At 35.5% G+C, this 72,089-nt stretch overlaps 1 protein-coding gene across 1 annotated transcript; it reads right to left on the minus strand.

Annotated features, from left to right (window-relative positions):
- Positions 1–20,436: 20,436 nt before the first annotated feature.
- On the minus strand, positions 20,437–21,438 carry Gpr174 (G protein-coupled receptor 174). The gene has a single exon (XM_026410334.2). It carries the CDS (start codon positions 21,436–21,438, stop codon positions 20,437–20,439), a length of 1,002 nt encoding a protein of 333 aa, XP_026266119.1.
- Positions 21,439–72,089: the final 50,651 nt, after the last annotated feature.

Genomic DNA, 72,089 nt, shown 5'->3' on the forward strand with positions numbered 1-72,089 from the left:
TACTAGCAGATATTATTCCATCAGATTAAAGGCACTGGAGACATTCAACAGAGACATAATGAGGAAGTTCTGTAGCATACATGGCAGTACTAGGCAAAGGTCATCTGGAAACATAGAAAAGAAAGGGAAAATGGGAAGGCACAGGTTATAATAAAAATTGATTAAGCCTTTCCCCCACCACCCCACCCTGGATGTGAGAACTATGAAAAGTTACTGAAAACCCAACTCATTTGATATTCTTCTCTTGAAAAAACTTTAAAAATAATGTATGTACATGACACTGTAAAACAGTCTATGAATTAAGTGCAGAGTTGAATTTTTAGGGAATCAGAAATAAGAATATTTTGGAAGATCACAATTCTAATCTAGTTTCCAATACAATGAAATTCATGGGAGTTTTCCACAAGATTTTTAATTATATTGTTGAATAATCTGTATTAACTATACATATTAATGGGGCTCAGTTTGACATTTTAGTACACACATATAGCACACACTGATCAAACCCAGCCTTCCTTTTTCACCTTCCCCCACTTTCCAACCTCTAGTAATCACTATTCTACATTCAGTTCATTTTTTAAAATTCACATATGAGGGAGAATATCTGGTACTTGTCTTTATGGGTATGGCTTATTTCACTTAACATAATGTCCTCTGATTCCATGCATTTTGCTGAAAATGACAAAATTTCATTTATCTTTATGGCTGAATAATATTTCATTGTATATATATATATATATATATATATATATATATATATATATATATATATCTTTTCCCCTATAAGTTCATCTGTTGATGGAAGCCTAGGTCGATTCCATACCCTAGCTATTATAAATAATGCCTCAGTAAACATGGGCATCTGTCTCTCTCTTTGACTTGCTGATTTCATTTCCTTTGGATATATACCTAGAAGTGGCATTTCAGGATCATATGGTAGATCTATTTTTTTTTTTATTGTTCTTTGAGGAACATCTGTAGTGTTCTCCAGAGTGGCTGAATTAATTTACATTCCCATCCATCAACAATGTATGAGAATTCTTTTTTCTCCAAATCCTCACCACCATTTGTTATTTGTTGTTTTGGTTTTTGGTTTTTGCATGGAATCAGTTATAATAGCCATTCTAACTGTGGTAAAACAGTGTCCTGTTGTTTTGGTGTGCATTTCCCTGATGGCTAATGATAATGAGCATTTTTTTTAACGTACATGTTGATCATTTGTACCTTTTCTTTTAGGAAGTGCCTCTTGAAATCATTTGCCCATTGTAAAAATGCCTTTGTTGAGTCAGCTAAGCCAAGAAAGTCTGGCTCTTATTTAGATAAATGACTATTAATATTTTATCTTAAATAAGAGTTAATAGTGTTAATAGCTTTGACATGTCTTAATTTTTTTTCTCTATATTTGCAGGGTCACTCTGCTCCTCTTCAAACAAAGTCACCTAATTTTTTTTTTCTCATAGCGCTGGTTGGCTAGGAATATGAATGTGTGGGTGTGGGGGAATTGAATGAAAGAAAAAGAAGGAAAGAAGGAAGCAAGCAAGCAACAGAAAAAAATTAGTGGTAACAGGGCTAAAAGTGTGGTTGTTTTAATTAATGTGAATTCATCTATTTCTCAGTTGGAAGGTAATTGCTATTTACTTGCCAGGCATCTCAGAGAAATAACTTTATCTTCTATAAGAGAGACTGATATAGAAGAATGGGAGGGGTGATAGGCAAGTTTTTGTTAGAGTTTGAAAATTTGTGGAAAGAAATGAGGTAGGCTGCATCTGTTAGTAACAAAGGAATGAAAGGAGGTGGGGTGAGATTTGGGTATGCTTCAGTTTAGTAAGCCTTTGTGGATGGAGGTGATGAACTTTAACCCTCTCCTTAGAGAACTATTACTATTCTCATTTGATGAATGAGGATTCTAAAGACTGCTAATAAGTACCAGAGATAACATTAAAACTTACTTCAGTCTTACTCCAAAATCATTGCTTTTTTGTCTTTATAACATGTTCTTTTTAATTTGAGCTTAAATATCCTTGGAAAAAAATATTTGGGGCACAGAGCCTAGATTTGTGGCTTCATAATAATTTTTAAGAGCTACAAGTCAGCCATGAATTCTATCACTACTCCACTTCAGACCTGAAAATGGATTCACTACATTACAACCTGTAGAACATTGATTCATAAATATCAATCCACAAAACAATTCACATACACACACACACACACATACACACACACACACACACACACACACACAACATAGATATAGATATATCCAGTACAGTTAGTTTTTCTACAAGGCTAATGTATTCCATTTTAAAACTATCTTTTTTATTTGTTCTTTTTAGAAATACATGACAGTAGAGGGTATTTTGACATATGTACATGGAGTATAATGGTGTGGAGTTTCATTGGTCGAATATTCATACATAAACATAGGAAAGGTTTTCTTCTTGGGAGGTTGGGAGATTAAAATATTCATTTTAAAAATGAAATAATGGTGATAGATGGAGTAATTGTTTGGTGATTTGCTTTAATGTATTTTGCAAAATATAAGCTTATGTAAGCCACTCCTGCATTTTCTGCAATGTGAAATCCAAGTTTGGGATATTCTTGCTGTGATGACCTACTCTAATTTGCCTGAGTATATTCTAAGAATATAAGAACACTTAATTGATAAGGAAACCAAAAGCAAACATGATACCACTTTCATTTCCTCTCCATAAACTGTTAAGGGTAGTTACGCATTGCATATGAAGGTGCCAATTATGGTAGAAAACATTAAACTGTGAAATGCGTGCCCTGCAAGTTTTGATTTCACTGCCTAACTACACTGTTACTTTAACATCTGAAATAATTATGTGCTTTTCCAATCGGTGAAGCCTTAGAGGATAGGAATATCTTTACCTCTACACATTATAGTATAGAAAAGAACTTCAGCAACATTCCTGACTATACAGATGTTAAAGTTAATTTTATATAACCACAAACCTTTAAAACTAGGAAAGTCCTTAGAAATCATAATCTTGTAACCTGAGTTTACACCTGTATAAATTAAGGCCCCAAAGACAAATATTTGGGTTTTCTAAAGAAAAAATAATAAACCTTGTGTTTGTTTTAATAACTGTTCAGAAAAGTTGATTTAAAATAATTTTCCAGGACAAAATTATTTTACCAAAGATATACAAAGTGTAGAAGATAGTGTAAAGGCTTTCTTAATTTGCTTCCCTGTGAAAAGGAGTTTTTTGTTTGTTTTGGTGGTGCTGGGGATCAAACCCAGGGACTTGTGTATGTTCGGCAAGCACTCTACCAACTGAGCTATATCTCCAGACTTAAAAGGTAACTTTTTTTTTAAAGGAAGTACTTTCACCTGATTTATCCAGATAGATCTGTTTCATAATATTGTATTCCATAAAACTGATGAAAGTGTCCATGTTAACCTAGATACACACAGGCCTAGGAAAATAGATAGAATGGGACCTAAGGAAATGTAACTCCAGGATCAGAAATTCAATAACCTACTTCAGTGACATCTATCTTAATTTCATTTTAACCCATGTCCCTTTAATAAACAGAAGTAAGCAATCTCACATTGTTCTTTAATGGAATTTAACCTTTAAAAATCAAGTAACTATGACCACTGAAAATAAATAAAAGAATAGAAATTTTAGAAAAATATTTTAAAATTGAAAGTAAAATTAAATGTACATATAAATACAAATATAGCTAATTTTGAATATGTATTATCAATATGGTAACTTCCTAGCACATAGCTAATACCTGGCACTTATTGGTGCTCAAAATATTTATTTATGGATGAATGAATAATAAATAAAACAGCAACAGAAAAACTAGATTAGAAAGGGCTGAGAAATAAATAGGGAAGTAAAGAAGTGGTGACAGTCTTATTAAGCTAATTCTGTGGTTATTATCTTTGCATTCCTAGGGCCTAACATAAAGCATGTTACAATGTACTTATTCAATATTAATTAAATTTATTAATGTAATTATTAAGACTAGTGAATTTCTACACTTCTTCTATCCTAACTAATGTTAGAGCAAAATTATGTAACTCTAATATGAAGTCTAATGCTTTGCTTTCTTTTCATATCCAGAAAGAGAAAAAAAAACAGCTTTAAAAAGAGTGCTTGCCTAGCACGTGTGAGGCACTGGGTTCAATCCTCAGCACTATATGAAGTAAAATAAAGACATTGTGTCCACCTATAGCTAAAAAATAAATATTTTTTAAAAATCCTATGCAGTATGCTATGGTTTAAGACTTATACATATTCAGCTTTTTCTAAATACTTTTCTAAAATGCTTAAACTTTTCTTTTTCTTTTTTAAAATTTATTTCTTATATACATGACAATAGTGGAGTGCATTACATTCACGATTATCCATTCACAGCACAATTTTTGTAACTCTGTATATAAAGTATGTTCACGCCAAATTATGCCATTATACATGAGCTCTCTTATTTTTTGCATACAATTCTTAATACACCTTTATACCATCATTTATCATATCTCTGTTTGTATATAAGGTATGTTGATACCAAATTCACATCTTCATACATGTATTTTGTATAATGATGACACATTCCTTCCACCATCCTAACTATTCCCCTTATCCCTTCCTTTTCCTCCCACCCTTCTTCACTATCTAGAAATAAACTTCCTCCCATGCTCTCCCTCCCTACCCCACTTTGAGTCACCCCCCTTATATCAGAGAAAACATTCGGCATTTGTTTTTTTGGGATTGGCTAACTTCACTTAGCATAATCTTCTCTAATGCCATCCATTTACCTGCAAATGCCATGATCTTATTCTTTGTTAGTGCTGAGTAATATTCCATTGTGTATAAATGCCACATTTTTTTATCCATTCATCCACTGAAGGACATCTAGGTTGGCTCCACAGTTTAGCTATTGTGAATTGTGCTGCTATAAACATTGATGTGGCTGTGTCCCTGTAGTATGCTGTTTTTAGGTCCTTTGGGTATAGTCCAAGAAGAGGAATAGCTGGGTCAAATGGGGGTCCCATTCCCAGCTTTCCAAGGAATCTCCATACTGCTTTCCAAATTGGCTGCAACAATTTGTAGTCCCACCAGTAGTCCCTGCATCCTCTCCAACACTTGTTGTTGTTGTTTGTTTTCACAATGGCTGCCATTCTTACTGGGATGAGATGGTATCTTAGAGTAGTTTTGATTTGCAAAAAAATGCTTACAATTTTCTAAATGCGTTATAAAAATACTTTTTCTTGCTAGGTGCAGTGACACACGCATTTGACCCAAGTGGCTCCGGAAGCTGAGGCAGGAGGATCACAACTTTAAAGCTAGCTTCAGCAATTTAGCTAGGCTCTGAGTGACCTAGGGAGAACCTGTCTTAAAATTTAAAAAAATAATAATAAGGGCTGGGGATATGGCTCAGTGATTAAGAGCCCCTGGTTCAATCCCTGATGCCAAAATAAAGTCAATCAATTAATCAGTCTTCCTCTTTTTTCAACAGTTCTAATGATTTTCACTACCTCCCAGCTTCTTAAACACACATTTCTTCTCTCATGTCTTTATGACCACCTTTTTAGAGGAATTAGTCTTTTCATTGGAAATCAAAAAAGACCCAATGATACAGGTTGTAATGAGGTTAATCAGCATATAAGAATATTTTAAAGGGCTTAAGGCTTGGGTTCACCCTCCTCTGACTATATTTGGTGTCCAAAATCTGTCTTTATGAACATCACAGCACCATTATTTGGTGCATAAATATTGATAATTGTTATGTCTTGTTGGTGAATGGTTCCTTTAACAGTACATAATGTCCTTCCTTATCCCTTTTGATTAACTTAGTCTTGAAGTCGATTTTATTCGATATGAGGATGGCCACCCCAGCTTGGTTACAAGGACTGTGTGCGTGGTATATTTTTTCCCAACCTTTCACCTTCAGCCTGTGTATGTCTTTTCCAATCAGATGTGTGTCCTGGAGGCAACATATTGTTGGATTTGTTTTTTTAATCCATGTTACCAGCCTATGTCGCTTTATTGGTGCTGCGACGTTCATAAAACAAATTCTCCTCAAGTTCGAGAATCAAAGAGACCACAACACAATAATTATGGGTGACTTCAACACACCTCTCTCACCATTGGACAGATCCTCCAAACAAAAGTTGAATAAAGAAACTATAGAACTCAATATCACAATCAATAACCTAGACTTAACTGACATATATAGAATATATCAACCATCATCAAGTGGATATACTTTTTTCTCAGCAGCACATGGATCCTTCTCAAAAATAGACCATATATTATGCCATAGGGCAACCCTCAGTAAATATAAAGGGGTGGAGATAATACCATGCATTTTATCCGATCATAATGGAATGAAACTGGAAATCAATGATAAAAGAAGGAAGGAAAAATCCTACATCACATGGAAAATGAACAATATGTTACTGAATGATCAATGGGTTATAGAAGACATAAAGGAGGAAATCAAAAAATTCTTAGCGATAAATGAAAATACAGACACAACATATAGGAACCTCTGGGACACAATGAAAGCAGTATTAGGAGGAAAATTCATCGCCTGGTGGTCATTCCCAAAAAAAAAAGGAAAAAACCAACAAATAAATGAGCTCACACTTCATCTCAAAGCCCTAGAAAAGGAAGAGCAAAACAACAGCAAATGTAGCAGAAGGCAAGAAATAATTAAAATCAGAGCGGAAATCAATGAAATTGAAACAAAAGAAACTATTGAAAAAATTAACAAAACTAACAGTTGGTTCTTTGAAATAAATAAGATCGACAGACCCTTAGCCATGCTAACGAAGAGAAGAAGAGAGAGAACTCAAATTACTAAGATATGGGATGAAAAAGGCAATATCACAACAGATGCTACAGAAATACAGAAGACAATTAGAAATTATTTTGAAAACCTATATTCCAATAAAATAGAAGATAGTGAAGACATCGATAAATTTCTAAAGTCATATGATTTGCCCAGACTGAGTCAGGAGGATACACACAATTTAAACAGACCAATTTCAATGAATGAAATAGAAGAAGCAATCAAAAGACTACCAACCAAGAAAAGCCCAGGACTGGATGGGTATACAGCAGAGTTTTACAAAACCTTTAAAGAAGAATTAATACCAATACTTTTCAAGTTATTTCAGGAAATAGAAAAAGAGGGAGCTCTGCCAAATTCATTCTATGAGGCCAACATCACCCTGATTCCGAAACCAGACAAAGACACCTCAAAGAAAGAAAACTACAGACCAATATCTCTGATGAACCTAGATGCAAAAATCCTCAATAAAATTCTGGAGAATCGGATACAAAGGCACATCAAAAAAATTGTGCATCATGATCAAGTAGGATTCATCCCTGGGATGCAAGGATGGTTCAATATCTGGAAATCAATAGACTTAAAGATAAGAACCATATGATCATCTCGATAGACGCAGAAAAAGCATTCGACAAAGTACAGCATCCCTTTATGTTCAAAACATTAGAAAAACTAGAGATAACAGGAACTTTCCTTGACTTTGTAAAAGCTATCTATGCTAAGCCTCAGGTTAGCATCATTCTGAGTGGAGAAAAATTGAAGGCATTCCCTCTAAAATCTGGAACAAGACAGGGATGCCCTCTATCATCACTTCTGTTCAATATAGTTCTCAAAACACTGGTCAGAGCAATTAGACAGACGAAAGAAATTAAAGGCATAAAAATAGGAAAAGAAGAACTTAAATTATCACTATTTGTGGATGACATGATTCTATACCTAGAAGACCCAAAATGGTCTACAAAAAAACTACTAGAACTAATAAATGAATTCAGCAAAGTGGCAGGATATAAAATCAACACGCATAAATCAAAGGCATTTCTGTATATCAGCAACAAAACTTCTGAAACGGAAATGAGGAAAAACACTCCATTCACAATATTCTCAAAAAAAAAAATAAAATACTTGGGAATCAACCTAACAAAAGAGGTGAAAGATTTATACAATGAAAACTACAGAACCCTAAAAAGAGAAGTAGAAGAAGATCTTAGAAGATGGAAAAATATACCCTGTTCATGGATAGGCAGAACTAACATCATCAAAATGGCGATATTACCAAAAGCTCTCTATAGGTTTAATGCAATGCCAATCAAAATCCCAACGGCATTTCTTGTAGAAATAGATAAAGCAATCATGAAATTCATATGGAAAAATAAAAGACCCAGAATAGCAAAAGCAATTCTAAGCAGGAAGTGTGAATCAGGCAGTATAGCCATACCAGATTTCAAACTATATTACAGGGCAATAGTAACAAAAACAGCATGGTACTGGTACTAAAACAGGCGGGTGGACCAATGGTACAGAATAGAGGACACAGAAACTAATCCACAAAGCTATAACTATCTTTTATTTGATAAAGGAGCTAAAAGCATGCAATGGAGGAAGAATAGCATCTTCAACAAATGGTGTTTGGAAAACTGGAAATCCATATGCAACAAAATGAAACTGAATCCCCTCCTCTCGCCATGCACAAAAGTTAACTCAAAGTGGATCAAGGAGCTAGATATCAAATCAGAGACTCTTCGTCTGATAGAAGAAAAAGTTGGCTCCGATCTACATATTGTGGGGTCTGGCTCCAAATTCCTTAATAGGACACCCATAGCACAAGAGTTAATAACAAGAATCAACAAATGGGACTTACTTAAACTGAAAAGTTTTTTCTTAGCAAGAGAAACAATAAGAGAGGTAAATAGGGAGCTTACATCATGGGAACAAATTTTTACCCCTCACACTTCAGATAGAGCCCTAATATCCAGAGTATACAAAGAACTCAAAAAATTAGACAATAAGACAACAAATAACCCAATCAACAAATGGGCCAAGGACCTGAACAGACACTTCTCAGAGGAGGTCATACAATCAATCAACAAGTACATGAAAAAATGCTCACCATCTCTAGCAGTCAGAGAAATGCAAATCAAAACCACCCTAAGATACCATCTCACTCCAGTAAGATTGGCAGCCATTATGAAGTCAAACAACAACAAGTGCTGGCGAGGATGTGGGGAAAAGGGTACTCTTGTACATTGCTGGTGGGACTGCAAACTGGTGCGGCCAATTGGAAAGCAGTATGGAGATTCCTGGGAAAGCTGGGAATGGAACCACCATTTGACCCAGCTATTGCCCTTCTTGTACTATTCCCTGAAGACCTTAAAAGAGCGTACTACAGGGATACTGCCACATCGATGTGCATAGCAGCACAATTCACAATAGCTAGACTGTGGAACCAACCCAGATGCCCTTCAATAGATGAATGGATAAAAAAATGTGGCATTTATACACCATGGAGTATTACGCAGCCCTAAAAAATGACAAAATCATGGAATTTGCAGGGAAATGGATGGCACTAGAGCAGATTATGCTTAGTGAAGCTAGCCAATCTCTAAAAAACAAATACCAAATGTCTTCTCTGATATAATGAGAGCAACTAAGAACAGAGCAGGGAGGAAGAGCAGGAAGAAAAGATTAACATTAAACAGAGACATGAGGTGGGAGGGAAAGGGAGAGAAAAGGGAAATTGCATGGAAATGGAGGGAGACCCTCATTGTTATACAAAATTACATATAAGAGGTTGTGAGGGGAATGGGAAAATATACAAGGAGAGAAATTAATTACAGTAGATGGGGTAGAGAGAAGATGGGAGGGGAGGGGAGGGAGGATAGTAGAGGATAGGAAAGGTAGCAGAATACAACAGTTACTAATAGGGCATTATGTAAAAATGTGGATGTGTAACTGATGTGATTCTGCAATCTGTATTTGGGGTAAAAATGGGAGTTCATAACCCACTTGAATCTAATGTATGAAATATGATATGTCAAGAGCTTTGTAATGTTTTGAACAACCAATAAAAAAAAGAAAAAAAATCTGTCTTTAAGTGAGAACTAATTCATCATCTCTACTTATTAAAATCTAAATATACTTTCAGGGCTATGGTCTATATGCTACTACTTTGAACTAAACTATTTCATTAGATTGTTAGTAAATGGTTGTCTCACAACTCATAGCCTGTAATGAAGTATTGGAAATCTCAATTGTCAATTGGACATAAAGAGATGAGGGAAGAGAAAAGTGTGTTTAAGAAGCTGGTAGGGAGTGAAAATCATTTATGGCAGAAGTAGTGGTGGGAATTTCTCTGCCCATACCTTGTCAGATGCCCTCCTCAAGTCCTGAATGAAACATTTATTGTAGGATAGAGGAAGAGAAAAACAGGTAGTATTTTGTGCCCATTCAGATGATACTCAGAAAACAAAACAGGAGCTAAAATGTTCCTTGATCCCCAACTTAGCTCCAGCATTTATTGATTTTTAGTGGCTTTTAGAAGTCTCTGGCTAGGTCCCATGGGAGCAATAATTAAACTTGATGGATTGACAAAGAGTTGGTGAATTTCTGTTTTGGGATATACCTTTGAGAAAGTACAGTCTTTCCTTCTATTTGGATTTCTGTTTAATATTGGTAGATATGATTGTGATGCTCTTTCTGCCTAATGCCCCAGAACACATTTTCTGTCAGGTGAGGGCTTCAGTGAAACCATGCTTAGACAGATTTGCAATATAAATATGACAGCTTAAAGCCAAGGCAAGGGGCTCATTAGGTATACAAAAATCAAGTATAACCTATTGAGACACTATTTTTTTCATCCAGAGGTATGCCTATTTCAAGTAACCAAGGTTTTTTAAAAAATTTTGTTCTTAGTGTTAGAAGGACTATTTAAGAATATATCAGTTACTCTATAATAAGTCCTGTGCTAACTTTCACAGACAGGTTAATGAGGATGCTGTTATACCAAAGTCTTATTTGACTGAAAGTAAAAGATGTAGTGATAATTTAGATTTCCAATACTACTATGGTATCAGTTATATAACATCAACTGGATGTAACTACAATACAACTGAATTTTGAATTTGGACACTATCAAGAGTTAATGTAAAGCTGGGCTTGGTGGCTCATGCCTGTAATTTCAGCAGCTCAGGAGCCTGAAGCAGGAGGATTACAAATTCAAATCCAGCTTCAGCAACTTAGGCCCTAAGGAACTCAACAAAACCCTGTCTCTAAATAAAATATATAAAAAGACCTGGGGATGTGGCTCAGTGGTTAAGTGCCCCTGGGTTCAATTCCCAGTATGACAAAAAAAAAAGGAGTTAATGTAGATCCCCCAAGGCAAGACTTTCATAGGGATGCCAATACTTCAGATGTCAGCTGCAAATTTCAGATGCCTGGTTACAAATTCAGGATTTTTCATAACATCATCAGGTTAGAAATTTGCTAGAATAACTTCCAGGTCTCATGAAACTGTTATGATTCCCATTTTATCTTAAAGGATACAGATGAACAGTCAGATGAAAAGATACATGGAGTGAGGTCTGGGTGTGCCCTGAGTACAGAAGCTTCTCTCCTAGCAGAATCAGAGTGTTCCAATCTCCCACTGTTGTAATATCTTCAAAAACTTGAAAGCTACTCTGAGTCTCCATGTTCAAGGTTTTAGCCACCTGTTCTTATGCAGGCATGATTGATCAAACCTTTGTCCACGTGATTGAACTCAAGCTCTAGCCTCTCTTCTCTTGGGAGGTGCAATTGACCCTCACTCAATCATTTGGGTATACCAGCCCCAAATTTTAAAAATTTTGGTACCAGGGATTGAACCCAAGTGTGATCAACCACTGAGCTATACCCCCTTTTATTTTTTGAGACCAGGTCTTGCTAAGTTGCTTAGGACCTTGCTAAATTGCTGAGGCTAGCTTTGAACTTACAATTCTCCTGCCTCAGCCTCCTGAGCCACTGGGATTATAAGTATGTGCCACTGTGCCCAGCAAATCACTTCTTCAACATAAATGTATGTAAATCACTGAAGAAATTCCAAGGGTTTCAGAGTTCTCTACAAGGAGTCCAGGAGCAAAGACAAAATATGTTCTTTAGTATACCACATAATACAATGAGGGACACATAAAGGAAAAAAAAGTCAAACATATTTCTTCTTAGATGATTTTGATAGCACCTAAAAATCTGGTAAGGCCTAGTTCAATACCATCAATCTGAACTGTTATTGTGTACTATAAATCATAAGATATCAATTTATATAGTATTCCATGAGGAAAATGCTGGATAACAGATTTCAACTTATTTACACCCATTTTCTGTTCATTCATTCAACATACATTTTTTGAGTATTTACTGTGTTGCGGGTTGTGGACTAACCATCACAGACACAAAATTGAACAAATCTAATATTCAAATTGAGGCAGACATACAATAAATAAACAAAAAAATTATAAATTATAAGTACTCAGGGAAAAATTAAAGGATAACTTGCATCTGTAGTGGTGGAGAGTTCTTTTTAGCTAGAGTGATCAACATTGAGAACAGAACGACTTTGAAAATTGAAGGAAGAGACAAGATAGCTGTTGAGGTGGAAGGAAAAGATATTCTAAAGACATTTTAAAGCAATTTAATTTCTTAAAGTAATTAAATTTGAGGCCAGTGCTGCACCTGAGCTGATTCATTGATGTGTGGTCAGAAAAGGGAGTGTTGCTTTCTCTCTGGAAACAGTATGGAGAAAGTATAGGCACCCCTGATATCCACCTCTTTGGTTCTCTATCTTGCTGACATTAATCCTTGTCCATACAGTGCCAGGACACCTTTGCCATGACTTTTAAGATGCTGTTCCTTTTGCTTGTAGATGTTTGTGTAATTGGATGTGTTAAATAACCCAAGGTGGAAGAGAAGGTGCTGCACCATTTCAGGGAAGTAGAGGTTGTACAAAATGAGATGAGTACACGAAGGACGGCTGGGGTTTGTGGTATAGATCAAATGTTTAGGACAGATGACATCCCTATAACCCTTGAATCCCTAGAATAACAGAGAATACACATTGTTCCTCCATATGTATTTTCCACTTCTTCAATTAAAAAAAAAAAGATTGTTCAATTCTTAATTTAACAATTGCCCACCTGGAATAATGACTGCAAATTCTTTATTTCCTGGCAGCTTGGTGGGGCCATGTCATCAATTTCAAGCCAGTGAGTTGCATGCAGGAGGATATTCCCCATATCCAGTCATCAACTTTAGGGAAGATACATACCTGCACTCCCCCATTTCAATAACATTAATGTGATAAGATGCCGCAGTCTGGTTGGGCACAATTCACGAGCCACTTGTCAAGCAGAAATGAACTTTATTTTTAGAACACACACTCCGCACCACATGAGCTCTTCAGGAATTCTCTCAGAGCCCAACTGCCACCACCGGCTTCCCACAAGCCTCTCAACCCCTGACTCCTCCTGCTCTTCAGGCCGATTGGCTGGGTTGTGTGGGCAGAGCCAAAATAGTCCCCCAATGAGCAGGTCCGTGGTCTGAAAGGGCTGGGAAACAGCCCAATGAGCATCACCGCAGAGGAGCCAATCAGCTGGAAGTTTGCTGGGGCCGCTGTGGCTCTCAACAATAAGATATCACTAAAAGAAAAATTTAGACAAGCTAAATTTAAATTTAATTGAGCAAAGGATGGTTCATAAATTGGGTCACCCTCAGAACAAGAATAAGAAGAGATTTAGAAACCTCTTCCAAGCTGTGTGAGAATCAAGGGTTTATAGGTTACATGCAGAATCAAATTAAGAAATCATTTGATTGCCTGCTTGCAACTCAAACTAAGGCATTTGCCTTATTTGGGTGAAATGTCCCTAGTTGGTTGTTAATTGTCAGTTTCTGATCATTAAGTTTCATTTTGCTATTTCCATTGGCCTTTAGTTGCTATGTAAGAACTAGGAATCCAATGTGCTGGAGTTATGTGAACCTACTGACCTTGCAATTAAACTTTTTAAAAACAATATCTTGCACCATTTAGGTGCAAAGAAAGCAACCAAGGAAAAAGGTACACTTTTATATTGTTGATAGGACTGCAAATTGGTGCAGCCAATATGGAAAGCAGTTTGGAGATTCCTCAGAAAATTTGGAACAGAACTACCATTTGACCCAGCTATCCCACTCCTTGGTATATACCCAAAGGACTTAAAATCAATATTCTACAGTGATGTGGCCACATCAATGTTTATAGCAGCTCAGTTCACAATAACTAAACTATGGAACCAACATAGGTGCCCTTCAGCAGATGAATGGAGAAAGAAACTGTGGTATTTATACACAATGGAATATTACTCAGCCATAAAGAAAAATGAAATTATGTCATTTGCTGGTAAATGAGTAGGACTGGAAAATATCATGCTAAGTGAAATAAGCCAGTTCCCAAACACCAAAGGCCAAATGTTTTCTCTGATATGCAGATGCTAATTCACAACAAGGGGAGGGTAGGAAAGAACAGAAGTATTTTGGATTAGACAAAGGGAAATGAAGGAAAGGAAGGGAGGGGTGTGGGGATAGGAAGGATAGTAGAATGAATCGGGCATTACTATCCTATGTGCATATATGATTACACATTGGTTGTGCATCATGTACAATTCCACATCATGTCCAACTGGAAGAATGAGAAGTTGTGCTCTATATATGGATAATATGTCAAAATACATTCTACTATCACATATAACTAATTAGAAAAAAATACATATTTAAAAAATATTGGTGTTATAAGACAAGAGTCTGGATCTTTTAACATCTTGAAAAATAAAAGCTACCATACTGGCTTAGACTTCTACATGAAAAAGAAAAAATGTGTTTCTATATAGTTTAAGTCACAGTTCTATTAGCAACAGCTGAACTCATGGTCTATTCTTTTCTTATCAGGACAGATACAAAATATGAATATGTGCTGTGCCTGAGGGAGGTAAAATTTAGAGAACTTTAGCCACCAAACTCTAAGTAATAGTCACAGAGTTCACATAACTATGGCATAGATTTAAAAAATATTACAGGATATACATTTACATAGAAACATTCTAACACTATTCTCAGTATTGTTTTGCAAATAATTTTTAACTAAAATGAAAAGGCAGTTTGTCACCATTGATATTTTTACATTTAGTGGAACTGAATTTATTAGAGTTAATTCCTTCCCATAAAAATCTATAATAAATTTGGACCCAGGAATCACTGAACAGAATTCAGTGCTAGTCTCCATCACTCCTGTGAAGTAGAAAAGGGTTCACCTAAAGGAAATAGAGTTATGTTAATGAATATTTGTATCTGAGTTGGAACTTGTTCAGATTGATCAAAAGGGAATTTTTCTTGTTGGAATTTAGTGTTTGACATCATTGTAGAGCATTTAAAATCAGTTTTTTTAATTTCTCATTACCTTTTGACCATACACTGAATGGTTCATAGAAATAGCACTATAACTTACTAAAATATTTACAAATGAAATTAGATAATGTTTGAATATATTTTAATCTAGGATAAGGGAGTCAAAGCTTGCATACAACAGAGAAAATTTGTCATGCACTGATATTGTCTGGATTTGAATACTAGGACTTTATTAATTGCTCCTCTTTGAATATGTTTGAACTTTTCCATAGTAGAATGTACTGTGTATCATTTTTCTTTAAATATGTGTCAGTGAAAAAGTTAAACTTGTGAGATTAGACAATTTTAAAGTCAGTATTAAATGTTTTACTTTATGCAAAGGTGGTGTGGTCAGTTTTTAGTAAGACCACGTCCTTTATGCTTTCATTCCTTGAGTACATAACTTGTACTATCATTTCTTTGAACTATTTTTATTTTTGTCTTCTTATTTTATTAGCACATGAATAGTATGAATGCTATCAGTCTTCTTATAATTTTCAGATATTCAATATTTTTTAGAAAAGCTCCCCAAAATCTCATCATTATAGCCCGGAATCAAATTTTAGGAGTTCCGCTGGGTGGGATGGTGCATGCCTGTAATCCCAGCAGCTCAGGAGGCCGAGATGGGAGGATCACGAGTTCCAGGCCAGCCTCAGCAACAGCAAGGTGCTATGTAACTTAGTGAGATCCTGTCTCTAAATAAAATACAAAATAGGGCTGGGGATGTGGCTCAGTGGTTGAGTGCCCCTGAGCTTAATCCCAGGTTTTCAAAAAAACAAAAACAAAAATTTAGAAGTTCCTGTAAAAGAAGACACTGGAGGCGGGCCTAATGACCATCCTTTCCATGGAACAGTTGCATTATTTTCTTTGAAGAGATAAAAGGAAGCATATGTAAGGCTATGGATGCATCAGAAGATGTGCATAGAGAGACAAAGAGAATTTTATCAATAATATAAGTGGTGGTGGTAAAGTCAAGTAGTGGATCTGGCTGAAAAGTTCTGTTGAGGACTTTTTTTGTAAAGTTCATTCTTCTCCCACCCTCTGCCCCCCCCACTTCATTCTTTACAAATTAAGGAATAAGTAAATTTAAACAGCTACATTTACTCAAAAGTTTATCTCTCACTTCCTCTCCACAACCACCACCACTCCATTGAAAGCAATGGAGTTATTTGTGAGCTGGTTTCAAGGGGCACAGAAGAGTTCTCTATATGACTTGAGGCCATTTGAAGCATGGGGGAAATTATACATTTATAATTTTATTATTTTATTCAGGTCTACCAGAACATCAGAAATTCTTCCTTTGGAAAAACTTTACCATTTCCAGGGAAAGACTTTCTGAGAGAGCCAAAATGTGTATTTTCTAATAACTTGGTTATAACAGAAGATAACTCAACTTCCTGAAAGCACTAGGGATATAGATGAGATGAGTAAGAAACTGCTCAAGGAGGAAAAAAGAGCTAGGCTGGGAAGAAGACTAAAGGTTTTTCCTGACTTGATTTGTTGTTGTTGTTGTTGTTTAAGTATATCTTCTTTAAGAAGGGCAGAGGGGGACGATAGAGGATGGACTTTTCCTTGCCATTCCACAAGAACAAACAGAGACTGCCATGTCATATAAACCTTAAGAATAAAAAGAAAACATTCCCTCTGCCCTCTTATTGAAAAGAAAGGGTTTTAAATAGCCCACAGATAGGGTGAGAAATAATTTAGATAGTAAAATGTCTATCTATGGGAGGAGAGGGGAACAGAATATGGTAGGGTGAAGGAAGTGGCTCACCTTTCTCTGGGACTTGATTATACCTCTACAACAGAGGAAAAAAGAAAAGGAGAGTCTCAGAGGACTTTTATTCATGTGTATCCACATGCGTGAGAACACTAAGACACTCAAGTCTATTGGTTTACTAAAAAAAAGAGGCTAAATTGAATACACAATGACTTCTAGAGGCAGAAAATATAACCACATAGACAATCTTTATTATTAAAAGGTGTATTATAAATTATAGTTGCAAATAAACTCCAAGTGCAACATTTCACAGTATCTTGGGAGTCAAAACAAAAAGTGAAATAAAAATTAGGTTGCACAAGAGTCCACCAATGCACCCTTTCAGGCCAAGAGAGGCTGGTCTGTTGTACCTGGGGCAGATGGCTCTTCTTCATGGAATTGTCCATTGAAAGAATTTTCTGCTTAATGAGGGACAATGAAACACATAACCTATTTGAGTATAATAATAACAATAACAATAAAGACAATAGTAATAATATTAAAATCACTTCATATTGAAAAGTATTGGAATCATTATGCTTGCATTTTGAAATCATACTTTAAACAATTTTACATAGGAAATGTGAGACCATTGACCTTGAATTGTATGTTACCATAGGAGAGTGTTTACTATTTGTACCACCATTACATAAAATCCAGAGAGCTAAGTGAGAGAACTGAAGGGAAGATTCTCCAAGGAACGGGGTATCTCCAGGAGGAGACAACTCTCTGCATAATAGCCGCATCAAGACTTCTTTCCTAGTTTGGATTTTCCCCTGGAAATTAGGTCCAGAGTTGAGAGGGAACAAGGCAAAAAGAAAAAACAAAACAGAGATCTGAGAAACTGATAGCCACATTTATGAATATGTTTCTTAGAATTTAGCAGCCCCCTAATGGTCAGCAATGTAGTTGGTCACTTACTATATGTAATCTGAAAAGCACTGCTATACGACCCACTTTCATTCCAGTCTGTCTGCTTCAGTGTTGGCAATCCCTCCACTGAAATTCACCACTTTATAATAATGCCTAGTCATACAGTCTGGAATTCTCATATCCATGGGCAAATATTAAGCTAACATTAGTCATTAGCACCATAATATGAATGAGTTGATCAGATTATTGCCTAGAAGAGCATGGGAATGGGGCAGAAGATAAAATGTATTGATGAGGTGTATATGTATGTGTGGGGTGAACAAAGGAAATCAGAGAACTGATGCAAACCTAGATGAGTAGGCCTTATAGAAGAGGTGGTCTTCATTAAGTAACTTAAGAACACTGGACACTTGTCTTCTATTTAATGATATAAATGGGCTGCCTATCAAATGGACTCTGTCTTCAATCAAACCTCCAAGAATGTCAATAAACTCCTATAAATATTTCTTCTCCCCTTCAAGAGAAAATGTTTAAAATGAAATTAATGTTAATAAAATTAAATCAATAGTATCCCCATGTGATCCTAAGAAGTGTAATTCATGTAAATCTAGAAAATAGTAAGCACAGAATTTAGACAGAATCCTTCCATCACAAGTACCTACAGTTGTTTCACAATTCCACATAATGATTACTTGGAATCTTATTACAACATTAAATTATACTCAAACACAAATCACTTTGAAGCAAACATACACCAGTTACAGTTATTCTTCTTAAAATTTAACACTCATTTAATACATCAAAACATGTACTTTATGATGAATTATTAGAAGATACACAGATACACTATTACTAGCAGCACAGAGTCATTTTTCTAATATGGTATTATTTTTATATCAAAGTACAAGTCAAATAAATAATTGCCCAGAGGAAAACTTTATAAAATGTCCTGTTAATCTTAGCTTTTAGAATTCATTTTGATTTCACCAGCTTTTCCCATAAACATATTAGTATCATAACTATGTGCCTAAAACTATACATTCCTCTATATATGTTAAAACCATTGCTTGGATTCTGCATCCTTTCTTGATGAAAAGTAGAATGTGTCTTCATTACAGGACACCAATTTTAGATAGAACTTTTTTTTTTTTAAAGTTAGAGCTTTTTGCTAAACCATGTTGAAAAACATGCTAATACTTATGACCTCAGGTTTAATTACTACTCATACCCTAGGCTTGTCCTCCATAATAGTACCAAACAGGTAACAGACAAAGCAATTGTAAGGTGTGTCCAAAGATGCCAAAATAATCTTCCATACTTTTTTCAACAGGTGAAAGAATTGCCTTCCCCAGTTGCTGGGATGTGAGCTGTGCAGGCTTTCAGATTGATATGGCTGGGGCAAAGCTGAACAAGAAAAATGATCCACATGACTGCCTCCAAACTCTACTCTGGCTTGTGTAGGTGGATTTACAGTTAACACCTAGCCTGGAATAAAAAACATAATGTGATGATGATTTTAAGAGGCATAGTTAACTTTGTTTCATCTTTCCATTCTAGCCTAAACTTAGTGATTAATTAGTGCCCTATTTCTTCCATATGATCAGTAAGTGCAGTTAACTATCAGAGTTACCTCAATGTAACTCTAGAAACATGATGAAGATTCCCCCTATTGTGCATGTTCATACATTTCCAGAGATGTTCATTGGAAATAGTTTGAAAGACGGAACTGTGATTAGTTCCTTTCTGCTTTCTCCTGGGCCTATAGGTCATTTGGGTCACCTTGGATTGTCTTTGGCAAACTATCTGCCCTGGATAGATTCAAGGTAGCATCATATACAATCACAAAGAGTTGTTTTATGTAGATGTGGTTGTTATTAGTTAAAACATACCAGAGTCCTGAGTTCAGATTTTGATTCACTGAAGAGATGTAACAAATGATGTTTCATGTTGACATTGAATGAAGAAAATAGTTATTTGTGTCTTTATACCTTGGAATCCAATCACACATGGAAGATAAAAGTGAGTCAATGTTTATAAAATTTTGTTTACACAGAGTAATATATCCACCCTATTTAAAATACAACCAAAATTATGTTGTTGGAATGTAAAATGTGATTACTATTATAAATAGATAACTGCACTTCCTCTGAATATAGAGACTCAATATGTGTAGTAATAATCTCAGGTGTTTAAGGTAGCCCCAAGCTAGTAATCTCATTGTGACTTAGGTTCACAGATAAAGTCATTGACTCTAGATGAGAGCATATATGTATAGAATGTCATTAAAATTTTATAGTTTAGTTTCAGTCTTAAAGACCTGATGAGAGATTACTACATGGACAGGTCAACATCAATGATTGTGGAACGTAATGCTGCAAATAGTTACTGCCATGAAAATGTGAATTCCCCATACAGGTAAGAGAATACAACTGAAAAGTTATGAATGCTTCCTGTGAGTACTTCCCTGTAGCTTGGGGAATTGCAAATGCATTCTGATGTACTTGCACTCCAGGCCTCATTCCATTTGTTATTTAGCATAATTCAGTTGCTATGGTAGAATTGGTATGGTTACTCACAAAGGATTTTGTATGGAGTTGGATGCTATCATGTAAATCTTGTCTTGAAAGACGTCTCCTGAACTCATTAGTGGTGAAATAGTATATGACTGGGTCAAGGCAGGAATTTAGACTTGCAAGACACAAAGCCACAGAATGAAATATTAAAATCACTCTTCTGGCTAGGCAGCTTTTAATTTCATTGGACTTGACCAGGAAATCTAAAGGAAAACTGAAGTGATAAGGTGCAAAGCAAATTAGAAATACCCCTGCACAGGTTAGAATCATCTTCAAGGCTTTCTTTTTCTCTCCAAGGTCTTGAGCAACAGGATACTTATCTTGCAGTGATAAAACTGTCTTCCAGGAACAATACAGGACAATCAGAAGAGGAGTAATAAACCCAACCAATTCTCCAACAGTCATCATGGCAACAGACTGGGCCAGATTGACATTCCTGGTAGGAAGGTCCACGAAACATTTGGTTCTGTTGCCTGGGGTGTCATCACTGGTTCTGAGGAGTGGGAATAGTAGACAGGCAAGGCAGATGATCAGCCAGCCAGCAATACTGATATATAAGTCATATTTCTGTTTGCAGTCACTAAAGCGAAATGGGTACATGAGAAAACAAAATCTTCGCACACTGATACAAACCAAGAAGTAGATGCTTGCATACATATTGACATACTTTAGGTAGAAACAGAACATACAGAGGCCAGGTCCAAATGGCCAGTCATGGTTCAAGTAATAAAATATCCTCAGTGGTAGGGAAAGAACTTGTAATAGGTCAGCAATGGCTAAATTTATCATAAATATTACAGCCCGTTTTGTTTCTTTCATATAACCATAAAATACCCACAAGGCTAATATGTTCCCTATAAGACCTGGCACAAGAATGACAGTGTATGTCACTGCATAGATGAAGTACCGAAAATCTGTGTTGTCTCCATTTGTCCTGTTACATGTGTCATTAGCAAGCATGATTCTTTCTGGAAAAACTGTTTTGTTTGATGGTGATTTAAACCGAAATTCACAATTGATTAAACCCTGTTCTTTCTAAAATATGGATTGTCAATGGGTTGAAGAAAAAGCATAAGATAATCTTCTTTTTGCCACATATGTTAGCCTCTATGTATGATTTGGGGACTTTTCAAAGAATTATCTGCACAATTTCCTTGGATTTATCTGGAGTAACTACATGGAAGTCTAGTTTGCAAGCACAGATGGAAAACCGTTATAATTTTCTTCTGTTGTTTATTGTAAAGCCTCCTAGGACATCATGACAGTTGTTTTTTTCCCATTTGGATCATGACTGTGCCATATAACAGATCTTCAAATTCCCATATGATGATGATGATAGCCATCTTTTTACAGGTGTTTGGCAGGCTGCTTTTCGTTTTTGGCTCATGCAGAAGAAAGGTTTGCATTTGTGTACAATGGGTCACCCACTTTCCACGATGATTAACTTGGACAATTAGTTTTCTGGGACATTTTCAGATATGTGTTGAAAGCTAAGTGAGAAACAGGCAGAGCTGCAAGTGAAAGAAAACAAGTTAATTATTGTCTGGCACATTTTTATAAAAAAGAAAAATCCTATACAGAGAAAAAAATATATATATATTTGAACTATATATATATATATATATATGTTTAAATGGAAAGGTTTTTTTTATGTGAGTGAGGGTAATATGCTACAGATTCTTCAAGGCACTTTCTGACTACAGGAAAGTATAGGTAGAAGGAACCTCAGAAATAATCTAGCCCCTTGTTCTTCCAAATCTACGAATCAACATCACATGGGAGCTTGTTAGAGATTCAGCAGATTCTCAGGTTCCTCCTTTGATCTTCAGAATCAGAATCTGCATTTTTAATGAGTACCCCCAGGTGATTCTTCTGCACATTAACATTTGAGAATCTCTAATATAGACTATAATTTCACAAACTTCACATATCCTCAGACTAATGTGGGGAAGATTTTTTTAATTATAGTTTTCCTGGTGTTTCCTCCAGAGATTCTGATTCAGTATGTTTGGGGTAGGGCCCAAAACTCATTTTTTAAAAGCTCCCCATATGATTCTGATATAGCCAGCCCAGCATTTGTCCTTGAACCATCATTTGGGGGCCACTGATTTGATCCAAATACATCCCAGATGTCTGAAAATCAGTGAGCAACAAGCCTCTCTTTAAATACTTCCATTTACATGGGTCATTTAGTCACCTCTTAATGATCCAAGACAATAGACCATAGCACCAGAACAGAGAATGAAAATCCCCAGAAAGTTGACTCAGCTGGGTCCATGACCCTTGTTCTGAGGTAAACAAATTTTAGCTTAGGGACTTGGAGAGTTGCCTCAAGGCTGCTGAAATCTAGGAGGACTTAACTGACTTTAAAGATACGTGGGAAGAACAAAAATGAAATGGGAATTATGAAACATCCTGCTTTGGATTATCAAATCCATGTGGTTTGAAGCATGCATGATTCAGCCTCTGAAGAAATTGTTATTGTTATTATTTTGCCTCAATTGCCTGCTAAGTAAAATAGCACGTTGTTCAAAGATAGGGTGCTCACTTCATTTAAAAGGCATGATGAGTAATGTGAACAATTATGTATGCATTCAAGTTCAAGAGGTTAAACATTGAGATTTTTTTAGATAAAGATGATGCAAAATAATCTAGCTCCTTTATATCAGCATAAAGGAAATAAGTGTGAAGTGAAATAAGTCAGGCAAAGAAAGACAATGGTGATACAACACACAGCTCAGAACAACCGTAAAGGATATAGAGTTGTCATACTCAAGGTCGTTCAGCTCCCAAACTGAAGTATATGTTTGAAATATTTTCACAGGTTTTGATTTTGATTAGGTGACAGAGAAAATTAGCTGACAAACAACAAGTATATAAAAAGGTGCTAAAGGTCACTAATCATCAGGGAAAGGCAAATCAAAGCAAAATATCACTTCACTCCTTTAAGAATATTTATTGTTTAAAAGGCAAAAGATAACAAGTAGGGATGAGAATGGGGAGAAAAGGAAATCCTTCTACACTGTTGGTGGTAAGTTGGTGTGGCTATTATGGAAAATAATGGTATCTCATATCTGGATATGTATCCAAAGGAAATGATGTGTTCAAGAGATTTTTTTTTTGTCTGTAGTGCTAGGAATTGAACCCAGGTCCTTGTGCATGCAAGGTAAGCACTCTTCCAACTGAGCTATTTCCTTAGCCTTGAGATTTCTCTTTTTGCACGTTCATTTCAGCATTCAATGTGGAATCAAGCTAACTAAACCTTAATGGATGAATAAAAAAATGTGGTACATATACAGAATGAAAAGTTCTTTACCAATTTTTTTCTTTTTGATCTGCAGTTTTCTTTAAATTTATTTTTATTAGTGCATTATAATTATATATAATAGTGGGATTCACATACCACATTTGAATATACATATAAAACAGTCTTAGCAATCACATATGCCCAGTACCTATCCTTTCACTACTCTCCACCCTCCCTCTGATCCACTTGCTTTACTCTACTGATCTCCCTTCTATTATCCTCAATATTTTAATTAGCACATTATACATGTATAAATACATATAAAATCAGGATTCATTGCAGTATATTCATACATGAACATAGCATAATTTGGTAGATTCCATACCCCAGTACTTTCCCATGACCTCCTGCTGTTTAAACAATAAAAAGGGGAAATTCTACTATTTACAACAACATGGATGAGCCTTGAGAGCATTTTGTGAAGTGAAATAAGTCAGGCAAAGAAAGACAAATACTGCATGAGCACACATATATATGGAATATAAAAAGCCAAACTCATAAAAGCAGAGGGTAGAATAGGGGTTGTGAGAGGCTAGGGATGGAATGGGAGATGGGGCAATGTTGGTCAAAGGGTATAAATTTTCAATTACGAAATTAATGTTTGTGGATGTATTGTATAACATGGAGACTATAGTTAACAATACTGTATCACTTACTTGAAAGTTGATAAGAACTTATGTTAAGTGCCCTTACTATGTACTAACCCAACCATGCTTACTCATACTCACACAAATATGTCCATTGTTACCTTTCAATGAGGCTTTCCTTGATCTTCCTATTTAAAATTGAAACTCTCTCCTAGCCCTCCCCAACTGACCTCTGAAATTATTTTATCCATATCAATCATCAATGCTTGATCATTTTTACTTATTTATTTTATTTATATTTCCCTACTAGAATGCAAAGTCCATGAGGAAAATATTCTTGCATGTTTTAATTATTTGCTATATACCCAGAGCCAAGAACTGAAGAACTGTGCAAGACACAGAGTAAGTGCTCAGTGTTTACTAAATTCAACAATTTTTGTAAATGTGTATTAACTGACAAAAAAAAAATCAACATATCCCAAACAAAAAGGATCACCTCTCCAACTTCAAACAAGATTCCATTACAGACATACTTATTATTATTTTGGTACCAGGGTTTGAACTCAGGGGAACTCAACCACTGAGCCACATCCCCAGCCCTATTTTATTTAGAGACAGGGTCTCACTGAGTTGCTTAGTGCCTCACCATTACTGAGGCTGCCTTTGGATTCACGATCCTCCTGCCTCAGCGTCCTGAGCTGCTGGGATTACTGGCATGAGCCACAGCACCCAGCTAGACTTAATTATTATTTTTAAGATAATAAATATTTCCCAGGCAGCCTGTATCAAGTTTTGGAGATATGGAGAATTTCTCACTTATTTTCCAGCTTTTTATGACTTCTAAACAGATTATTTCTCTCATGGTATGGTATTGCTCCTTTAGGAAAATAAATAAATAAATATATTATATATATATATATATATATATATATATATATATATATATATATATATTATTTGTAGGTGGACACAGTACCTTTATTTTATTTGTGTGGTGCTGAGGATCAAACCCTGGGACTCACACATGGGAGATGAGCACTCTACCGCTGAGCCCCAGCCCCAGCCCCAGGAATATATTTAAAAGTGGAAAATAAGTGATCCTTCATTTAATAGCTGTATGACCTTTAGTACCACATTAAACCTTTATGGTCCTTAATTTTTTCCTTGGTAAAATGAGAATAATCATATTACCAACCTACAGAATCAGTATGAGAATTGAGTTAATAAATGTATAATGCACTTAGTATATTTCTGGGTTAATAATAAGTGTTCAAGAAATATTAATAATCACAACTGATTATTTTCTGTAAGTGAATTAATTTTCATATCAATTTTAAAATTTGTATTGTTTCTACTCTAATTTAGGCTTTTATTACTTAGTTGGTTTCTGTATTTCCTCTTTTTTTCCCTACTCCATTCTACACCAGGCTATTATGAGTTCTTTTCTAAGATAACTTCTTAAAAAATATTAACGTCTTCCTATTTCCCATATATCACAAACCATCGAGTCTGACATTCAAAGGCTTCCTTAATAAAGTACCATTTATCTTTAGGTTTTGTCTCCTACTACTCTACTAATATGCTTAGCATTCCAGCTCAATTGAGCTCCCACTCATCAAACCGACTTTTTTCTTTGCATAAACATTTTCTTTGCACATTTTTCTACCTTAGCCTTTTTTTTTTTTTTTTTTTTTTGGTCCTGGAGATTGAACCCAGAGATACTCTAATACTGACTTATGTCCCAGCCCTTTTTATTTTATTTTGAGACAGGTTCTCACTTAGTAGTTCACGTTGATCTGAAACTTGCAATACTCCTGAGTCACTTGAAGTATCTTCTTTTTTGCCCATCAATTTTACCTATTAGCAAAGTCCTTTCTCAAATTTCTTGTTTTTCATGAAATATTTTATAGTTAAGACCACTATGCTAGGCCATTTCTCTGAATCTCATTTTTAAATCTGTTAAAGTATCTAACTTCCTCTTCTTCAAGTATGGTAATTTTGGGGGCGGTACCAGAGATTGAAGCCAATGAGCAACATCCCCAGCCCCTTTTAAGTTCTACTTTGAGACAGGGTCTTCCTCAGTTGCTTAGGACCTCTTTAAGTTGCTGAGGCTGGCTTTGAATTCATAATCCTCCTGCCTCAGCCTCTCAAGTCAAGTATTGTAATTTTTGTCTTTGTCATATTTATGCTATTGTCTTCCTGCACAGCCCACCCCATCCCAACTAGTCAAGAAACTTTTTAAAGTCATGGACTGAAACTTGTGCACCTGTGTAGCCCCTAAGTTCCTAGTACCAAACTTGGAACATGGAGATTCATCAAATATTTACTCAGCACATATTTATCCAGCAAGTATAGTGTGCCAGGCACCATACTTGGTTCTGCAAATAAAGACCTTAGAAAAAGGCACATGATACATGTTTTATTGAACCTTATAATTGAGTGAGAGAGAATGATAATTGCTGTAGAGTCTGAAAACTGTGATCATAGGCAAAACACATTGTATTCTATAAGCACTAAAAGAAGGAATGATCTAAACTGTTAAGAACACTAATGTGATTCTGCAACCTGTACAATCAGAAAAATGAGAAATTATACCCCATTTGATTCAAATGTATGAATTGTCAAGATCATTGTACTGTCATGTGTAACTAATAAAAAAAAAGAACACCTCTTGAACTGAAGTGAACTTAAAGTCAATGCTACCATCTGGGAGTCTATACTTCCTTTGGTCATTCCCTTGTTGTCCACACATTAATGAATTTCCAACTTTATAATTTAGCTTAATGAATAGAGAGCATCTCCATGAAGATTCTTCTGGCTTCCTCCCTGGAAAGCTGATGATTCATTCCCTTTGTTTATGTAACATTATTTTCAAGTAGAAAAAGTTGCTTGGGATGATGAAAAAGACTTCTAACCATGGGAAAACACTAAATCAACTGTGAGTATAAATATTTCTTTATCTGGAGATTTTGGGAATAAAAAAGAAAGGAGTATTTTTCAGAGTATATCACTATTCTTTTGAGATTGTTTTTGCATAAGGTGGAATCCATATTGGAACAGGCGCTGAATAGACTCCAATTTTAAATGAGAGATTTATTTGAAGCAATATACCAGATTTCTTGAGCAAAATTTTTCCTAACTTCAGGATCCTAATCTTCCTCAATTATACTTATTGAGAATGGGGGTGGGAGGAAGAAAAGAAAGAAGGAACTAATGGTCCAAATTTAGCATGATCAGTTTCTGGTGTCTGGAAATTATAGGGATTTCTTAGGGAATTATTGTGGGAAGTTATTGTATTTGTTTATGAATATATATGTGTTCCTCTAAACCTGAGCTTCAGTGAATATTACTTATATTTCAAGAGCATCTTTCAGTTACAGTAGATCTTTGTTTGCTTTATCCAAGCACAATCTGGTTCAAATGAATATCAGGGATAACCTTGTCATTTTGGTTAAACTTACTCTGACTAAGCTTTTATAATGTTAGCTGATAAAATACCCATCAAAATATGTATCTTTTTTAGGCTGGGGATAGAGATCAGTTGGTAGAGTGTTTGCCTCTCATGCAGAAAACCATGGGTTCGATCTCCCACACCACAAAATAAATGTATCTGTTTTAATAAAGTAAAGGAAATGATCAAAATACCTAGTCCCTAATGGTTGTCTTTGAGACATAATAGCAGCAAGTGAGGTGTGGAGTCCTGCCCATAAACTACTTAATCCCACATTATAGCCTACAAGTTGCTCAAAAAATCAACTTTATTAGAGTTAGGGTTAGGTGTACATTTTAGTAAGCCAATAAAAAAGAAGACCTAGTACCACAAGTGACTGAAAAGAATATGAGGCTGACCAGGTGTGTGCATATGTGTGGGAGGCAACTGTACCATTATTACACATGAATAATCACAAATATTGGACAGAAGAGAGCAGAACAATTTCTTCCTGATTCTGATAAGCACACATGGCTAATTTCAAGGCTTCCCCTTTTCATTTTATTTTAGATCTTCAAAGTCAAAAAACTTACTATCTTTCTGGGAAACCTGCCCAGGAACTGCATGCAATTGAAAGCTGACTATATGGCACTAAGCACATATTTTAGAAAATATGAGCTTGGTAAATTCTTCCAGAGAATCTGCTAGTTCTGCCCTAGTGGATGTTCCACTGGATTTGTTTTTTTAATCTGAAAGAGGTATATTCTACCTGTATGTCACCCTCCAATGAGGTTCCTTCCCAAATCACTTTAGCTTTGACACCTTTTTTGAGTCTCATATAGATCAAAATCATGAAGGAAAGAAACACACATATATAGACAATACAGTTATTGTGAACATTGCCACTTTGCCAGGAAGTTATTTCACTTAGCTAAGTCTAAACATCTCTGCTGAGTTCTGAAACCCATTTTGTTTTCAGCAAACAGTATCTTTTCCTCTGCTCTGAGAAGTACTCTTTTAATTAACTGGATACAGCAAGAAGGTCATCACCCAGCTTCACATCTCTAGTTGATAATGCCCAGTCACATTGCCTTTCCTTAGATATTATAGTTTGTAATTATTTTATATTCTAGAGAGCAGTACACACCAATTGGTATTGGGATGGACATATTCAAACTATTCAAACGTGTACTAAGAATTAACAAGTACTCTGCCCACATCCATGTCCCTACAGTCCATTAAAAAATGTGAGGCTGGGGGCTGGGGTTGAGGCTAAATGGTAGAGTGCTTGCCTAGCACATGTGAGGCCTGGGTTCAATCCTCAGCACCACATTAAAAAAATAAATCAAATAAAGTTATTATGAAAAAAAAGTCAGGCTGCTCTTATGCAGCTTCCACCTCCCAGGGCCTTGTTTTAGCCACATGGTATGCGGGTGTCCATTTTTATTATATCCCTTTTTCGAAAACTGGATCTTTAAAAATGTGGTTCCTAGGCTAATGTCAATGCTTTTTAAACTGCATATTCCTGGATGTACTGCATCTTAATTGCCAAAGGGTGGAGCTAAGGCATCTACATTTTAACAAGCTTCACAAAAACCAAATCTGACAGCTTTCAAAGTGAAGAATCTTCCTTCAGTTAAAAAGAACAATGCCATAGTCTCCAAAGTTAGGCTAGAGTCCTTGCAGGCATTTACTGTGCTTTCCTATCTCCATTACCTATATTCTTGATTGTTCCTCAACTTAAATTGTTATATTTTACTTGAGTCCATCAAAATCTTACTTATCCTTGAAGGCCACTGTCAAAAAATTCTACCTTTTCTATGAAGGCTTGCACTTTTCCTGCCTGGTTATGATCATACCCACCTGTGAACTCCAAGACTACTTTATTTATATCTGAAAAATGCTTCTTTTTAGAATCTTATATGCTACATTCTTTTGTCAACAATGTAAATGATGCTCCACTTTGTTCATTGCTGTTTTTCTTGTGATTCATAGTGGATCTCAAAACTTATTTATCTATACAAGCTTAAAACACTAGTGAAAGTATTAAATCACTTTTGATGGGTACTTTAAAACACTGAGCAGACAGTTTAGAATTACATGTACCCAAATATCTGGCTATCAGTGTCTCCTGTTTTTATTACTCTGGGAGCATGTATCCTAACTGTCTTTTTAGAAGGCAAGTCACTATTTCACAAAGTTCTATTTTACACATTAAATTTCAAATATTTTCACTTTTTAGAAATGATCAGAAGATCTCAAGTTATGTTACAGTGGGAAAACTGTATGTATTTCCTGTTCTTAGTGCTGACATGGCTGTGGGGATTTTCCTCAGCTTTTCTGAATGTTCACCTTGTGTCTCAGACCAGACATGAGCATTTGGACAAGAAGAAGGATTTTTTTAAAGGAAAGTTATGAGCTTCCAAGCTTACATAAAATAAACTAAGGTCCAAGATAATCAGATCCTTCTGGCCATTTTCACTTTTTTGCAGGCCTTCTTGCAATTTTCTCTTTGACAGTGTGCCCTATCCACTGCTCCACAGGATTAATAGCCTGTGAAAGTGGAGGAGTAAACCAACCTTATGGGGTCTGGTAGAGAGAGCAAGGGTGGAGTAGAAAATAAAACCAGTCCCCAGGGCCTCAATCCAGGACTGGCCATGGTTTTGGGTGTAGGTGGCTACCTAATGTGGTGTGATTTTAAGGCATCAAAATACCTTCCTTTAAGAAAAAAAGATAGAAAAAATATCCCACTTGTCTGGGAACCAATCTCTTTTGCCCATATGAAGAGTTTAGGCTGGGAATACCAGACTCCCACCTTTAAAAATCAGGCCCAGAAACTCAAACCTGGCACCCTTTCCTAGGGAATGTCAGTACCCTACACAAACACAATTTCTGGAACATGTGTAATCAATCACAGAGCTTTTGCATCCTTTGATTTTCAGCTCACTGACCATATTAACTTTTTTCTGTTCTTTGTGCCTAGTAGCTTTTTCCTCCACAGTTACTTGTGTTTTATTTATATTTTGGGGTCATTTTCTCCATGCTATGTTATCCAAAATCTATAGCATTTTGTTTTAAAGAACAAAAGGGTGATGTAGAATCTTCTAAGTAGACACTAAGGTCTTCAGAAACCTATTGAAAAATTATTTAAAGTTTAAGATTTTAAATATTAAAATTCAAGTGGCAAAAGTTAGTTATTTACTTCTCAGTAATTAGTCTAAAATGTGTATATCAAGCCTTCAGCAACGACCCTTAAAAATGTCTATGGAAATGTTTATATCACAAGAGCTAGGCAATTCAATTAAAACATGCAGATCTTACTTCTGTATTTTAAATGACAGATAATAGATCATGTCCTGATATTAGGCTATTTAAGAAGATTGATATAAGCCTCTTGTAATGACATGGTTTTGTTGGTTTTCTTGTTTGTTTGTTTGTTTTTCATACTGGGAATTGAAACCAGGAGTGCTTAACCACTAAGCCACATCCTCAGCTATTTTTTAAAATATTTTGTCTAGAGATAGGGTCTAGTTACTTAGTTCCTCACTAACTTGCTGAGGCTGGCTTTGTACCTGGGATTCTCCTGCCTCAGCCTCCTAAGCCATTGGGATTATAGATGTGCATCACTGTACCACATCTTTAGTCTTGTGCTGGACCTGTATTGGTGGCATGTATTTCAATACTCAAACTGAACAAATATCTAGAAGATTACATCTCAATTTTCTACCATATTTTCTATGCTTTGAGAATGAATCCTATCAATGAAACAAGATTCTGGATGAATTATTTTGACCTCACTTTAGAAAACAACCCTTTAAAATCCTTGAGCAGTGACCACATGTCAGAAACCAGTATGAGTGATCCCACATTTCTCCTTCTTGGCAACACAGCAATCCTCATTAGTAGAAGCAAATCAAGTATTTTAGAAATGTCTGATTCTCAGAGGCATCTTTCTTGTTTCTGACACTGAGGTGTCATTAAAATGAAAATGGACAGACTCCTTGAGTGATCTTTGAACAGTAATAGCAACCCTATGCACCGTGACTTAGGAGGAAGCAGAGAGGATGGTAGAACAACATTGCTAATGCATCGCCTGCTTAGTCTTGTATTCCTACTCCTTCATAAGGCACTACACTAAAGAAGAGAGCTATAACTGTAATGTGTTAGATGGGTAGATATCCATTGCCTTAAGCCATCTCTAATGAAGGCTACAGAAGTAAGGCAAGGAGAATTCTTGATTAAACTCAAATCTATTGCACCACGCTCCAAGAACCTAGGTAGTTACATACTCACTTTGAGGTCACTGTATTCTGATTCTGGAAGAAATATACCTTAAATATGAATATCAGTATTATTTAATCATAAGTCTTTATTTAATAATAATACTATATATCCTCATCAGAACTATTGTTACATTTTTTTGTGATTTCATTGTATATACTGATTGAAAGGAGGTGGTGAAAATTGAGTCATATGGATCTGTTTCACCTTCTTCCTCCCACAACAGTCTTGTAGTTACTAGATTCACAATGGCTTGGGAAATTTGCTCTCCTCTAAGAAAGGGATGAAGTGTCCTAAAGGAAAACAGACCTCATCCTGAGTCTGTACTGGGATCAGGCCAGTCCCTGGAGCTTGAGACATAGGCAATATGTGACTAGAATTTTGCATATTTGTCTTCACTGAATAATGTTCTGTTACTAATTTTTTTTCATCCAGTGGTGTTATTTGCAACATTTTATTCAATTTTGATGGCTCTTTATTTCACTGAAGTAAAAACTAAGATAACTCAATTTGGGATCCAATGAAGGAGAATTTACAGGCCAACGTTGTGTGCTACTGATTTTGGTCTTTAAAAACAAATGCAGAGGACTGGGGCTGTAGCTCAGCAGCAGAGCACTTGCCTAGCATGTGTGAAGAGCTGGGCTCGATCCTCAGCACCACATAAAAATAAACAAATAAAATAAAGGCATGCTGTCCATCTATAACTACAACAAAATAAAATAAAGAATCAAATGCAGCATCTATCTTTTTGTATTTTGTAGTTTGAGTTAAAAAAGTGTCTAAGAAACCTAGAAAATCCCTTCTTCTCAATATTTTATAGATGATTAAAAAAAAAAAAAAAACTAGAGCTTGTATTCTGGATTAACTGAAACACCAGAGAGGCATCATCTACTTAAAGTAATCAGGCAAGAAAATAAGGACATCTCCACTGACAAATGCAAGCTATTTGTACCTTTCCAGCACAATATAAGCAACATTCAGCAATATTTTGGAAGGATGAACAAAGATTCATATTTTATCTCTGCTTGCAACATTTTGACATGAGCAACAGCCCTACTTCCCAGAGTTTAAACCCAAGAGAGTCTAACCACTAAGCCACATCCTCAGTCCTTTTAATTTTTTATTTTGAGATAGGGGCTCACTAAGTTGCTTAGGGCTTCACTAAGTTGCTGAGGCTGGCTTTGAACTTGTGATCCTAATTCCTTAGCCACCCAAACCACTGGAATTACAGTCATGTACCACCTATGAGAAAGTTCTTTAAAGAAGAATTTTTATAATCTCATTTCCTCCTCAAGGTTTTCATGCCATCCCAATTAGAATTAGCCTTCCTTTAAAAAAAAAAATTCCCACAGTATGTTTCTTTTACTTCTATTTGCCTGATATGCTTCATCCTGTCCAATGGTATAATGCATTGTCTGTACAACTACTAGACCATAAATTCTCTAAAAGTGAGAACACCTTCCTATACATCTGTGTATTTCCCTCAGCAGTTACAATAATTTTTTATTAAAGCCCCTTAGCAGACCTTTAGAAAATGTTTGTTAAATGAAGAATACAAATGTCTTTATATTTGTAGAAGCACTGTTTTCAATATCCAGTTCTGAATGATGTTCACAGTATGACATTTAAAGGTCACTTAAGTTATAAAGTCTAAAAAAGGTAAATTTTTAGCTATCAGGTTAATAACTTATATTGGCCACTGAGAGCATTTAGAGATCACAAATTTTACCTTCTTGAGAACTTTCCTTTTTCATTTACTGAGATTGACATTAAGATTTTTTTCTTTTTAAGACTTATACCTTGCCCCTCATTTCCCCATTAGAGAAAATTGCTCTCCTTATTGGTCACCTGCCAATGAATAAGTACTCTGGACACTATCCCACTGAACGAATTAGGATTTCTTAGGATTTCCTACCAAAAAAAAAAAAATCACAATGTGTGTGTTTAAGTATTTGGTAAGCATATTGAATAATCTTTGGTAACAAACAAAAAGAAAGCACCTCCTTCAGAACAATAATAGGCCCTAAAGCTTCATGTTCATATAACCTTAAAAAAATTATCCAACTAGAAATTTACCATCGTAATCTGCTAGCCATTAGCTAAGGCAGAGTATACAACTCACTACTTTTTTAAAAGATCCCAACTCTTGAGAATATACATTTAAGCAGCCACACTGTATTATGATCAAAGAAAGCAAAAATGAAAGCAAATCAGGCTTAAAAAAATCACTTCCTCTCCATTCACATGCACCAAAATGGAGTAGAGCACACTTCTCTGTGGCAATGTGGTGTTATTTTTACTTTCTCTAGCATAGCCTGCTGCCTTCACATGGCAGGAAATGAAAAGTCCCTCCCCCACCATAGCCAGGGGACTCACCAAGCACCGAACATGGGTTGAACAGGCTCTGGTCCCAAAACCTAGAGTTGAGAAATAATGATATATAATTAAATTTATCCGATGATTTGCTTACTTTTATTTCTCCTATAGATAAATTGCTTATTCCACTCTATTGTTATCAACTCAGAGTATAAGGCTGGATTCCTGGATACCAGTAACCCTATGAAATTAATTTGTGTTAGGTTGAGTTTAAAAGCAATGTGTACATTTTTTTGCTGTTATTTATTTCTAATTTCCTTCCATTACATGAATGTTGTGAAAAGCTGAAAAGGGTGTTTTCAAACCAAAACTGGTGACAATAAATAAAAGGAATTTTTCCAGGAATGGCATTACTTACAATATATGGTTGGTTTTCACTAGTTCAGTGGAGTGAAAACTAAGCAACCAGCCACATTTTGAGATTCATTTAGATGGAGTTTATTGAATTTTTCCACCTGTTTTCTTTATAACATTATAACAAGTGTTGAAATAATGACATTTACCTCTAAGCCATGAAAAATAACTTGAATTCAGATGCCCTTGTTGTACTTATCAACTTAAGTATATGTTAAGTTTAAAGAGCTGGAAACACAACTCTGACAATGTGGACAGTGTGGAGAGCAATTGGTTGTTTTAGTGATTATATCAGTGACAGTGTAATTACAAATATGAAAAGTCTGTTTACTTTTATTTTAAGATGGCCATCAAATGATAATGTACTATCATTGTTTGTGCTGCAATTGGTCTTTAATCTATTTACCTACCTATCTATCTACACATCAGTCATTTAGACAAGCTTTCACAGATGGGATCAAAGGAAGGTTAAAACAAACAGTTATTAATTTGAAAGGATAAGTTTATGTAAAATTGAGACCCTTTTCTTTTCCCATTCTTAAGTCACTGACACCACTAAGAGCTCAATGTTTCAACTTTAAAATCTTTCATAATCTTTCCCTCTCTCTTTGTTAATGGGTTCAACTGACCCTCCTTGCAAAAAAAAATTGTTTTTATCTTCCTTCTTCTACCTTTTCTGAACTCTGTCAACCTGACTTCCTTAACTCTTACGTCTCTGAAGTATGCCATGGATATATCATTTATAGCATACCAAGATATCTATCTCCAAGAAATATCCTTTTCCTTGGAGGGTAAGTAGCATTCTCCATTTGCAATTTTTTTTATATCTCAGAAAAAATCACCCAGAAAACAACACACACACACACACACACACGCACATCAACCCTGCCCACACACACACTACTTTCTGTACTCCATTAAAAGCTTGGTACAAACATGGAATTCCCCACAATGATAATATGTTCTTTTTTAATTTTTTTTTAGTTATAGATGGACACAATATCTTTTTATTTTATTTATTTATTTGTATGTGATGCTGAGGATTGAACCCAGTACCTCACATGTGCTAGGCAAGCGCTCCACCACTGAGACACAACACCAGCCCAATATTTTCTTTAAATAAACTATCACAAATCAAGAATCTAAGTAAACTTGACTCTCCTAAATTGTCACTTTGAAAGGCTATGTGCTTATTCCAATTATACTCTTACTGCCAGAATATTTTTGAAAGTATTTTTTAGAATTATACTCAAACTATGCATCATGTTCTCTAGAATAATACAAGGAGTGCCAATTTTTTGCCTTTTAAAAGTATTTGAAATTTTATACACAATCGAAAGCCATTCATAGCAAAGTCTAAACAATTAAATTAGAGATCCAACAGAAAATGGTATTTTGGTCAAAAGCAAGTTATGACATTTTCCTTAATTGGCTAAAGCCAGTTGTAAAAGGAATTTCAAAGGAAAATTATGAGAGTATTTGGTGAACAACAGCATCATTAGAATAAGCAATGAATGTCTGTAAAGTGACATTCAAAATACAAAATGTGATACATTATATTTATATTAGTCATAACAAAACAACTTGGTATAATGAAGAGTGCTAGATTTAGAGGGATAAATATTGAACTCTTATTCCATTTCTACTATTGAATATACATGTGACATTGGAGGAGTCACATAATTTCTCTGAGCAATAATAGGTAGGTTAACTCAGATAACATTTAAGGACAATTCTAGCTCTGATATTTTATGATTTTAGGTTTTTAAATAGCCTTGACATTTCATATCATAAACATTTGTTCATATGTATGAATATGTAATTATTACCTAATATTTTATAAATAATAAGGAATCACTGGTAGGCAAGAGTATGGACTCTGGAGGCAATCTTCCTGGATTCAAAGCCTGGCTCTGCCACTTTCTGTCAGTGTGACTTTGGATAAGATAGTCATTTCTATGTCTAAATCACCTGATCTTATAAATGAGGTGATATAGTAACTACTTCTAGGAGTAGTTAATGAGTTAATATTTATAAAGTTCTATTGTAAGTACTATATAAATATATCAAATAAAATAAATTGTTAGCATCTTAAACACTATAAAATAATTGTACACATAGATAAATGCTGTGGCAACAGACTGAATACTGGTCAATGTTTCCAGGAGGAAATAATTTAAGCAATTTATGTGGATATATTTACACACCTATTAATAAAAAGTTTTGTTGGGTTTTTATGTTTTGCTTTTTGTTTGCTAATACTACTGGCTGAGTATTTTATTCCTGTCTATCTCTTAAGCCAGAGGGTATACCTTTATTAGTATTTTTCATGGCTACCAATAAATGAAAATTAATTTCCTCCAGTTAATTTAAATTTCATATCAGAATAATAATGAAAACATCACCCAGCATATCTGTTAATACCTCCAACAGAGGCATAGTACTTCATTTGAGCCAACAGATGACCACTTTTGACAAAAGAGATATGCCACTGGATGTGTAGGCTATTCCACCTGTCATGAATCACTAGCTAATGAATATTACCAAAATAATGTGCTTCAGGGAGGTGCCTGATTTTTTTTCCCTGTTTCACTGAGCTCTTAACTGTCATGCTGATTATAACAGAAGAGGCTCAAATGGTCTTGAGTAAAAGATCTTTCCTTTTTAAGAGAAAATGCAACTAGAAAGAAAGGAACAATTGACTTCAATATATGTTTCATATGCTTAGAAACACATATTTTAAATAATTAGGGTAAACATGAATATATTCACATAGAGGATATGTGTACTTCAGTAGTTGTAGTACTTACTAAAATTCTGACCTCCCAGTTAGAGATATAAACTGATGTTATTATGGTTAAGGCCTGTTTCCCCTCATGTTCAAGTGAACTACACTATCATTTTGCTCTAGTTTTTAAACTAGACTTAAGCATTAGACATATCCCTAACAATGATTAGATATCTAGGCTACTGCTTGGGTAACACACTACTAAAAACAGGCATCCAGACAAAGAATTCAAAAACAAACATTCCAAATGCTTCCTACTCTGAAGTCTGTATCTTCCAAAGCATTCCCTAACATGAGACTTACCAATCAAGGAACAAACACGTGCCTAATATTCACTTGATTCACCTACGTCTATTATAATTTTCCTTCTCAGTAAATGGCATTCCCTTCTTTAACACACAAGTATTACTGTACTGTATGTATACAGAGTGGTAATATACACTGAATGAGATATAAATATTTTAAATGATTAATATTGAAATCATTTATGTGACCTGTATGTAGGTTTATTTTCAAAATGGGAATAAAGGCTGGGCACCCTGGTTTTCTAGTTTTCTTTTTAAGCCTAAGAAAAGGTTAAACAGCTCATAAAATACAGGATCAAAACTAGGGTAATATAAAGGAGGCATTCTTTTTTGACACAAAATTTAAGGGGTTTCCACAAACTTCAGTAATAAAGGTAAATATTATTAAAATGCAATATTTGTTACAAAATCAAAATGAATGCAAATATCCATGATGAACACAATATCAAAATAGTAAATAAAGAGAGAGTCAGTATGACCAAATTTTGTGGGGGAGTTTAGATCCAATGTGACTCAGTAAAGATACATTTTACCAATACTCCAGAAACCAAAGCCTCCCATGTTTTTTTTAAGGCTGCATATCTTGACTACTAGAACTTTGCTATTATTTGGTAATCTACCAAGTAGACCAGCACATGTGTAACAGGTGGCTAGTGGGGCTCTCAGTATCTATCCAGGGAGCACAGGGCAGAAAATATTATTTCGGGAAGGTTGCCAAAACAGAAGTTAAGATCATATTTGAATACCTTATTGTTTTCTCCAGTGCTGATGAACTCCTTAATCAGATCAAGAGGGTCTCCTGAGGAAGTAGTGATAGGTCTGGCTTGATTAATTCATTCCTGAAAGAACATAGAAAAGCAGTGATCAAGTGCAGCATGGAGAAGATGCTCATAGAGGACTAGAAAATCTCAGCAGGTTTAGAGACTGAAATGGATTATCATGGGCAAGTGAGAGTATCAAGACAGTTATACTTGGCCCTTAGTGATAGCCAAGTACAGTAAGTGGGAATTCTTTTACCATCTGACATCTCTTTTTGACCTGGCAGCGTTTAGGAAGAGTAAGTGAAAGTAGGAATGTCAGTGGCAGGGCTTACAAATCACTCCCTGGTCACAAGACATTCTTAACTACGATGAGCTATCCTAGAAAAATCCCACAACCTCTAGTCAAACTCATAACACAGTTGGAGAGTAGGAGCTTTCTTTATCTCAGTCAGCAATCTTTTATAAGGAGTTCTTATCACCACAATCCTCTCATGGATTCATTGATTAGTAAATACATATGACCAGAGACCCAGCTGACCATTGGCTGTCAGTACTGCTATTTCTGGGAGGCAAATTAAATTTTACATAAATCTGCCTTCCATGTACCCTAGCAATGCGTGTAGGTAGCTTCCTATGTGAGATGACATAGGGGCACCAAAAACTACAAACCCACCTCTCTTTGCTCCACTTTACCTAATGATTTCTTGCCCAGGATGGCTACCTTGCCTGAAATGTCTCATTATAGATTCAGTCCTTTAAGGCACTATGTCTGCAGTAATCTCCTGAAAACACTACAAGGAGTGGTCACACATTAGTATATTAACTGCAGTCAACTAGATGAGCTAAAATTCACTTCAGAAAGTCAAGATTATGAAATACAAAGAGATACATTTTACTTGGTATAAAGAAGAGTAAAGGAACATAAAGGGAGGCAGTCTTAGGTATGAAATACAGTAGGATTACCTGGGAAGTCATATTGCTTCATAAATGTTGGGAAGGGATCCTACAAAGGAGAGAAGAGGGCCCAAAAGATAGAGGGAAGGCAAACAATGAAATAGCTCCTAAGTGCGCATGTGGGCATCAAGTTAGTCCTTTTAATGAGGACTAATAAACATAATAGGTTCTCAATAAACAGTATTCATCCTATACTTCCTGCATCTAGCACCTGATAAATAGGATACTTGGCACATAGGAACTTCTCAATATTAAAAATACATGAGAAAGAAAAATAGTGGCCAGAATAAAATCTATTATAATTCTTTTAATTTTTTTGTCTTCAAATAAGGGTAACAAAGTAGGAGAAACAGACCAGAAAAGGGATGAATAACCAAAATACATTCCCAGAGACCCAGAATCTGAAATGGTCTGTCTGTCTGTCATGGGGGTTACGAAAGAAAGCCCAGGCAGGAAATTGCAAACTGACCAAGTTCTTATCACTGTTGATAGTTTATTATGTGTTAGATCTGCCCAAGCACTACCTCCTTGAACAAATATATGAATATTTGTTAGAATAATATTCTACAAGGACAGAGTACACTGACTGAGCAGAGTTACAGTTTAATCATGAACACTAGGAAAAATCTAGCTCGTTAGAAGATTCTATTGAAATGGTGAATATTCTTAGGTACTTTTTAATTTTAATCATTTCACTTATTATATTTCATGGATCAGAGGAGTTAGGCAAAATATCAAAAAATGGACTTGGGTTTTCTGGATCACTTTAATTTTTGTAGAATAGCCATATACCCTAAAACCATTCTATTTTGTTTGCTATCTTTTTCAACTCCTAACATAGGTTCTTTAAGCTAAAGGAAAATAGTAAAATAAAGAGCACTAGTCAGAGATATTGGACACCTGGCTTTTGTCTTGGCCCTATCACCAATTAATAGTGGTGTGACCTTGGGAATGTCCCCTTCTATTTCTGGACCTTAATCTTTTATCTGTAAGATGAGGAAGTTGTACTATATTGTCCCTATGGTCACTTTGAGCTCTGATGGTCTAAGCCTAGTAGAAAGAACGCTTTGTCAGATGGATTCAATTCTAGATAAGAGTTGGAGAAGACACAAAGAAAGCCTGTGTCCTTTCTTCTCAGTGCTTCACCACATCAGGCCTGACTGAGAATCTTCACGCCACAACTCTTACTGCTTGCACTCCATATCTAACCCAAGACCCATAGTTTTAAACAGACTTCTCTAGTTGGCACAGACTTGTTCCTGTCATGAACAGCTCCCAATCAAAGCATCCCTTAGAGACAGTGTCTACTTTTAAGCTCAAAACCTTGTAATTTGATAAGTGGATTTAAGGTAATGAATTAACAATAGATCTAGAAGATAGATCAAGGATCTTCACAGGGAACATGCAGGTATTTTCCTAGTAACCTTCTTCAAATAACTCACTGGGACAGCTGCAGATCCATGCTAAAAAAGAACATATCACCATGGGACAGGAGTAGGGGAGAGGCTATAGACAATTTGAATTCCTCATATAATAAACTGAATCCTCTTTATCAGCCTAAACATAGAGTAATTCAGCCAACACATATACACTGAGTACCAGGAACAACATGCTGTTTTTATTGATAAGCCTGTTGGTGACATGGATAATGATTCAATGAGTTTTATAATAATTTCTCATTTGTTAGCAGAACTGATTCAGCATTTTAACAATCAGACTTTGTTAATCTTTTATTAAAGCTTTGTTAATAATCTTTTTTTTTGTAGGTATTGATGATTGAACCCAGGGATGCTTTACAACTGAGTTACATCTCTAGCCCTTTGCATTTTTTATTTTGAGACAGATCCTTGCTAAATTGCTGAGACTTGTCTCCAACTTGTAATTCTCATGCCTTAACCTCTCAACTCACTGGGATTAAAGGTGTGTGACACCAGCCTGATTGTATGAACCTCCATTGATTTTTTAGGTTTGGCAAACAAGATAACTGAAATGCAGCAAAAGTAAGAGAATCAGAATTACATAATATGTTAATGGCAGAGCCAGGACTAGAACATGAGCTTTAATTCAAAAACATTGTATTCCTTTATACACATCACATTTTCTTCCCACTGCACATTCTCAAATATGTATATGGATATTTCTCTTTCCTTCAGATAGTTAAACCATTTAAATGTAAGTTTCATATTGTTAAGAGCTATCAATTTTCTAAATCACACACCAGTGTACAAATCAGAAATAAGCATTCTTTCTATTTTATGTCTGCAATGGAAACCAATTTTCTTTATTATGTGCAGAAGAAACTATCACATATTCCTCTCTCTTTCTCATTCTTTTCTCTCACTCAACCTCCCCCATACAGAAACACGAATGTGCAGGCCCTCTTTAAGTTGGTTCCATCCATTTATACTAGCATTCAAAGATGAAAGAAAGTAACTAAAATGGGGCAAATTATCTTTTTCTTCTTTGGACTCTTTCCTGCTGCTAAAGTTTGCTAAACTATCAAGCTGGAAGGAATGGAGTGGAGAGAAGAGGAATAACTTGTTATAAATCAAATCACCATGCTAGATGTCACAGGAAATAAAAAGAAAGGAGACATAGTCCCTGTCCTCTAAAACCTGTAGACTAGCAGCAGTGACCCAACAGATAAAACAAGAGTTGTATAAAATAAATTGTTAAATTGAGCAGGTCAAATGCTAATTTTTATAGAAAGTGTCCATATACTTAAGGCACAAACCCACAGTAAACCTTAAGGTAGTTAGGCTATTCCATATGGCATTTATAAAAGCAATGATTTCAGTGTAAATCAAACTCATGTTTCTCTTTCTCATTTATTAAGCTGCAGGCAGGCCTTATGATTATTTTAATCCTCATAAGCATTTCAAACTGAAAATTTGATCAAGCTTAATGCTGCCATGTGCTAAAGGAAATTTCTTAGGGGACAGGAAGGTGCCTCTTAATTTTTGCAGTGTGATTTCGATCTCATAGCACATGGTACTTTGCAAATTGTAGAGCAGCCCTTACCAAAGAAATGCAAAGTATCTGTTTGACATAAGCATGGTGATCCATACTCGTGAAAAATAAGTGCCCTCTATCATGCTATTTTCACAGATAGAGAAACTGAAAAATAGGGAAGCTTAGTTGTTTTATTTTTTTCAGGTTTATACTCTTAGTCAGCCTAAAAGAGCATGACTTAAAACTGAAGCTTATGATTGGCACCTGCTAACAGCATGGTTGATAACAGAGTACATGAATGGATGTTCCAAGGTACTTTCTCTATTTCATCTTGGTAAGGAAACACGGTCATGAGGGTATGTGTGTACAGAGAGCAGGAGCACATGGCCAAGAACAATCAACATTTTCAGGAGATGAACTGACCTAAAACCTTGTACTTGTGTTTTGTTTTGTTTTCTTTAATTCCAAGTTTTGAGCTGATTAAGATAATAGTCACTACATTACATTTCCAGTTAATTCCATCTGTAATGTAATCATAGTTTTTGCTATATACTTGGGACAGGCATCGTGTAATTCCAAGTCCTTAGTGCTAAGGAAAAGGTTTACTCATAAATACAAAAATATTAAAGCTTCTCATGGTTGATGTGTAACACTGATGTATATATGAAATATTCCATACTTTTCCTTTCAATTCTAATGTCCCTTAGCACATGGAGAGTACAGTAAGATGTCAGCAAGTAAGTACACACATAAATAAAATATTCCCTTAGACCTGTTTAGTAGAGCCTCTTTATATATTTCTTTCTCTGAGCCTTTTACTTGTGTTGATTTTAACTTATATCTAAAACCACATATTTTGTTTTAATCTCTGACTGAGACTTGTATCTGCAATTCAAGCTGTTTGCTCTTAACCTCTAGCATGACATAGATTAGATTAGGAATAAGAAAGCAAACTCTCTAAAAAAGTTCTAATATGATTTCTTTTTCACATCACACCAGCTTAATTTTAAGTGGGGTGGTGACTCTCTACTTAAAGTAAAAATTGTCAAGCAGTTACATACTTTCTTCCTAAATCCCTTTCATGCTATCATATTTAATATATGGTAGCTTATCCTCCCTGAGTAAATAAGCTCCATGAATTCAAAGTTTGTATCTTATATGTTTCCTGTGGTTACACATATCATAACAGAAAAATAGTAAATGCACCATAAAGATTGGTTGGAGAGAATTAAAGTGTTTCAGCTATAGTTTTTATAATACCTCAATTTGTATTCATTTCATTTTGTATTCTGTATGTTTTATTCAATCCCCTCCTACTTCCAGATTCTTCTAGATTATATCTAGTAAAATAACAGATTATTTTGAAGTTAGTACATTTTGACTCCCACTATTACAAATTTCCTTGATTCTCAAGTGGAAAAAGATAATTGTCTTTGTTGTGAGATGTGACTTTTTCATACAGGGACAGCACAGCATAATGGAAAGAGCTTTTACAACCAACAGAACTGGGTTTGAAATTAAATATATACTGCTTTTTGTATGTCTACGATACTTTAACAATGCAGTATTTTTGATAAAGAAACTGAGCAAGGCATGCCTATAATTCCAGCTAATGGGGAGGCTACAGCAGAATTATACCAAGTTCAAGGCCTGCCTTGGCAAATTAATGAGACCCTGTCTCAAAATAAAAAATAAAAAGGGCTGGAGATGTAGCATACTGGTAATGTGCACCTGGGTTCGATCCCTAGTACAAAAAATAATGGAAACTGATCCAAGGCAGTGGGCAAGTTCTTGGAATTTTAGTATGATTTTCCTCATCTGGAAAATAGGGGAAATAATAGATTTGTCATACTGTAAAACATCTTGCCCAATGCTCAGTACATTTTAAGTGTAAAATATGTAAGAATCACAAGCTTGTTTGATGACTTAGCACCCAAGATCAAATTTAGAGACAGTAGTAGATAGGATCCAAAATCCTAGATTCTGGATAGCTACAATTATATTTAATAATTTCTTCTGGAGTCATTACAAAGAAGATGCTTGATTTAGAATAGGGCGTAATTTTAACAGGAAGAAAACAGCAGCTCAGAGATGGTCTGAATTTGATGTTGACTCTTCGTTGATGGCAAGGCATTGGCCTTGTATTGAAGCTCACATCTAGAACTGTGAAGAGTTTCTGAGAATTCCTAAATGTACTTCCAAAACCTTAAAAAACTTCAAAAAAACTCTGTTTTTTCTTTTTAAATAAACCAAATTGATCTCCCAGAGCTCTGGGAGTAAAACAAGTTCAAAGACTCAGAATTCTACATGAAGAAAATGAAGTCAGTATGTTTAGGAGTGAGACTGATGAAATCAAACCTCATTTACATTGCAAAATTAATTTTTCAAAATTAAATATAATTTCCCACCCAGTCTAAATTTCCTCAGTGATTTTTCTCCTTGAAAAGACCTAGCTATGTTAAATGAAAACCTTACTTTGAAAACAAATTTTGAGATATGAAAATGTATTAATTTCATCTTTATAATTGAGGTGTTGGAATTATTCAGAAAGATAATGAACTGATCACCACATCTTTGAAGTGGTTCAAATTCCTAGGTCTAACATCACAAGTGGGTTAATGGGGACAACTAGATTAGGCTTAAAATTTCCAAAGCAATGTGATAAAAATCTTTAGAGGGGAATGTACTGGATGATTCACCATCAATTTCCATCTTAATATGAATATACAAAATATTTCCAAGTTCTCAGGTGCCACAAAATGAAAAAGAATGGGGAAAAGATTGTATCTATACCCAGTGTATTTAAGCAGCCCACATAATTGAGGTATCACAGCACTTTAGGAGAAACAAGCATGATTAGCCATCATGTCCATATTTTTCAGATACTGGTTTTACTCTGGCTATATGTGTTTGGCACAAGTCCCAGTCAGAGAGTAACTTATAATCTAAGGAAATCAACCTTAATATCTCTTCCTTATTGGACTATGTCACAGAGATTTTCAAATTTAACAATTTCCCAAGATCAAACAGTCTAAATTTCCTGAGTGATTTTTCTCCTTGAAAAAACCTAGACACACAGATGATATTTTTCAAGGTGCTATTCTTACAACTGTAATTTAAATAAAATGGTTATTAACAAGAAATTCTACATCAAATATGATCCAGATCATACCCTGTATTCTGAAAACAACCCTGTTTTCCTTCAAATTGTAAAATATCCTTGTAATATTTTGCTTAATCAAATTTCATGGTTCAAAAATGAGGGAAGTTTACTGTATCCTCCATGACCAAAGGGAACTTTCAGCAAGGTAGCTAGAGCAAAGTCCAATGTATGACCAACCATTCAGGACAACTTGGGCTCCAAAACTACTTTTCCTAATTAATCCATATTGGTTGTCTAGGCTGGCCACCTCACAATATATTCTGTCATATTCATACTCTGCTTCAGCTGGGTAGATTTTTCTTTTTAGTCCTCATAAGATTTTGGAGATTATAGAGTTTTACAAGGAGAGTTCCCTCAGAATGTGTCAGATGCCTTAATATGGATTATGTCTGCTTTTGGTAACAAAGTGAGCTTATCTACCATTAATGGTTCTTCCTCAAAAAGGCTAATGGTATGTAAAGTGACTGAACTTTATTTTATTAGAAATACTGAATAGTTTTATGAGTATTAAAAAAATAAGTACCAACTATTTAAACCCTAGCTTCCTTAGAGAAGACAGAAGGCTGTGGTACCTCCAGAATAAGAAGATGTCAGAGGGGCCTGGGGTTGTGGCTCGGTGGCAGAGTGCTCACCTAGTATGTGTTAAGACCTGGGTTTGATCCTCAGCACCACATAAAAATAAATAAAGTTATTGTGTCCAACTACAACTAAAAAATAAATATTTTTTTTTAAAAAAGATGATGTCAGAGGTCAGACAGAAAAAGATTTTTAAAAAAGATTCCAATTAAAAATAGGGGGAATACATTCTTGGGACTATTTGACTTTTGCAGAGCAAAAGTAAAATAAGTATATCTTTAGAGGGTTAAATGAATAATATCACTGATATAGGAATTAATAGATGTCATTTGAATATCTCTCTGCATCCCCTTCCCACTACTCTTCCCCATCTCTAATGACCACTCTTCCATTATGTTAGTCTACAAATTTGACTTAATGGTTTTTTACAAACAAGAACATGTATTTTCATGTATTTTTCTTTCTGTGTCTAACCTGTTTCATTTACCAAAATGATTTCCAGTTCCATCCATGTTGCTGCAAATGACATGATTTCATTATTTTTATGGCTGAGTAGTATTCCATCCTGTAAATATACCACATTTGCTTTATCCATCCACCCATTCAATAGTATCTGGGTTGATTTCATATTTTGGCTATTGCAAATTGTGCTTCAATAAACGTGTGCAAGTATCTTTTTGGTTAAAAGAATAAATTTCTTATAGGTATATAGCTAGTAATGGAATTGCCAAATCACATAGCAGATTTATTTTTGGTTTTCTGAGGATTCACCTCACTGTTTTCTGTGATGGCTATCCCAGTTTCATAAGGGGCACCAGAAAACACAGTGTGGAATCATCACTGCTAGGTGTTCCTTAGAACAATAGCATAACTATAGGGCAAAACAACCTATGATATATTTCAAAAGGACTAGAAGAGTATGAAATTCCCAACACATAAAAATTATTAATGGTTAAACAAATAGAAATGTTTATTAACCAGATTTGATTGTATACTTGCATTAAATTACCATACTGTACCCCTTTAATATGTATGAATAAAAATAAGTAAATGTGAAAAAATATCAATAAGTATAAATAAAAAATTAAATATAAGAAGAATTAATGGGGAATCAGGAAAATAGAGATTAAAATGAAATACAGACTTTAAAAATTCCCCTCTGTGGGCTTTTTAAAATTATAATTTAGTGACAACATTTCATTGAAAATATCTCTGATAAATAATAAATCAGTCTTTATCAACATGCCATTCACTTTTCAGTATATGATTTTTAAAAAATATTTGTTTGTTTTAGTTGTCAATAAACCTTTATTTTATTTATTTATATGCGGTGCTGAGAATTGAACCCACAGCCTCACAAATTCTAGGTAAGTGCTCTACCACTGAGCCATAACCCCTACCCTCAGTATATGATTTGACCCAACAGTTCAAATAGACTAGACACTCAGAATAATACACTTTTATTTTTAAATAAACAACTTATGTCATCTAATATCATCTAAAAAAGATCCTATACTACAAATAGTAAACCACTATCATTTTATTCTATACTGAAGTTGTAAGAATTACTTTATCACATAAAAATAAATCATTAGCTTATAAGAAATACTTGAATCTGATATGTCAAATAAAGCTTAGAAGAATTTTAACTATATATAGCAATATTAAAAGTCATATGCTGATGAGAATGTGGAGAAACTTATTGTTTAGTATAGTGCAACATTAAGCAGAAGATTTTAGAGGAAACAAATATATTGTCAGAAAGTAAGAAAAACTTGAGGGACTTTTGACTTGATGGCATATATTTGCATATATTTTAAGTCCCCACTGAGATAGTAATCATGCTGTCTGAGATGCATCCAAGCCTGAATTGGCAGCCTGGGTTCCTGCTCTAAGCACAAGTCATGCTTCTACATATCCCACATAACTGATCATGGCAATCATTTAAAATTTGGTTTCCTCACTAGATAAAGTTGTAAAAGTTCCTACCCATACACAACTTTTCAGGGACTGTACAGACTTGATTTGGGTTAATATCATGTATTTCCAATTTTTTTCAGGAACTCTGTCTGCATTTTGATTCCTGGCTGATGCAAATGATAGTTGCAATGAAAATGATGTCTCTGTATCATGCTCTCTTCTCCCAATATTTGTCTTTGGAAGGCAAACTCAAGAAAACCCACTTTAATTTTCTAATCTCAGATAGTACCTGAATATATGGTAATTAGTAATAGTGAAGCCACAGAGGAAGTATATCCTCTTTTGGAGTCAAACACCACCAATTACTATAATGATTTAGCTTCATCATGCTGTATCCTTAGCTGATCAGCACATATTTGTTTTTGTTAGGCAAATATCCCAAAGTCTTAACTTTGTTGTTGTTGTTGTTGTTTTGGGGTACAGGGTATTGAACTCAGGGGTATTCGACAACTGAGCCACATCCCCAAACTTATTTTGTATTTTATTTAGAGACAGGGTCTCATTGAGTTGCTTAGTACCTCACTTTTGCTGAGGCTGGCTTTGAACTCACAACCCTCCTGCCTTAGCCTCCAGAGCCACTGGGATTACAGGCGTGTGCCACTGAGCCCGGGCACAAATATCCTGAAATCTTGATTCATCTTCTCAAACCCTGAATCTCCTATACCTCAAAACTTCCCCAATACTCTCTCTTATCTTCTGTATTGTTTCCCTGGCACTAAACATAGCACATAGCATAAAGTACATGGCTAAGTATGTGTTAATGTTGTATTATAACACTTAGCATTAATTTGCATCCTGGGATTTTTTCATATGGGCAGAATAGGAACAATTCTTTCTTATTATTACAAGGAAATAGTAGAGTGGTAAAGCCCAGCAAATCAAGGTCTGATACAATATTGGAGCTCTTGGGATAAGACTTAAGTATGCCCTGGTATTGAGAGGTCCTTGAGTGATTTCAAAATGACATCTTTTAACATTTCCAAATGAATAATGCATATCTCAATTTACAAGCTTTGTTGGGCAGCAGGAAGAAGGGAAATGAGCACTGGATGAGGTGTCAAGAGACCTAGATTCTAGCTTTTTCTCTGGCAAAGACTCACAGAGGTACTTGGCCTAGTCACTTCAAAAGCTAAGCCTCGGTTTTCCCAATGGTATGATGTAAAATGGCAATCTCTTTCACTTTTCAAAGCACAAAAGAATCTCAGATATTTGCCATTGTTACAGTGAATGGCAGGATTAAAATTTTGTGTTTGAGACGGTTTTATTCTTTCACTGGGTATCTGAGACAGCTTCTTGAGAGATCAGCCCTAAGAAGATTTGGGGCAGGTCATTTTGATGGGTAAGAATAATGGTACCACCTGTGGCCCCTTCTCTCAGGCTTGGGTAGGGGGGGTCAAGAAATGGAATTAAATTCCATTTCTGGTTTGGGGTATCTGGCAAACTTATCTATGAGAGGAAGACAGAAGGCATGCTTATTTCTCCTGTCTATTTTACTAAGTACAAAGAGGAATAATCAAGTTCATCTATTCCTAACGGTCTTCAGGTGAAAGCCTATGAGCTGTTTTCAGCAACATCCCATTTTGTGTTTGCTTACTTTTATAATAGTCAGTACCATAATGCCCTGGCCCCAAATGAGTAGAAATACTAGTCACATTTCCCACAGACATATTACTACAAATACATTGTAAGGCAAATCTGTACATGTGTTCATAAGTACAAAGCTCATATTTTGCAATTAAACTTTTTCCCCTCTTGGACACAAAGTTCATGGAGGATGGATTTCATGTGATTCAAATATTTGCCAATGTTACTCAAGGAATCTTCCCCTGTGCTAATGAAGTTGAAGTCCATCAAAAAGACTGATACTATTGCCTATATACCAGAGATTGAAAGCAACTAGAGGAAAGAAATACTTTTTGCTGAATGACCCAAGCTCTGCCAAAAGAGTTAGTTCTACTTATTTAATCAAATTATAACTTTTTCTTTCCTGGAATATTAGAGCAATATAAAAGTAAACTCCACACACATCATTGTTGACAACAAAGGAGCAGGAAACTTGAGTTTTAATCCTTATTTATGTTACATCCTTCCCTATTCCTCCCCTTATCTCAAATGGAAATCATTTTTTTCCTCTATTTTTATCTCTGGATGTAGCTCCTAACAATTATATGTCATTGATAGCCTTATATTTACTATAAAGTGAGAAGGCATCTTTCTAAATGTTTTCTCTTTGTATCCAATCAATAATCAACATGCAAATCATAAAACAACTTAACTTATATTTTGTCAAAAATATGTTCAGTCAGTTATGAATATCTGAAATGAAAATTTAATCCAAAATAATTTTTTAGTGTACTGATTACTTACTCTGATAATATGGTTTATCTATGAGAAACAGCAACTGTGTCTGTTGTCTTTCTTATTTCCCCTCTGTCATTATAAACATGTTCTTTTTCTTACTGCCTTCTTTGAAAGCAGAATGGCCACAGCTATCATTAATTACAAAAATCCACTTTTATAGTGAAAATATGTAATTTATACAAGCCCAGAGGATGATTCATTCATATTGCTGAAGGTCTGAGATATTCTAGTTCTCTTTTTTGAAATCATAGCTCATTTTAAAAAGGAAACGAAGTTAACCATTTTAATTATTTGATTGATTTAAAAATCATCCCCCAAATGTTATATCAAAAATCAAATAAAAATCACTAAAAATCCCCCTGAATGTTGATGCAAAAAACTTTTCTTAGTATTGAATAGGTTAAATTACAAATGTTCACAGGGCTATTTATTTAATATAAATTGAGCTAAACACATTATGAAAAATTTCTCCATGCCAAATTTACATTTCCCCAAGTTCAAAATTATCTCCCCCCTCCCACTGCAGGCATTCAACCATAAAATTATTTTTATTTGTGAATATACCAAGGAAATGACATGTAAGGATGGTCCAGGCTCATTTTATCCATAACTACCCTCAGATTTCACAGGTTATCCAGAACCTGCTGTGGAGAGTCCAATTCTAGATATCAAGAGTGAAAGGCACAGATGAAAGCTAATTATGCATTAAAAATTTGGATCCTACCGTTTCAGTTTCTTTCTCTTTCCTCCAGAGATCTCCAAAGAATTCATGCGACAGCCACTTCAATAAGGATGCCAGTGATCTTTGCATCAATTCTCCCTGTTCTGAGAACAATCAATCCAATCCTCCTTTACCGTCAAAAAAAATTAGGAAAGAAAAAGAAAAGGATGAAAGTAAGAAAGAAAAATGAAAGAAAGAAGGGAGGAGGGAAGAAAAATGAGTAAAAAAAAGGGAAAAGAAATCCAAAAGAAAAATGATGAAGGCAAAAGAAAAACAAAGAAATAAAATTCTCAGGATTACCTAACTACTACCATGTTGAAAAACATGGTACTGAGATGTCAGAGTGAAATATGCAAGCTACTCTGTGCACACTGAACATTTCCGTTTTCCAGGGGGCAGCGTGCTCACTCGCTCGCTCTCTCTCTCTGATTAATGATGCAGGGCTACGCTACAGGCTGTACATAGAGCCTGCAAAGCTTCACACTTAGCAGAAGAAACCTTCCTTTCTATTTATAGGGCCATAATGCATTGTCTTCCAATTCTGTGGTTGCACTCAGCATTGAGTTTGTGATAACACACAGACTATTTGTTTATGGAGCCCTTTGGGGAAGCTAGGTGCCCTTTGGTCCCTTCCATAGACCACTGCAATATTCAGTATGATCCTTTATCATAGCTTCTCAGTTATGTTCCAATACCAAATAGGATATTTCTCTATCTAAGGATGTCCCCTAGGTCTTTCCCATTAGAAGAGGGCAGGGTGGGGATTACCTCTGTCTGAGGCATTTGTGCATATGTTTGAAATGAGCATCCTGACAATGAAATGAATATCCCACTTCTTAAGAGGAATTTGGAACTATAACCCACCTTTCATTTCCTGTCCACCCACTCTTTCTTGTACTCAGGATCTCTATGATCAGGAAGTGCGTGTAAGCCCCCATTTCCTCCCAGTGGTTAGGGAGGACTGGGTGAACAGTAACTAGGCTCCTGTAACCCAGACCCTAGCCTCAAGCTCTTGAAGATTGTGTCCCAAGGAACCCCTAAGCCCAGAAGGCCCAGAGCCCAGTTCCATGCTATATCAGACACTTTACACCCACCAGCCCCATCCACCACAAGGGGGATAAACAGAAGGTAATCCCCAGGATTGGAGTATTACCTCCAGATCAGAACAAGGGAACTTTTCATATAGGTCATGGGAGAAATAAGTATTTTAGTACAGGTCCAACCTCATGAGTTCAGAAATGTGTGGTATATTATAGTGAGTACTGGGAGGGGCCTATGCCTCAAAATATCTCTTGATTTTGTTTGAGGCACCAGTGATTTTGATTATAAAATCCTGACATTTCTAGAAATATACTTATTCAAAAACCTTTGAAGTTTTGTCAGTCATAGAAAGAGTGGATAATGAGAATGGGATATAAAGAAAACTGAATTGCAAAAAAGCAAGCTTTAATGATTTTGTCCTAGGCTAGCAAGAGAGTGAAATGTTCTTACACAAGTGAAGAAAAGTATAAAGAGACACAGGGTAAATTAATCTAAATTTGCATTAGGCCAGGTATGTTGACAATAGATTAGATTATATTACACCTATTTTGTCATTTTATTCCATACTCTAGGGCCTGGATAATACTTTATTTAAGTTTTTCTACTTTGCTTTTTGGTATATCTATCGTTTATTGTGATACTGTCTCCTCTCAAATAGCCTTAGCAACACTCATCAAACATCTTTTGAATACCTGCTAAATGCAGATCAATGGATCAAATACAGCCAGGGAGGGGAGAATGGGGGACAAAGAATGGGAGGGGACTGATAAGAAAGGAAAGGGTGCCATCTTCGTTAAGCTTTTTAGAATACAGTTAAGCAGATAAGATATTGTGCAATGTTCTCAAATACAAGGCAATGTATATGTGACAAGAGCCTTAAAACATCATACCTAGTGCTGTGAGCTTTCGAAAAGCAAGTCAGGGATCCTGCAGAACTAGAGTTAAGGGATAGAATTTCAGTATGGAAGTCAGGCAAGTCTTCTAGTAGGAGCCGGGTTTGGGCTGGACCTAGTAAGAATGGCAGGATTAATAAAGAAAGAATAAAAAAAGATATTTGGGTTGCTTAAAATTCATAAACCTTGTTACTTCATACCAACTTACCTCCTGCCTGCTCTAACTAAATAAGCTTTGAGTGCACACATATTGGTCTCCTCAAGTAGAACATGTCTTTTGAATTCTCAGCCCATTATCTCAGATAGAACTCATAGAAGCCAATTTTCGTGGATTTTGAAATAAAACTCCAGTGGTGAAATTCCTGAGCTAGAGTACACTTATCTTTCCTATTTAGGTGAAAGAATTTTCGACTGATTAGAAGGAAAAAAATGCCCCTCTTAAATTCCACTCCAAATTGATCAAATGCTATCCTACAAGAACCGAGAGATGGTTTAGTCTAAACTCACATTTTAAAGATGAAGAAAGTGGGAAAGAAACAACACGGTTCAAGTATCATGAATGAGTTAATGATAAAACTGAAGCCTGAACTCAGTTTTCTGACTCTTACAACAATATCCTCACCAAAGTCATTTCCATCTGGCCAATGCCTTATGGAATCTATGAAATGGGTGATTTAATTGCAGCTGTATTATCTGTGGCAAACTCTTGTCTTTCTTAGTTACAGAGGAAAGGTCAAATAACAAATAGATTAAAAAACTGAGCTGTGTGAGTTTGCCTCTATATATAAAAGGGAAGACATTTTGACTCACTTAGATCTACTTAGAGAATAAAAATGTCAAGCCCCACTCAAATTAAGACTAGATAAAGATCTTTCTTTTATCGTTTCTCTATAGCAAAATTCTGAAATGTACAATATTTTAAAGTGAAAATAAAGGAGAAGTTTGAGCTTTTATTATTGGCTTGAAGATAAATTTTTCTTATTAATAAATGTTTCATTATAACCTAATATTTACCTCATGAATGTAAAGTTACTAAATTTCAACTTAGCTTATTTGTCATCCTTCACATGAAATAGTACACTGTGCAGTATAGATCATGATTAATGTAAATTCCTACACATATTCATACCATCAGGCCTGTAATTTAAAATATCAGGGAGGGATTCTCCCATTCCAAGAATTTTAAATATTTTAAACATTTTTTGGTTATAATTTGGTCATGATTTTATTTGTTTAGCAACTCATCAATATGCCAAGTGCTGAATGTTTTGCCATGCAAGTGAACAGAATTGACGAATCATCAACAACAAAACATGAGAGTAATTGAGAGTACTGTGATTAACAGATTAAAATAAATCTTTAAAAACCAGTTATACAAATTATATTGGGGAGTTACCAATTAATGCACTCATTATATTCATTCCTTGTTTATGTAAAATAGATATTTTGTATATGTGGAAGTAAATGTATTTTACAGACTAAGTTTGGCCACATGCCAGGGACTGTACTAAGTATTTTACATTCATTGTTCCTTTATCAGAACAACCTGTATTTTAGGTACTCTTTTGTCCCCATTGTATAGCTGAAAAAACAGGCCTAGAAATGTTAAGTAACTTTCCCCAAACTAGGCAGTTTGATAGTCAAGAAACACTGAATATTGATTTGAAATATTGAAATAAAGGAGATTTCAAGCCAAAGAATATCACTGCTGATCCTGAGGCTATAGTAGAACCTTGTAGTAAAGCACAATACTGCAACTGAATTCCATTAGTAATTATAAATTAATGAAAAATAAAGAAGAAATTGATAACCATAGACTCAAGAGATGCACAGGGCTTGGAGAAAAATCACCAGTCTTGAGATAATGAAGTTATGTTGGCATCAGGGAGTTCTCATATTTAGGAAACTCCTATGTAGTCCTAAATGGACTGCAAAATATTTCTCAAATAGGTACACCTGCTCACCACCCTTCTTCCATGTCCAAGTTTTCAGTTCTGCTGATACCTATATGTGTTATATTTTCTTGGTGGAGAGTCACTGAATTAATTATGGAAGATAGTGGGGAAAAAAAGAGTTAACCTCACAGAAAGAAATTGGAGATTTTTATGAAGAGTTGTTTCTATCACAGACAAATGGCTTAATGGCCAAATCCAAGTTTATTCAAGACCATACTCATCTGCAAAGGCAATGAAGTAAAATTTAATTTGGTAACTGAATTTAATTTTTTATCCAGAAAATAAAGAAAAAAATAAATGGTCTAGAACACAGTGTTCAAAAGAAGAAGTAATGATGTCATTATGTATTAGGGTATGAAAGGAACCCAATTTGTTATTCAAAAAATGTACAGAGAGTATTATATTAAAAATCACAGTTTAAGCTTAGCAAATAGGTCTTGCATTTCCCAATCAAAAATAATGTTCAAGGAAATACAGAAAACAAATGTTTGAATCTACATGCTCAGAACAGTATATGATACAGAACAGGCTATGTTGTTATTGATTTTAAATGCTTACAATTAACTATAAGCAGTTAGAGAGTATGTATGTATGTACATTAGGTGACAGAGGATTCAGCTGGAGCCCACAAAAGTCACTTTATATAACCTTTTCTCATGTATGTACATATGGACAAGGCCCTAAAGAGAAAGTAGGATCCTTATCCACAGACATTCCACATAATACAATACTCAGTGCAAGTGTCATACACACATCCCCAAAAGTCCTCTCGTATACCTACCATCAGTTGGAAATGCCTGTATTGCAGGTGTATTCCTTTGGCTCTTCTCCTTCTGTACTCATTTCATACAAGCAAACTCTAAATGTATAGCCTCAAATTCCTTATATAGTGTGAGCATATAAGGTAAATAATATATCAGGTATATCAACAGAGACACTGAAAGTTTTAGGACAATTAATAGGAAAGGAATGCTGAAAAGGGATGAAATGTGTTATGGGTAAGTAATCATCTTGCAATTCTGCCTTGGGCCAAACCTGCTAAACATATCACAGATTCATGGAGTGCTGGAAGTAAAAGAATCTTAGAAATCTTCCTGGGCATGAGTCTTTGCTGGTGGGCTATAAATTTACTTCAGCAGGTCATTGAATTTCTGAAAGCATTTATGAAATTGTTTGTATTCACGTATATTTTACTTGAGAGAAGACTTATAATTTTAATCAGATTATTAATGGGTTTAAGGACCAAAAATGTTAGGAACTGCAGGACTAACAACCATTGCCACCATGGAGTGCCTGCTACCAGGAAGTGCAATCTGGCAGGAAGAGCCCAGCAGTGAAGGTTTTCAGATAGTAATCCCCCAAATGGTTACAAACGGCTGATCTATCTGACTTCCTCATTTTACAAGTGATGAAATTGAAGTTCCGAGAGCTACAAATCTTGTCCAATATGGCATAGTTAATCAAGGTGAGCTCAGTAGATATTATTTTGAGTGATGGTCTCCCTTCTGTTTTTCTTGATGTTTACTTCTAAATGTCACTATCAATGATAAAATGGGTGCTCAGTGTGTTGGATACAGGCTTATGCTGGCATTTTCAGATGTGAGTAAAAGGCAGGAAAGGACAGGTAATAAAAGTGGAAAGAAACTTTTTTTGTGGTGCTGGGAATTGAACTCAGGGCTTTGTGCATATGAGGCAAGCACTCTACCAATTGAGCTATAACCCCAGCTCTAAAAATGGAAAGAAAATATTGACTACCAGGGCCATGATATTTGCTATGATTTAAAAGCATCTTTAGCTTAAAGAATCTCTGAAATTTTATAATTTTTTACATGTGTGCATGTTTGTGATTCAATCAGTGTATTTTACTAGAAAAAGTTTCCTTTTCTATCATAAGCTTCTTCAGAATCCAAGATCCACAAAAGGTTAAAAAATCACTTACCTCATTTTTTTCAGTTAAGGAAACTAAGGCTCTAAAAGGACAAGAGACTTGCTCATTTCTCCTAGCCAGGAAGTGGAATAGCCAAGACTAGAACCTAACCTGTCCATTTTAGTTCAGTGCTATTTGCATTGCTCCAACAGTCTTTTTCTTAATATCTTATTTCTCTAAATAAGTGCATTGTGCTCTTTTCCCAATTTAATATTTGTGGAAAGGATCTGATCAGATTTACTTAAGACCAGAAACACTAGACTAAATGCAGTAAGGACTTTTTAAATGTGTGCACGTCTTCTGAATTCTAAATCATTCCACTGGTGCTATTTTAAAAGACTCTAGCCACAGTGACTTAGGTAACTGTTTAAAGTTACAAGTTAGGCTTTTATACACCCTCTAAAATTGGTTATACTTATCTATTTGTTTATTTATTTTTGGTACTGGGGATTGAACTCAGGATCACTTAAACACATCTCATCACTTTTTTTTTTTTTTTTTGAGACAGGGTCTCACTAAGTTACTTGGGGCCTTGCTAATTGCTTTTAATTTGTGATCCTCCTGCCCCAACCTCTGAGCTGCTGGGATTATAGGCTACCCTGTCCCGCTAATTATACTTTATTTTGACAGAAAGGGATTAATTAAACATAATTAGATAAATCCCACCAAATCTCCATGAGAGACAAAGAACCAGGCCAATTCAGCTAAGAACAAAACTGAGTCATATCAGGGAAGTACTCCAGCAGAAATACTAATATGGTTAACATCTACTACTCAATACTTATGACATTAAGGACTGGATGTGACACTTTGTGGATTCTCTAAAAGAATCAGATGGCTTAGCCATAATCATTTCCAGAAGATCCAACCTTTCAATGTGGCTCCAGCCTTATGTTGTTTTCTTACACTTCCAAGTGTCGTGAAGATTTATCTGCTTGACCAAACCAGTGTCACATGCCTGTACACCAGCTGCAAAAACATAATACTAATAAATAAAAATGTGTATGTTTCTCTCTGAGTGTATGCACATAATGTAAATTTTATTTTCTCAGACTCAATAGTAGAAGAAGCCAACTTACTAAGCAGTTAGAATGGGTGTTGGAGGACTCAAAAAAGAATATTTTCCATGGTAATTAAGATTGTTTAACTATTTTACACTGTAGCACCCAAAGGTAACTGGGATTGATGAGAGAATAAAAGAGTCATTCAAGGAAAAACTTAAAATAAAAATGGCTCATTGAGACCCTTTAGGACACTCCAAAACCATCTAACTTCATAAAGAATTGGCCTGGCTCAAAACTCTTCAGAATTTTAGCTTAAACCAAATAGGATAAAAAAATCAATATTAGAAAGATAAGATACCCTAAAAGCCATGTCTGCAGTCCTCAAATTTGAATTCCTGATGTTTTAGTGATTGTCTCTGCTTCTTCATGCCCCATAAAGAACTGAATACATAGTGAGTTTGGGGGAGCCATGAAGTGGGACCTTGCCAATTCAAGGATGCCTGGTCCTATCCTAGTTCAAGAGCACAGTGAGGTAAAAATAAATTAACAGGGGAAATGATATAGGGATAGTTAATTGGGTGTTAAGAATAAAGGGAATACAAAGAGGTTGATAGTTGAGAAAGGAAGAAGGACAAATGGATTAATAGTGAAAAGGTCCTTTTCAAACAGAGTGAAAAATAAAAGGTTTGTAAACAACATTCTCTGTGTGCAGAACTCTGAAAGTAAACAGATACTTTGGGGAGAATGAGAATGTAGGGTGGGTTGTAGACTACCATGTGTTAATTTTTCTGATCCATTCCCCAGCTCTGACTTAAAAGGGCAGAGGTCAGTTTATTATGAGGTTGTTTTTTTTCTGTTCTGAGACATATGTAAGTGAATTAATTTATATGTAGTCTATATATATATATATATATATATATATATATATATATATATTACTCTTATACAGTAAAAACGTCAAGAATAATAAGTAGAAATGATTATTTCTAAGCTTGGAGAAATGGGCTAAATTGGTTGTATTGTTCCCTTCTAATCTCAAGAGCTTGTTGAAACTCCTTTGCACTGAGAAACAGGAAATAAATTTCAAACCATCTACCAAACCTACACCCAAGTCAGCTATTTGTATTTTTTTCTTACTTAGGCTCTGAAGGTTTCATATGCTATACTGCCTGTGTCGATCTTTTAAAATCTGGGACATGGCTACATGTTTTGAGCCATTTCTCAGTTGTTTTTCTTTGGTCATTATATTCAGTAATAAACGCTGTATTTGATATCCGGCTACTTTCTAATTACATAATGTCAATGCTCCTTGAAAGCACTTATGACCAATTGCCTTTTCAAATTTTCTTGCCATCATCCATTAAAACAAGTTCATGTCTCCAGCTTATCAGAATCATCAATTGAACTGTTCAGATTTACAGCACCAACTCAGTTCTCTGTAAACTTAACAAGATGCACGTGGCATAGTGGTGACTAAGATGCTTCCTTTTCCCCTATGGAGGGAGTAGATAAGTCTGTGATTTCCCATTCTAAAAGGCCATGCTCTCTCTCATGTAATTAATCAAATACCCCCCAAAAAAGAGTTCCAATCCATCCACCCCCTTCTCGAGCGTATGTCTGTGTCGTGTCTCATTATTATTCTTTCCCCTTAGTCTTCTGGATGTGGAAAGGAAACATAGGCACTGTATTTCTCAGGGATTATCATCACACTTACCAATAATCCTTAGCTCTACCCTAAATGTTTTAGCCAGGACTTTTTCATATTAAAGTGATTGAAACCCAAATCAAACTTGATTTAAAAACAAAACATACTGGCTTATGTTACTGGAAATTTCAAGACTTCAAGCATTGCTGGATCTAAGTGCTCAAACGTGGAAGCAGAAAAATGTTTCTTTTCATATCTTATCTCTTATTTCCTCTGGCTTGGCTTCATTCTTAAGTAATTTTTTTACAAGTACTGATAAGATATACTTCCAATACTCTTGCAAAATAAGTAGAGCAGATTACTATATTCTTTGAGTGAGGAAAATTAGGTACATTCATATACTTGAGGAGATTGCTTAATATTACATAGCTAGTATGCTAGGTGACTATATCAAATAACACATATCCTTTCAGACCTACATTTTATTCCAATTGTTTTTGAAGCAATCATCTGAGAGCAGATATAACCTGAGAGTACCATGCCTAAATTACATAATGTGTCTCTAACATTTTTTTTTTGCCTCACAAATTTTCTGTTCTGCATGAGGTACCAACAGCAAACCTGGAAATGTGATGGTAATTTGGGTAGACTCATCATTGTAGACCCAAGAGGTACTAATGAGGACTGGCTATAGTAATTGGATTTAAAAAAATTAGTTGTAGATGGACAGGATAACTTTATTTTATTTATTTTTATTTTTATGTACTGTTGAGAATTGAACCCAGGGCCTCACATATGCTAAGCAAGCACTCTACCACTGAGCCACATCCCTGCCCTAGTAATTGGATTTTAAATAGGCAAAATGTCTTGAGGGATGGGGTTGTAGCTCAGGGGTAGGGCACTTGCCTTGTATATATGAGGCACTGGGTTGGATCCTCAGCACCACATAAAAATAAATAAATAAAATAAAGAAATTGTGTCCATCTACAACTAAAACCTAAAACAAAATTTTTTAATGTCTTTCTTTACTCTTACATTTAAAGAAATGTAACCAAGCACTTAGAAGGCAGGAGAGACACGGCTAAGCAGCAGTTCACACAGAAAAAAACAACATAGGAATTTTTCAGATTTAGTGAAAAATGGTCAATAGTCATGATAATCAACAAAAAAGGCAAATGTCACCTTAGTATTAATGGAAATTAACTATTTACAATAATGGTAGTCATATTCTACTGTGAGACCACTCCTAAAATAATTTGTGCATTTCAAACATCCTCGATTCAAAAAAGAAACTATCATGCTAATTGAAATAAGCCAATCCCCTCAAAACAAAGGTTGAATGTTCTTCCTGGTATGTGGAAGCTAACCCATGATAAGGGGGTGGGGAAAATAGAAGTTCCGTGGAATAGAAAAAAGGGAATAAAGGGTTAGGAAAAGGAAAGACAGTGGAATTAATCTGACATAACTTTCCTACATTCATGTATGAATATACCACATTGATTCTCACCATCATGTATATGCACAAGAAATTAATTTTAAAAATAGCTATTGGTAAATGATAGAAAGATCAATGGAAGGAAAGGGGCAGTGGGTGGAGAGAGGAAAGAGGAAAGAGAGGTACTAGGGTCTGAATTAAAACAAGCTATATTCCATGCTGGTATAATTATGTCAAAATGGATTGTGTCATGTACAACTAAAAAGAACCAATAACAAAGAAGAGAACATCAGAGATGGTAATAAGCATATCCATTTACCTTAAACATATATCACTTCTTTATGGTAAGAAAAAATTTTTAAAGATCCTAAAAATATATTTATAAGATAAATCATCACAGTTTAATATGCAGAAGAGAAGAATCAAGGAATTTGAATGGAGCAGAACCCTTCTATCTTTAAATAACTCAGTGATTGTTAGACAAAGTAATAGTAGTATCTTATTTAGTGATTACTGTGCCCCAGCTATAGAGCCAAGCTCTTTATATGAACAGACTGATGAACACAATCCTAAAAGGAAGAACTGAGAACAGTGGATATGAACTCCCAAAAGACAGGCTTTATGAATATAATAAAGACCAAACAACTATTTGTGTTAAAATGAGAGTCTAGGTAAGCAAATGAGTAAATGAGTTCCTGTCTAAGGTTTGGAAGGAAGATATTTGAGTATTCATGACTGGAATTTTTATGGACTGACTGCATTGCATCCCTCACTTCTCAAATTCATATTTTGAAGCACTAACCTCCAATGTGACTTGTATTTGTAGATGAGACCTGAGAGGAGGTGATAAGGTTAAATGAGGTCATAAGGGTGGAGCCCTAATTTGATAGAGCTGGTGGCCTTATAAGCAGAGGAAGAGACATCAGAGCTCACTTGTTTTCTCTGACTTGCTCTCTCCTGTGTGAGAACATAGCAAGAGGACAGTCATCTGCTAGCCACAAGAAAATCAAAGCCCTCCCAAGAAAATGAATCCTACCAGAACCTTGGTCTTGCACTTTTCAGCCTCTAGAACTATGAGAAAATAAATGTCTGTGGTTTATGCTACCCAGTCTATGGTATTGTTTTATGGCAGCCTAAGAACACTAAGACAGAAATATTGTAGAGGAGATTTAATCGAAGGAAGAAAGCTTAGGCTACAGCCAAGATTCTCAAATTGTTTGAAAATGCCCTAGGGATTCTGCCAAGGCAGGACTTCAGGCCCACAATTCAGAGTTCTATGTTAAAAATATTTTATATACACAATTTTTATGTAAAACATAATTTGAATGAAATATTTGAATTATCTATAAATATTTGGAGATAAGTGTTGGACATATTCATCTTTAGAAATGTCCAAGCTTGGGATAATATATCCATATAGCAACATGGTGAAAATCAAGGTCTGTAGAATTCCATATGGATTACAAACTTGGGTCTACATCACTAGCTCTTGGACAGGTAATTTATCATCTCAATGCCTCAATTTCTTCATTTGTAAAATGGTGTCATGAGGTATAGAAAGACACTTAGCAAGTTTCCAATATATTACCTACTATAACATTACTATGTGAAAATCCTCCATGCTTAATTTCAAATTCACAGAGTATGGCTACAGATTTTTCATTCTTCAGATATCCAATACTAATGTAATCTCTTTGCTACCATATACAAATATCTCATTGCCTTTGCTCAGACAAGGATAGTCTAGTAGCTCAGGACTGTGAAGGAACTAAAAAAAAAAACCTGGTAATTCTAATTAACTTAAATATGTGTTTGTTGGGGAAAAGAAAGAAAATTTACCTGCTTTTACTCCCTTTCTGGGCTTGTATAGTTTCACCTATGTGATGCAAAGGACTAAAGGATTGACCTCAGACTGCAGTCCTTTGCCTGCCTATAATTCTTTCCTGTCCCATAAATTGGATTTCTACCACTTAGATCAGGAATTGGTGAAGTATGACATGCAGGCCAAATCTGGCCTTCAAATACCATAAGCTTCACATGCTTATGATATACAATTTAATAATTTATGGTATTTCTTCCCAAGTCGGTCAGTAGTTTGGGTGTTTCTATTTTTTTTCATTTTATTTATCTAATTTGTTAGCATAAAGTTTTTCGTATTTCTTTATAATCCTTTTTATTTTCTTAGTTGATTAGTGATGACCACTATTTAATTGCTGATATTAGTAATGTGAATCTTCTCTTTTCTTAATTAGAAAAGCTAAAAGTTTGTTATTTTTTATCTTTTCAAATAATCAACTTTTGGTTTTATTTATTTTCTCTATTAATTTTCTTTTTTTTATTGGTTATTCAAAACATTACAAAGATTGCAGATCTCCACTCTAATCCATATAATTTTCTTCCTCCTTCTTGCTGGGTGCTTAGATTACTCTTCTTTCATAGTATATTATAGTGGAATGTTGGTCTCTTAATTTGTTATCTTTCTAATATAGGTATTATTCATGATAAATGTCCCTATAAGAACTGACTCAGGTGCATTTCATAAGCATTTGGTACGTTGTTGGTGTTTTTTTCTTCAATCAACTTCAAGTATTTCTAAATCCTCTCAGGTCTTTTTACTTGGACCCAGTGCTTAGTTATGAGTATGTTCCTTAATTCATACATATTTGTGAATTTACATTTCCATGTTTTCCATTTATGATTTGATATTGTTGTGATCAAAGTACATATTTTGTATTGTTTTGATACTTTTAAATTTATCTGACTCTGGTTTCATGTACAAGTAGAGATTGACCCTGGAGAATATTACATGTTCATCTGAAAGAAATGTATATTCCAGTACAGTTTGTAGGAATTTTCTATAAATGATCATTATAGCTTGGATAGTATCTTCTGTTTCTTTACTGATCTTTTGCCTAAATATTGTATCCATTATTGAAAGTGGAGTACTGCATTTCTCTAGTTGAGGATATATGGCAGAAACTTCAGTAAAGTAGAGGAAAAGGACCAGAGGTTGGGGGGTGGGGTTAGGAAAGGGTAGGTACTGGAGTCGGAATTAGAACAAGTTATATTCTGTGCTTTTATAATTATGTCAAAATTAATTCTACTGTCATGTATAAACTAAAAAGAACCAATAGAAATAATTAAAAAAGAAAGGAGGGTACTGAACTCGCCAATTATTATTGCTGTCTATTTCTATCTCCAGTTCTGCCAGTTTGTGTTATGTATATTTTGGAACTCTCATTAGGGGAAAATACACTTATAATGGCTATATTTTATGGGAGAGTTAACAGTTTTATTATAATACATATTCCTGTTTACTTCGGAAAACAATATTTGTCTTGCTGTCTATTTTTTATCATATCTGCCTTTTGGTTATTATTCCCATAGTATATCTTATTTCATCCCTTCACTTTCAACCTGTTTTTATCTTTGAATCTAAAGTGGTTTTCCCATAGACTACATGCAGTTGGACATTCTTCTCATTCAATTTAATGAGCCAACCTGTGCCTTTTGATTAGATCATTAAACCTATTTAATATTTTTCCATACTTTTGGTGCATTATAGTTGTCCATAATAATGGGATTTCTTATTACATGTTTTTACATGCACACAATGTAACAATATAATTTAGCCAACATTACTCCCCAGCATTTCCCGCCTCCTTCCCTACCTTCCACACCCTGGTCCCTTTCCTCTACTGATCTTCCTTTCATTTTTTTTTTAAATTTTTTTTTATTGGTCGTTCATAACATTACATAGTTCTTAATACATCATATTACACGGTTTGATTCAGGTGGGTTATGAACTCCCGCTTTTACCCCGTATACAGATTGCTGTATCACATCAGTTACCCTTCCATTGATTGACATATTGCCTTTCTAGTGTCTGATGTATTCTGCTGTCTGTCCTATTCTCTACTATCCCCCCTCCCCTCCCCTCCCCTCCCCTCCCCTCCCCTCCCCTTTTCTCTCTCTACCCCTTCTACTGTAAATCATTTCTTCCATTTGTATTCTCTTGTCTTACCCCTCCTTTCCTCTTATATGACATTTTGTATAACCCTGAGGATCGCCTTCCATTTCCATGCAATTTCCCTTCTCACTCCCTTTCCCTCCCACCTCTCATCCCTGTTTACTGTAAATATTCTTCTCAAGCTCTTCGTCCCTACCCTGTCCTTGTTTACACCCCTTATATCAAAGGAGTCATTTGGTATTTGTTTTTTAAAGATTGACTAGCTTCACTTAGCATAATCTGCTCTAATGCCATCCATTTCCCTCCAAATTCTATGATTTTGTCATTTTTTAATGCAGAATAATACTCCATTGTATATAAATGCCACATTTTTTTTTATCCATTCATCTATTGAAGGGCATCTAGGCTGATTCCACAGTCTTGCTATCGTGAATTGAGCTGCTATGAACATCGATGTAGCAGTGTCCCTGTAGCATGCTCTTATTAGGGCTTTAGGGAATAGACCGAGAAGGGGAATAGCTGGGTCAAATGGTGGTTCCATTCCCAGCTTTCCAAGAAATCTCCATACTGCTTTCCAAATTGGCTGCACCAATTTGCAGTCCCACCAGCAATGAACAAGAGTGCCCTTTTCCCCACATCCTCTCCAGCACTTATTGTTGTTTGACTTCCTAATGGCTGCCAGTCTTACTGGAGTGAGATGGTATCTTAGGGTAGTTTTGATTTGCATTTCTCTGACTGCTAGCGATGGTGAGCATTTTTTCATGTACTTGTTGATTGATTGTATGTCCTCCTCTGAGAAGTGTCTGTTCAGGTCCTTGGCCCATTTATTGATTGGGTTATTTGTTATCTTATTGTCTAATTTTTTGAGTTCTTTGTATATTCTGGTTATTAGGGCTCTATCTGAGGTGTGTGGAGTAAAGATTTGTTCCCAGGATGTAGGCTCCCTGTTTATCTCTCTTATTGTTTCTTTTGCTGAGAAAAAACTTTTTAGTTTGAGTAAGTCCCATTTGTTGATTCTAGTTGTTAACTCTAGCGCTATGGGTGTCCTATTGAGGAATTTGGAGCCCGATCCCACAGCGTGTAGATCATAACCAACTTTTTCTTCTATCAGATGCCGTGTCTCTGATTTAATATCAAGCTCCTTGATCCATTTTGAGTTAACTTTTGTGCACGGCGAGAGATAGGGATTCAGATTCATTTTGGTGCAAATGGATTTCCAGTTTTCCCAGCACCATTTGTTGAAGATGCTATCCTTCCTCCATTGCATGCTTTTAGCCCCTTTATCAAAAATAAGATAGTTGTAGTTTTGTGGATTGGTTACTGTGTCCTCTATTCTGTACCATTGGTCCACCCGCCTGTTTTGGTACCAGTACCATGCTGTTTTTGTTACTATTGCTCTGTAGTATAGTTTGAAGTCTGGTATCGCTATACCGCCTGATTCACACTTCCTGCTTAGTATTGTTTTTGCTATTCTGGGTCTTTTATTATTCCATATGAATTTCATGATTCTTTTATCTATTTCTACAAGATATGCTGTTGGGATTTTGATTGGCATTGCATTGAACTTATATAGGACTTTTGGTAATATCGCCATTTTGATGATGTTAGTTCTGCCTATCCATGAGCAGGGTATATTTTTCCATCTTCTAAGGTCTTCTTCTATGTCTTTCTTTAGGGTTCTGTAATTTTCATTGTATAAATCTTTCACCTCTTTTGTTAGGTTGATTCCCAAGTATTTTATTTTTGGGGGGGATATTGTGAATGGAGTAGTTGTCCTCATTTCCGTTTCAGAGGATTTGTCGCTGATATACAGGAATGCCTTTGATTTATGCGTGTTGATCTTATATCCTGCCACTTTGCTGAATTCATTTATTAGCTCTAATAGCTTCTTTGTAGACCCTTTTGGGTCTGCTAGGTATAGAATCATATCATCTGCAAATAGTGATAATTTAAGTTCTTCTTTTCCTATTTTTATGCCTTTAATTTCTTTCGTCTGCCTAATTGCTCTGGCCAGTGTTTCGAGGACTATGTTGAACAGAAGTGGTGAGAGAGGGCATCCCTGTCTTGTATCAGATCTTAGAGGGAATGCTTTCAATTTTTCTCCATTCAGAATGATGCTGGCCTGTGGCTTATCATAGATTGCTTTTACAATGTTGAGGTATGATCCAGTTATCCCTAATTTTTCTAGAGTTTTGAACATAAAGGGATGCTGTACTTTGTCGAAAGCTTTTTCTGCATCTATCGAGATGATCATATGGTTCTTATCTTTAAGTCTATTGATGTGGTGGATAACATTTATTGATTTCCGTATATTGAACCAACCTTGCATACCAGGGATGAATCCTACTTGATCATGGTGTATAATTTTTTTGATATGTATTTGAATCCGATTCGCCAGAATTTTATTGAGGATTTTTGCATCAAGGTTCATTAGAGATATTGGTCTGTAGTTTTCTTTCTTTGAAGTGTCTTTGTCTGGTTTCGGAATCAGGGTGATGTTGGCCTCGAAGAATGAATTTGGAAGTTCTCCCTCTTTTTCTATTTCCTGAAATAGCTTGAAAAGTATTGGTGTTATTTCCTCTTTAAAGGTTTTGTAAAACTCTGCTGTATACCCATCCGGTCCTGGGCTTTTCTTAGTTGGTAGTCTTTTGATGGTTTCTTCTATTTCCTCTATTGTTATTGGTCTGTTTAGGTTGTCTATATCCTCCTGGCTCAATCTGGGCAGATCATAAAACTTAAGGAATTTATCTATGCCTTCACTATCTTCTATTTTATTGGAGTATAAGGATTCAAAGTAATTTCTGATTATCTTCTGTATTTCTGAAGTGTCTGTTGTGATATTGCCTTTTTCATTCCGTATGCTAGTAATTTGGGTTCTCTCTCTTCTTCTCTTCGTTAGCATGGCTAAGGGTCTGTCAATTTTATTTATTTTTTCAAAGAACCAGCTTTTAGTTTTGTCAATTTTTTCAATTGTTTCTTTTGTTTCAATTTCATTAATTTCAGCTCTGATTTTAATTATTTCTTGCCTTCTACTTCTTTTGCTGTTGTTTTGCTCTTCTTTTTCTAGGATTTTGAGATGAAGTATGAGATCATTTATTTGTTGGTTTTTTCTTTTTTTGAGGAATGAACTCCAAGCAATGAATTTTCCTCTTAGAACTGCTTTCAATGTGTCCCATAGATTCCGATATGTTGTGTCTGTGTTTTCATTTAACTCTAGGAATTTTTTAATTTCCTCCTTGATGTCTTCTAAAACCCATTGATCACTCAGCAACCTATTGTTCATTCTCCAGGTGATGTTTGATTTTTCCTTTCTTCTTTTATCATTGATTTTCAGTTTCATTCCATTATGATCAGACAAGATGCATGGTATTATCTCTACCCCTTTGTATTGTCTAAGAGTTGCCCTGTGACATAGTATATGGTCTATTTTTGAGAAGGTTCCATGTGCTGCTGAGAAAAAAGTGTAGCTACTTGATGTTGGGTGGTATAGTCTATATATGTCAATTAAGTCTAGGTTGTTAATTGTGTTATTGAGTTCTATAGTTTCCTTATTTAACTTTTGTTTGGAAGATCTGTCCAGTGGTGAGAGAGGTGTGTTGAAGTCTCCCATGATTATTGTATGGTGGTCTATTAGACTCTTGAACTTGAGAAGAGTTTGCTTGATGAACACAGCTGCACCATTATTTGGGGCATATATATTTATGATTGTTATGTCTTGTTGGTGTATGGTTCCCTTGAGCCATATGAAGTGTCCTTCTTTGTCCCTTTTGATTAGCTTTGGCTTGAAATCTATTTTATTAGATATGAGTATGGACACTCCTGCTTGTTTCCGCGGTCCATATGAGTGATATGATTTTTCCCAACCTTTCACCTTCAGTCTATGTATATCTTTTCCTATCAAATGCGTCTCCTGTAGACAGCATATTGTTGGGTCTTGTTTTTTGATCCATTCTACTAGCCTGTGTCTCTTAATTGGTGAGTTTAAGCCATTAACATTTAGGGTTATTATTGAGATATGGTTTGTTCTTCTATCCATGTTTGTTTATTGATGTTACTAAACCTGATTTGTTATCCTCTTTGACTACTTTCCCCCCTTTACTGTCCTACCTCCCATTGTTGGTTTTCAATGTTATTTTCCATTTCCTCTTCCTGTAATGTTTTGCCAAGGATTTTTGGAAGAGATGGTTTTCTAGCTGCGAATTCTTTTAACTTTTGTTTATCGTGGAAGGTTTTAATTTCATCTTCTAACCTGAAGCTTAATTTCGCCGGATACAAGATTCTTGGTTGGAATCCATTTTCTTTAAGCGTTTGAAATATGTTATTCCAGGATCTTCTAGCTTTTAGAGTCTGTGTTGAGAGATCAGCTGTTATTCTGATTGGTTTAACCCTAAATGTAATCTGCTTCCTTTCCCTTGTAGCTTTTAAAATTCTCTCCTTATTCTGTATGTTGGACATCTTCATTATAATGTGTCTAGGTGTGGATCTCTTATGATTTTGCACATTCGGCGTCCTGTAGGCTTCTAGGATTTGGGATTCTGTCTCATTCTTCAAGTCTGGGAAGTTTTCTTGTATTATTTCACTGAATAGATTGCTTAATCCTTTGGTTTGGAGCTCTGTGCCTTCCTGTATCCCAATGACTCTTAAGTTTGGTCTTTTGATATTATTCCATAGCTCTTGAATGTTCTGCTCATGGTTTCTTAGTAGACTTGCTGAGCTATCTATGTTCTTTTCAAGTTGAAATACTCTGTCTTCATTGTCTGATGTTCTATTTTCTAAGTGATCCACTCTGCTGGTAGTATTCTCAATTGAGTTTTTAAGTTGGTTTATTGTTTCCTGCATTTCTAGTATTTCTATTTGTTTCTTTTTTATTACCTCTATCTCCCTGTGAAATTGATCTTTTACTTCCTGGATTTGTTTGTCAATGTGATCTTTCATTGTCTGATTTTGCTGTTTCATGTCTTCCTTGAGACTCCAGATCATCTGGAGCATGTATGTCCTGAGCTCTCTATCTGACATTCCATCTGTTGCAGCTATTACCTCTTCTAAAGTTGAGTTGACCTGCATTGCCTGTGGTCCTTTCTTTCCTTGTCGTTTCATACTGCTGGCGTTTCTTTCTGCTTGGTGAAATTGTTGTGTCTTTGATATTTTCCCCCTCTATTTATTTATATTGCTCTTGCATAGTTGAAAAATCACCCTTGCAGGGCAGGTAGTGGCTGTGATCCTCCTCCAATTAGTGTGATCCGTCTACCATGCTGGCAGGCCCTAGGTCTGCTTTGCTGGTCGGTCAAAGGTCCACCTACCCAGCAGGCGCCAGGGGCACCTGTGTCACTCCATAGGTTGCTGGGCCTAACCTCCCGATGGGTTGCAGGTTGGCCTAGCTTGCAGGCACTGGGGGAGGGGCCGGTTCCGCCCCTCAGCAGGCTTTGGGCCTGCTCTGCTGGTGTTCACAGTCCCGCCTACCTGCAGACACTGGGGGAGGGGACGGGCCTAGCCCTCAGCCGTCCGCCAGACCTGTCCTAGTGGGTCCGGTCCGCGTTCCCCGCCGGCGCGTGTAGCTGCTGTCACTTGGTTGGTTGCTGGGCCTGACCCGCCGGCCCGTGGCTTGCAGGTTCGCCTAGCTTGCAGGTACTGGGGGAGGGGCCGGTTCCGCCCCTCAGCAGGCTTTGGGCCCGCTCTGCTGGTGTTCACAGTCCCGCCTACCTGCAGACACTGGGGGAGGGGACGGGCCTAGCCCTCAGCCGTCCGCCGGACCTGTCCTAGTGGGTCCGGTCCGCGTTCCCTGCCGGCGCGTGTAGCTGCAGTCACTTGGCTGGTTGCTGGGCCTGACCCGCCCCTTCCTTTCATTTTTAAGAGATACACCCTCACCTTTCTTTTCCTTTTTCCTCGACAACTTCCACATATGAGAGAAAACATGAGTCTTAACCTTCTGAGTTTGACTTATTTTTTTAAACATTTGTTTTTTAGTTGTAAGTGGACAAAATAACCTTTATTTTATTTTTACGTGGTGCTGAGGATCGAACCCAGTGCCTCATTCATGCTAGGCGAGTACTCTACTACTGAGCTACAACCCCCACCCTGAGTTTGACTTATTCTGCTTAAAATGATGATCTTTAGTTCCATTCATTTTCTTGCAAATGTCATAATTTTATTTTTCTTTATGGCTCAATAAAACTTAATTGTGCATATCTACCACATTTTCTTTATTCATTCATTCATGGACACCAAGGTTGATTCCATAGTTTGGCTATTGTGAATTGTGCTGCATCTATAATTGCTAATGATGTTGAACTTTTTTCTTCTCCTTTATTTCCTCTCCTCCTACTATTTCCATTATGCACATGTTGCTTTTCTTCAACATGTCCTGCTTTTTTTTATGAGACTCTGTTCATTTTTTCTTTTTTAGTAATATGCATGTATTACTGTAGTAATGTGCCTTTAATTTTTTAGGATAAATACCATGGAGTGGTATAGTTGGGTCTTATGGTGCTTCCACGCAGTCTTTTGAGGAACCTCTATACTGATTTCAATAGTTGTACTTATTTACAATCCCACCAACAATGTAAATGTGATAATTTTTCCTCACATCCTTTCCAGAATTTATTATTATTTGTATTATTGATGACTGCTATTCTGACTTGTGTGAGATGAAATGTCAGTGTAGTTTTGATTTGCATTTCTATAATTGCTAATGATGTTGAATTTTTTTCAATATTTATTGGCCATTTGCATTTCTTCTTTTGAGAAGTGTCTGTTGAATTTATTTGCTCTTTTATTAATTGGGTTATTTGATGTTTGATGTTAAGGTTTGATTTATTTATGTATTCTAGATATTATTCCTCTCAGAA

This window comes from Urocitellus parryii, chromosome X (genome assembly GCF_045843805.1).
Source record: "Urocitellus parryii isolate mUroPar1 chromosome X, mUroPar1.hap1, whole genome shotgun sequence".
NCBI lineage: Eukaryota > Metazoa > Chordata > Mammalia > Rodentia > Sciuridae > Urocitellus > Urocitellus parryii.

Bases quoted from the DNA above. Each gene is read 5' to 3' on its own strand.
- Gpr174 (XM_026410334.2), bottom strand. From the start codon at position 21,438: ATGCTTGCTAATGACACATGTAACAGGACAAATGGAGACAACACAGAT.